At 51.2% G+C, this 69599-nt stretch overlaps 2 protein-coding genes across 5 annotated transcripts; both read right to left on the reverse strand.

The window, feature by feature from the left end:
* Positions 1 to 4617: 4617 nt before the first annotated feature.
* Positions 4618 to 27447, reverse strand: LOC125122070 (uncharacterized). Of its 2 annotated transcripts, none has more exons than XM_047770325.1 (16): positions 27403 to 27447; positions 25366 to 25489; positions 23897 to 24113; positions 21367 to 21471; positions 20140 to 20271; positions 19264 to 19348; positions 19092 to 19155; positions 18566 to 18651; positions 17363 to 17545; positions 14737 to 14790; positions 13122 to 13274; positions 11991 to 12058; positions 11718 to 11763; positions 9613 to 9676; positions 7224 to 7303; positions 4618 to 4775 (listed from the first exon to the last, which is right to left on the reverse strand). In XM_047770325.1, the coding sequence occupies exons 2-16, from the start codon at positions 25472 to 25474 to the stop codon at positions 4743 to 4745; spliced, it is 1479 nt and encodes a 492-aa protein (XP_047626281.1). In that variant the 5' UTR covers positions 25475 to 25489; positions 27403 to 27447; the 3' UTR covers positions 4618 to 4742. The 2 variants fall into 2 exon arrangements, with proteins under 2 accessions (XP_047626281.1, XP_047626282.1); XM_047770326.1 differs by having other exon boundaries at positions 25366 to 25503; positions 27403 to 27446.
* Positions 27448 to 30800: 3353 nt separating this feature from the next.
* Positions 30801 to 57970, reverse strand: BPIFB1 (BPI fold containing family B member 1). Of its 3 annotated transcripts, none has more exons than XM_047771309.1 (16): positions 57926 to 57970; positions 54536 to 54692; positions 51357 to 51489; positions 50318 to 50425; positions 49270 to 49419; positions 48186 to 48267; positions 43890 to 43953; positions 41756 to 41841; positions 39895 to 40074; positions 38915 to 38968; positions 38307 to 38465; positions 35599 to 35666; positions 34422 to 34467; positions 33221 to 33284; positions 32455 to 32531; positions 30801 to 30949 (listed from the first exon to the last, which is right to left on the reverse strand). In XM_047771309.1, the coding sequence occupies exons 2-16, from the start codon at positions 54648 to 54650 to the stop codon at positions 30917 to 30919; spliced, it is 1419 nt and encodes a 472-aa protein (XP_047627265.1). In that variant the 5' UTR covers positions 54651 to 54692; positions 57926 to 57970; the 3' UTR covers positions 30801 to 30916. The 3 variants fall into 3 exon arrangements, with proteins under 3 accessions (XP_047627265.1, XP_047627266.1, XP_047627264.1); XM_047771310.1 differs by lacking the exon at positions 57926 to 57970 and adding an exon at positions 56761 to 56855; XM_047771308.1 differs by lacking the exon at positions 57926 to 57970 and adding an exon at positions 55020 to 55066.
* Between the last annotated feature and the right edge of the window lie 11629 nt (positions 57971 to 69599).

Consider the following 69599-nt stretch of genomic DNA (forward strand, 5'->3'; position numbering starts at 1 on the left):
GCTCTTATGTGTTATGGTTGAAGACTGGGAGATTCGTCCCATAGTACAAGTGCCATGCCCTGGTCACAGCACTCAGCATTGAGTGACTGACACGAGAGTGGGGATCTGAGGGACAGGGTATGCGTCCTTGAGGGCAGGATGTTCAGGGACAGCCTCCATATCAAGTGATGTTTTATATCAGACATGTGTGATATGAAGGATCCAAGCTTGCAGAGATTTGGGAGAGAAGTCATGCGTGCAGGATATTGGAAAGTACACAGTGGCTTAAGTGGGCGAGAGCACAAATGTAGGCCTGGGGGGATTTAAGCGTGGTTGTTGCATGACTTGCTCAGCCCCCTTTCCCTTCCCTAATTGCTCCAGGGATGAGACTTGAATGGTATTCATAGCCTGCCCAGCTGCTCAGCTCTATTCAGGATTTTCCAGTCTCCAGCCCAGGCTTCTTCTTCTTCTTCTTCTTCTTTTTTTTTTTTTTTGTCTTTTTGCTATTTCTTGGGCCCCTCCCATGGCATATGGAAGTTTCCAGGCTAGGGGTCTAATCGGAGCTGTAGCCACAGGTCTATGCCAGAACCACAGCAACGCGGGATCTGAGCTGAGTCTGCAACCTACACCACAGCTCACGGCAACGCCAGATCGTTAACCCACTGAGCAAGGGCAGGGACCGAACCCCCAACCTCATGGTTCCTAGTCGGATTCGTTAACCACTGCGCCACGACGGGAACTCCCCCAGGCTGCTTCTCACCTGTTATCTGATCTAATGTTTCCCCAAATTCTAGGCCTGTTCTCTGGGCCTCAGGCTTTTTCTGTATTTTAGAGACGGCGCAGTGATCTGTTAGGTTCTTACTGCTCGTTGTTTGGGGATTTTGTCCTTGCTGTGATGATCCTGCTGTGGTGTTACCACAGCTTTACAAGGCAGGGGTCTAGAGAGGGAGATGGTTTTGACTAACGGGATGGTTAATGCCTGATGCGGGGAGTCGGGGGTGGGGTAGGGGGTCCGGCTGGGTCCCTGCCTTCAGGCAGGCTCAGCGTTTTGCTGCAAGGCCCTCTCCAACCTCACCGTTCTCACATTGTGAACCTCAGCAGCAGTTCCAGCTGCCAAAGGCCCCATTTGGGGCTTTGCTGAAAAGTCGGATGTATAGACCAAATGACAGTTGACCTTTTTTCAGAGGGCAGAACCTATGCCAAACCTGCACATGATGATAAGTAGAAGACAGAACCCAAGTGTCTTGGGTCTTATTTTTCTTGGACAGTTGTGGGAATAGTCGTCTTTTAGGTGAACTGTGTGACACCTGTTGGAGGGTGTGACCTTTGATTTCAGTTCCTCCAGTGGTTCCCTGGACCCAAAGAATGAGCCCGACTCCAGAGGTCTGGAAGGGACACATCCGGGATGTAGCCTCTGATGGCCCTTGGGGCCTGCCAGTTCTTTGTGTCTCTGTCTTTTGACTTGAGGAGGTGGAGCAGCCTTTGAATTCTGCTAATCCAGGATCCATGGGAAGCTGTTTCATGCAGGTGTGGCTTATCAGGCTGGGCACAAGTGTGTGCTTGTTCCCAAGCTCTAAGTGATGTCACCTGCTAACTCTTGAAAGAGAGGGTCCTTTCAAGTCTGGCCAAGGCTTGGCTGGGGTCACAATTGCAGATGACAAGGCAGGGACCAATTCTTTTTTTTTTTTTTTTTGTCTTTTGTCTTTTTGTTGTTGTTGTTGTTGTTGTTGTTGTTGTTGCTATTTCTTGGGCCGCTCCCGCGGTATATGGAGGTTCCCAGGCTAGGGGTTGAATCGGAGCTGTAGCCACCGGCCTACGCCAGAGCCACAGCAACGCGGGATCCGAGCCGCGTCTGCAACCTACACCACAGCTCATGGCAACGCCAGATCCTTAACCCACTGAGCAAGGGCAGGGACCGAACCCACAACCTCACGGTTCCTAGTCGAATTCGTTAACCACTGCGCCACGACGGGAACTCCAGGGACCAATTCTTAATGACCTCTGTGTGAAGATGTCTCAGTGGGTCCTTCTGAGCCATGGGTGTCCTGGTTGGTATCAGCATTTTGACCTTTCATAGGTTTTTATGTGGTGACATAACTCAGACATTTGTGCATATTTATATGTTTATCTCTGTATTTTTGTGCATATCTGTATGTTTATTTGTGCATTTACTTATTTGTACATTGCAGTCCTCTGGAACTCAGCAGTCATTTGTGGCTTTCCTGCTTAAGTTTCCTTCTCCAGTGTAATCAGTGTTAGATCTTTGCCAGTAGTTGGAATTCATGAGAGCCTCCTATAGAGAACTTGTGTCCCTGAAAACTCTTAAGTTGCTTATAAAATTTGGGATAATTTTTATTTCTTTTTTAAAAATTGGAGTATAGTTGATTTACAGTGTTTTGTCAATTTCTGCTGTACAGCATAGTGAACCAGCCATACATATATATGCATTCTTTTTCTCATATCATCTTCCATCATGGTTTATCCCAAGAGACTGGATATAGTTCCCTGTGCTATACAGTAGGACCTCATTGTTTATCTATTATAAATATTATAGTTTGCATCTACCAACCCTAAACTCCCTGTCATTTCTTAGGGTGTGTGTCTTTTAGGAAATTTTCAGTGGGCTTTGTGGTTTACAAAGGTGAAAAATTTGTGTTTTAAGAAGAGGCATAGGTTTTGTGCACAGGCTTTGGGGCCAGACAGACCTGGGTATGAATCCTGGTTCAGATAGCTAATCTTTTGTGGCCGTGGGATGTTATCCAGATTTTTCGAGCCTTAGATTCCTCATCCATAAAGTAGGGATAATGTCATATGTATCATCAGGTTGCCATGTGGATTAAAAGAAATGAAATGTATCAAGCAATTAGCACCATGCGTGGCATTTCTGAGTATTCCATAATTTACTGTCACCATCATTTACTATTGCATTTGTTATTTTCACTTTTTTTTTTTGCCTACCTATCTCTCAGATTTTATACCATTTTCCTAAATTTTGGCAGCTACCTACTCCTTGTTTGCTATAGGAAAGTATGGATTTGGGGTTATATTTAGTTACCAAAAATGAATTCTTTATAAGCCTTTAACCAGAATGAAGGCAGGCATGGAGAAATTTTTATATCACTCTTGAGTTTTTACTTTCAGTGGGAGGGATAGAGTTTTCTTGGCACATCCTACTACAGCTCTACATGTGCATATACCTTGTCACCAATGCTTAAGAGCTTTTAAGATGCTAAGTATTTTTTTAAGATTTTTTATTTTAGTTCATTTACAATGTTCTGTTAATTTCTGCTGTATAGCAAAGTGACCCAGTTACACATATACATACATTGTTTTTCTCACATTATCCTCCATCATGTTCCATAACAAGTGATTGGATAGAGTTCCCTGTGCTATACAGCAGGACCTCATTACTTATCCACTACAAATGCAATAGTTTGCACCTTCCAACCCCAAACTCCCAGTCCATCTCACTCTCTCCCTCTCCCCTTTGGCAACCAAAAATCTATTCTCCATATTCATGAGTTTGTTTTTTTCTTCTATAGATAGGTTCATTTGTGCCACATATTAGATTCCAGATATGTGACATCATATGGTATTTGTCTTTCTCTTTCTGACTTACTTCACATAGTACAAGAATCTCTAGTTCCATCCATGGTGCTGCACATGGCATTATTTTGTTCTTTTTTATGGCTGAGTAGTACTCCATTGTACTACTTAATCCAACCTCCTCCTATAGGTTGAGGACCCTGTACTAGACCCGTGAGGGTACCTCCATGGTTAGGGCAGCGCGGTAGAGAAGTGGCCTCCAGGAGGGGCTCCCCAACAACTTCTCCAGTCTCCAGAGGCCAGCTGGGCTTACTGGGCTGCTGACTACTTATTCACTCCCAAGACAGAGACTCTTAGGAGCTTCCATCCTGCTTGAAGTTTCTCCTCATCTGCCTTTTTTCCTGGGGCCAGGCCTAACCTGCTGTGAGCTTTGGCAGGTTCTGGCTGGGGGAGGGGGATCTGTCTGCCTTGCCATCTGTCCACCCTTGGCATCCATGGAGCTGTTTGGTGCCTGACCTTTCTCTGCTCACTGCCTTGCTCTGCCTGGGCTGCATGGGACTGGGATGTTGCTGGGGAGGTGGGGGAGGGAGGGGACGTGTCCTGATCTCTCCCTCAGAACGCTGCTCTTGGGCTCATGAAAATCACTCTGCTGCCCACCACGCCTTCTGGGGCCAGGGGAGCCCTGAGGTGCGAGCCTCTCACACTCACTCACCAGCTTGGGGGTCTGGCTGCTTCCTTCTGGACTCAGGGCCTCCCAAATATCTGTCTCCTGTATCTGTATCCTTTCTTAGGAACCTCAGTACTTCTCTTTCCTACTTCCCTCCTCTTGAGGAGGGAACCTTCCTTGTGTGGGGGGATTCTTTGCATCCTTTCTATACTCCATCCTCTCAAGGGCTGCGCCTTTGAAGCTCAAGCCCTTTCTCCATTTTCTGAGGAAACTCCCTTCCCCGAGACACTGAATACAGAATTGAGACTACCTCTCCAGAGGCCAAGGGCAACCAGGAACTATCAGGGAGAAAACCCCTTCATTTAATATTTCAAAAAGGCCTCGCCACCTTCCAGAACCCCTTAGCAAACTCAGAACCAGACTCCTTCTCAAGCAAGAATCATCTTTATTGCTCCTGGGATTTTCCATCGTGACTGTAGCCACTCTTGGACTCTCAAGGGTCTGGAGCACTTGTGGCCGAGGGGAAGGACTGGCCCTCGGTAAGAACCGACTATTCCTTCGGGACGGTCAGCAGCAAATGGTTCTGTGGATAGAAATGGGGAGATGCGCCCCATGTGCCCTCATGCACCCAAACTCAGCTCTCCCGGAGGCTGCTCCTGCTGCTTCCGCTCCCAGAGGGGCTGTGTGTCCTGAGGGCAGAATCAGGGACCAACTGGACATGGGGATAGAGTGGAGGGAAGGAGGGGAATGCTTGTGAGGGAAGGACACACCAGTCTTTGGGGCTCTTCCTGAAAGCCTATGTGCCAGGAGGCCTCACATGTCTGTAGCATTGGGGTTCACCCTGCTTGGGTCACCCTGAGGGGGGCCTCTCACCCAGCCATAGCTGCCATGTGCTCCTATCCACAATGCTCAAACCTCTGCCAACCCACCCATGTTGCTGGAGTCCATCTGCTTGCACCTGGTTTCCCCACAAGAATGGGAGCTCCTGGAGGGTTCAGGCACTGGGTCTGACTCATCTCTGTGCCAGCATCACCCAGAACAGGGCCGGCACAGAGCATCCAGTGACATATATTGACTGATTGAATGAGTGACATGTATTGACTGACTGAATGAGTGACAAGTATTGACTGACTGAATGAGTGACATGTATTGACCGAATGAATGAGTGAGCCATGAGGGCAGCCATGGAAGGATGTGCAGGTTGTGCACTCACTGCCCCACACTAGGTGGTGTCGTTCGTGTACACTAACTACAGTATGAGTGGTACATTCTAGAGTTTACAGCATGGAACCAGCATGACAGTGCAGGGCAGCCTAGAAGTGAGTCAGTGAGTGAGCCAGCGAGCCCACCCTCCCTCTCACCCCTGCCGCTGTAGGTCTGGTTACGAGGCAGCTGCTGGGGCTCTGCCCTGACTTTGTTCTTTTTGGTATTCGGGTGCCCGCTCTGGCCCACCTGGCCAGGATTTGTGGCATCATTTCTGGAGCAGCCCCAGCTTCTGTATCACCTGTAGTAGCCCTTCCAGCCCCAACCTGCTAAAGCCACCCTGAGCTGACCCCTCCCTACAGGCACACGCTGGGCTGAATCTAGGGGAGGCTCTGAGGGTGAGGGCAGTGGACAGCACAGGCCAGGAGCTGGGGTTTTGTGAGAGAAACCGCTGCTGTCCCCTCCTGCCACCTCCTGCACAGTAATGTCTGGTCCTTGAAAGCAGACTTCTAGTGTTTCCTGAATGTCAGGACTGGGAACTGAGAGTCCTGGGTCCGGGATTGGTCCTGAAGCTGAAACTTTATGTCTGGGATGGTGGGTCACGTTCTGTCAGATGTCACAGTAGGGCTGGATGAGATCAGAGGTCGTGATCATTCCTTGTGTTTGTGAGAGGAGCCCTCACTCCAGCCATGGGGAGGATATCTCTACCTCCATTTTACACACACAGACTGCAGACTGAGAGACACCAGGGGCTTGCTGCTCTTCAAGAGTGGGAGTCTTTTTGGGAGTTCCTGTTGTGGCTCAGCAGAAGTGAACCTGACTAGTATATGTGAAGGTGCAGGTTCCATCCCTGGGCCCCCTCAGTGGGATAAGGATCCGGCATTGGCGTGAGCTGTGGTGTAGTTCACAGACACGGCTCGGATCCTGCGTTGCTCTGGCTGTGGTTGTAGGCCTGCAGCTGCAGCTCTGATTCGACCTCTAGCCCAGGAACCTCCATATGCTTCATCCATGGCCCTTAAAAAAGCAAAAAAATGCAAAAAAAAAAAAAAAAGAAAAGGTGGGAATCTTTTTAGGGTGGGAAACAAAGAAATGAAGGGAGTCTCTGAGCTCTGCCCTTGCCATCAGCCTCTTCTCGGGTTCACCCTCAGAGGGATGAGGAGGCGGGGCAGATTCAGAGCTGGCAGATGCCTCTGGAGGCACCTCTGTGGTTCCTCTGCTGGTTTTCTCTGCCCTCTGGTCTCTGGACACATCTTGTTTCCCTGGCATTTAGCCAGCCTATGGCCATCTCTGGTTCCCACCCTCTGGTGATTCATAGATTGCAGGTACCAGAGGCAATGGCTCAGTTCTGGGGGTCAGGACACCCAAGTTCTAGGATGGTGGATGGGGGTGGTCCGGGCTAAGAGTACAGGCTTTGAAGTCAGATAAACCCCAGTTGGAATCCTAGCTCTGCTGCCCTGGACAGGTTTCTCTGCCTCTCTTTTTTGTAAAATGGGAAAAATAATAGCATCAACTTCAGGGAGCTAATTGGAAGATCCCCTGTGTAAGGCGTTGAAGCTCTTGATGAGCCTCCGGTCTGGCTCCCTGAGGGAGTCATGGAGCCCTCTGGAGCCTCAGTTTCCTCATCTGTAAATAGGGCACCCCACCCAGAATGGCTGGGAGGAGACGGTGAGATAAGGGTGGTAAAGAGCTTTCCCGAGGGAGTGGCTCCTCTGCCCAGGCCTCTGCTTCTGCCTCTGCAGGATGGGGACAGGCATCTGTAGGACCCCACAGCCCTTCCAGCTCTGACCTCCCACGTGTGCCTCAGGCAGCTCCTTTATCCAGCATTTACCTGGGAGGGCTCCATTTGTGCCTGGTCGAAGGAAATGCCCTTGATGTTGGGTAGCAGGAGGCCTTGTTCTCTGAGCAGGTCTGTGAGAGAGGAGGGTGGGAGAGCTCAGTGTCTTTAGGACAAGTGTCTGTGGTGCAGTGTGGGGCCAGCCCAGCTGACCCCTGGCTGGTCCTCTGCCCAGAACAGGCAAGGGACTGGGTATGTCCTCCCTGCTCCCCTTTCTCAGAGGCACCATCTCTATCCCCCATCAGACTGCCCCACTCCGGAAAGCCAGGTCTCCAAATAACCACTCTACTCCAAGATGTTATTAAATGTCTATTTTGGAGTTCCTGCTATGGTGCAGTGGGTTAAGAATCCGACTGCAGGAGTTCCCGTCATGGCTCAGTGGTTAACGAATTCGACTAGAAACCACGAGGTTGCAGGTTCAATCCCTGGCCTCACTCAGTGGGTTAAGGATCTGGCGTTGCTGTGAGCTGTGGTGTAGGTCACAGATATGGCTCAGATCTGGCGTTGCTCTGGCTCTGGCATAGGCCGGCAGCTACAGCTCCGATTTGACCTCTAGCCTGGCAACCTCCATATGCCATGGGTGTGGCCCTAGAAAAAGGCAAAAAGACCGAAAAAAAAAGGAATCCGACTGCAGTGGTTCAGGTCACTGCAGACGTGTGGGGTCAATCGCTGGCCTGGCATAGTAGGTTGAGAATCTGGCGTTGCCAAAGCTGTGGCAAAAATTGCAGCTGCAGCTTGGATTCAATCCCTGGCCTTGGGACTTCCATGTGCTGCAGGTGTGGCCGAGAAAGAAAAAAAAAATTATCTTAAGGGAATTTCTTCTCTAATATACTTAATAACTATGGACACAGTCTTACGAAGATGCTTTTCTTAGCAGCATTTTAAGGAGTGTTCAATTTGTAGGAATCTATTAATGAATTTTATTCTTCTTGTTTAATTGAGGGAAATGGCTGAAAATGCTGTGTGCTCCCTAAAATGCTAAAATGTTGGCAGAGACAGAAAATGTCTCAGAAAAGGATTAGGAAAAAGTCAATACAAGCTGAAAAATTAACACACAAAAATTTGGTTATATTACCAAGAATATCCATGAAATACATCAAAGAAAATATCCATGAGTATACTCATTTACCAAACATAGGAAAAATAGTTCTTAGAGTAAGATTTTGGTAAATGAAGTAAACTTGGAGAATTGGTCATTTTGCAAACAGGATTTCAGAGAATTAGCCATTTGGCCAATTGATTTTTGGCCAACTGAGTTTTGAGCTTTGACCCTGAAGGCCTGGCCTAGACCCCTCCTCCTCCTCTGCACTGACCGGCGCTTACCGCGTGCCATTCCGCCATCATATTCTGGGATCAGGGCAGGGGCTCATACACCCTTGTCGGCCTCATCTGTTGGTCTGGTCCTCTTGGGTGGGGGTGGGGCAGAGGAAGAGGGACAGGTGCCCCCAGTCTCCAGTCTGTCCTCTGATCTTGCAGAGGCCTCCTCACCAGCTGCCTAGCTCCTCCTCATTTCAGTCCTCTCTCTGTTTTGGAACCAGACAGTCCTGCCTGCAGCACAGGCCCTCATGAGTCTCTCCCCTGCCAATTCTCTTACCTCTAGACCACTTTTTGCAAGCAGTTCTGTATTTCCTCAGTGGCTTTGGCTCTAATTTTTTTCTCCTTTGGACAGGACTCCAGTATGAATAGCACCCCCTGGCAATGTATAATCCGCTGACATGGATGTTCAGACCCTGCAGGGCATATAGGCTTCCTGGGCCAGACTTGGCCCTGGGTCATCTCTTGGCTCTCACCATGACTCTGTGGTTCAGGATCCAGATACACTTACTGGGTGAACATCCCATGATAGGCACTGGCAAGGGTAGGATTCTTTTCCCCCATTCCTTTGCCTCATCCCAGTTCACGTTACATCCTTGCCTGCCTAGACTCTGGCTGCCTTGCTGGACCTTGAATTTCTACATCTCCCACCTCCAGTTGGTTCCCCTTCTTCTTATTCTTTAATTTTTTTTTTTTTTTTGGTTTTTTAAGGGATGCACCCATGGCATATGGAGGTTCCCAGGCTAGGGGTCAAATCTGAGCTGTAGCCGCCAGCCTATGCCACAGCCATAGCAACTCAGGGCCCGAGTCATGTCTGCAGCCTACACCACAGCTCACAGCAATACCAGATCCTTAAGCCACGGAGTGAGGCCAGGGATCAAACCCACGTCCTCATGGATACTAGTCAGATTCATTACTGCTGAGCCACGATAGGAACTCTTGTGTGGGCGATTCTTAACCAACCCCAGGAGACAAGGAGGAAGCCAGCTGTCTGTACAGGGCTTTGGGCATGGTTGATGCTGCTCCCGGTCACGTGGTATGTGGGTATGAGAGAAAGAGTGGGGCTCACTGTTATGATGGGGCAAAAACCTTCTCCTAAGAAGCTCCAAGACAGAGGCCTCCAGACGTTCTTCCTACAAGAGATAAAAGAGGAACAGGGAGCTCACTTCAGCTGGGTTGGCAGATTCTGACCACGGGAACTGGGGGGACCCCAGAGTACAGGTGCTCAACAGGAGGTCAGGAGTTGTCTTGGGGACTCCACCTTTAAAGGGTGTTGGAGCAGATGACCAGATTAGTGAAGGGACCGGGGAAAGTTGGGGGCCCTGAGAAAGGGTCACCTCACCCAGGTCATAATAACTATCTTCATATCTCTGCAGGGCCGTCCAGGAAACCAGTTGGGCCAGAGGAAGCCCCAGGGCCAGAGCTTCACAGGGACCAGCTTTGGGTCAGCCCAAGGTGGAACTCTCATTGCTGAGAGCTGTTTGGTAACGGGGGCAGGAATGTCACCCTGAGATAGCAAGCCTCCTTGTCACCAGGGATGTTTGAGAAATCTTGATCAGGGCAGCCCCAACCCATTTGGACAGATTGGGAAAAGGCTCTTTCTTCAAGACACTCTTTCGCCATCTGTTGGGAGACTCTCATAAACATTTGTACTTATATTGTCTATGATGTGGGTGAGTTGTGCAGTGTGCAACCCATCCAACTATACATGATAGTCCAGGTTTGGACGACAACCTTCTGATGATGTCACAGAGGGGATCCCTAACCTGGGAAGATGAGCCCTAGGGTCTCTCAACCTGGTTTTCTACGCAAGGGAAGCCAGAGCGAGGTCTGATATAACAGGAGTGATACTTTTGAAATGTTTCCTGGTACATGTTTTCATTTAGTCCTTTGTTTTACTGTTTTTCCACCTTGCAGCCTTCCCCTGTTAGGGTTAGAGCACTGGGCTCACAGCCCGTGGAAGCATAGGGTGGTGGGATGCCACTAGGGAGGGAAAAGGGAAGTTATTTTATGGGGCCTCTTTCAGACAAGCAGGGGTGGAGAAAAGCTCTCCCAGCAAGAAGAGCACCTGGGAGAAGAGGCCGCATGCTCCACCCATGGACTTGCTAACAGTGGGGCCAGTTGCCCCAAGGGCAGGGAGGGCCCAGGCCAGTCGCACCGCAGAAACCCTGCACTGTCACAGGTGGGAGCAGGTGGCACAGGTAGCTTAGGATGCCATGCTGGGTGAGGAAGGCCAGAGAAGGGACACATAGCCTTGCTGGGGGCACAAACCAAATATTCTCCTGAAAGATAAGGAGGTGCCCTTAAAAATCCTGTGTCACCCAGGACGCTCCTCACTCCTTCCCATATCCACTCCACTGGGAAATCCTGGCAGCTCTACTTTGAGAATGCATCCTGCTCCCAGCCACTCCCCACCACTGCCACCTGCCATCACCTCATCTGAGCCTCGTCAACCTCTACGCTGAGCTCCCAGCCTGCTCCATGGGGCTTCTGCCTCCATCTAGCCTGGTCCCATCAGCTCCTCCTCTGCTCAGAACCCACCACTGGCTTCCATCTGTCTCAGGAAAAGCCCGCTCTCAGCAGCAGGCCCGGCTCCCTCTCTCATTTCCCTCTTCCCATTCGGATCCAGCTTCCCTGGATCCCCTGCTGCTCCCTGGCCCCAGGCCCACTCCCCCAACCCCCCGAAGTTCCCTCCTGTATTGCTCCTCTCAACAAGGCCTTCCCTGACCTTCCTTCTCAATAGTTACCCTCACCTGCGCCTCCCATCCTCCCTGCCCGTCCCCTCTGCTTTTTCCATCGAGTTATCACCTACCCACATACTGTACCATCTACCTTACTGTAGTTAGTGTTTATTATCTCACGTTTCCCTGCTAGAATGTGGGTTCCACCAGGGCAGGGACATTTGTTGTGCTCACATCCTAAGAACCTAAGACAAGGCTGGGCACGTAGTAGACACTCCGTAAGTACATGTTAAGTATACAAAAGGGCGAAATGGACAAGTTCTGAGGGTTCTCCCCACCCCCTGTGGGCATGGGGGCTCCAGGGCAAGAGAGCACCCAGGGAAAATGAGTGAGGCTTTCCACCCCCTACACCAGTGACTCAGGGCCTTCTTCTGGGCCTGCTGGTATGTCCTTCAGAACCACAGGGAGGCTGAGGGTGTGGAAGGAGACTCACCTGCTTTGCAAGACCAGGGGGGTAAGGGCCCAGGGTGACTGCGATGCTACCAGAGAAAAGAGATCACGGTTTTAGGTCCTGGCAGTGGCTTGAGGGGTGCAGTGCTCAGTGTACCTCTCGCCTTTCCTTCCCACCCCCATAAACTACTCCATTCAGCTGATAGCAAGCTTGGAAACTTGTACCCCAGAACCACTCTCTCCTCCCATCTCTCTCTCTGTCAGTCATCGTATTTTTTTCTGAATATCACAAACCAAAAAAGAAAAAAAAATTTACCTGTTTGGAGTGAACTGGAGTTTTAATTCCCGATTTTTCGAGGAAAACACAGCCTTTGAAAGGAGTTTCTATGAGGAGTTGAAATTAGGTCAGAACAGGAGAGGAATCTTCCTTCCAGCCAGAGGGATCTCCTTTACCCCCTCGCTCCCTGAATGCTTGTCCAGGGCCAGTACCTCTCACCCGGTCCTCCTCCCACCCCCACACCCAGCTGCCGGGTCATGTGTGCTCTGACCATGAATGTGTGGGTGTTGCTGTGGGAGAGGGCACTGGTGGGTGCTGGGTACTCCAGGAGGGCAAGGGAGGGAGGCTGGGGCTGGATGTGAGGGGCAGAGGAAGCTCAGTCAAAGGAAAGCTTTTCGCAGTGAGTCATTTGGCGGGAGCATCACTTGCTAGGAGCCAGAGAACCCCTTGGTTTTCAGGGGGTTGTCTCTAGGCTTCCGTAATTCACATAGTCACCTTATAAGCCAGAAATTGGACTTTTTACCACCAGCCAGAGATGACTGATTTCTAGGTCACAGAATCATGCCAGCTAAGGTTCCAGCATCCTGTTATACACACCAGATGCTCCTGGGCTCACCCACGGTGGGGCGAGCCTCCTGCCACCTTATCTGAGGCATCTTTCCAATTTCAAGGTCCATGGAGTGGGAAATAGGAATCCCAAGGGGACTCAGAAGAGAGAAGTTAAGATTTTGAGGGAGCTGTGTGTCCCCAGAATTCCTGCCAGGGTCCAGGCCTCTCCAGCTTGGGTCACCTCTTTCTCAGGGAGCTGAGAACACAGATGAGTTTAGCCCTCTAGGAATTCCATTTCTCTGATCTTTTTCCTGGTTTTGCGGATGAGGGCGAGATAGTCAAGGGCACAGAAATGAGGGTATCTAGGGCAAAACCCTTTAGTTGCTAAAGAGGTCCTTGGAGAGCGCTGGGGGTTAAACTTAGGGGAGCAAGTGTTGGAATATTTTTATGTTCTCACGGCAGGTGCAGCTATCTGGGTGTGCTCTGCTGGAATCTTAGCAGATGACACAGCAGTGAGGTTTGCCACTGCCCCCTGTTGTCCGGCCTCAGTCAGCTGGCTATGGAGGGGCCCTTGTATGGACCCTTCGTCCCCCAAAATGAAGAGCTCAGAGGCTGACTCACCCAGGAAACTGAAACAGAGGAGGTGTTGCCAGGACCCAGAAGCACCAGGGAGCCCTGCTGAATGACTGCAGCTGTGTGGCCACCCAGGTGGACAGTGGGAGGGTTAGGGGTGCTGATGGTCAGTCCCACACTCCTTCTGGGCTGGTGAGAAGTCTAAATGAAGTTCAAGCAGAAATGGTACAGGCCTGGAATTCCCATTGTGGCGCAGCAGAAACAAATTCAACTAGCATGCATGAGGATGCAGGTTTGATCCCTGGCCTTGATCAGTGGGTTAAGGATCTGGTGTTGTCATGAGCTGAGGTGTAATTCAGAGACAGATCGGATCCTGTGTTGCTGTGGCCAGCAGCTATAGTTCCGATTTGACCGCTAGCCTGGGAACTTTCATATGCTGCAGGTGTGGCCCTAAAAAAAGAAAAAGTACAGGCCTGGACAGAAGATGGTGTTCCTTAGCCACCTTGGAGGAATGGAAACAAAGCCACCTTAGGAGTCAGGGTGTCTGTGTTTTCTTTTTTTTGGGGGGGTGGTGTGCACCCACAGCATATGGAAGTTCCTAGGCTAGGGGCCAAATGAGAGCTACAGTTGCTGGCCTACACTAACAGCTCACAGCTACGCCAGATCCCCTGACCCACTGACCGAGGCCAGGGATGGAACCTGCATCCTCATGGATACTAGTCTGATCCGTTCCTGCTGCGCCACAATGGGAACTCCAGGGTGTCTGTGTTTTCATTCTAGCTCTGCAGCAACTTGCTGAGTGAACTTGGGAAGGTCACTTACCCTCTCTGAGCTCCTTTGAGGTGAAATTACATCCTCCTTTGCCCAGGCATGCATAGCAGGTAAGAACATAGAGTTGGGAGCTAGTCTAGTTCTAGTGCTTACAAACTGTGGCCTGAGAAAAGTTTTTTAATTTCTCTGTGCCTCAGTTTTCATGCATGTGAACTGAGGATAATAATGGTATGTGCCTCAACAGGTTGTTGTGGGAATTAAATTAGTTGATTTCTATAAAGTACATAGAATGGAACCTGACATCTAGTGGTGCTTTTGTCATCTACTTTGGTTCTGGTTATTATTATTTTTCCATCAAGTGCTATCTTCTCAGAGCCTTTGGAGAGAGCATGTTGAGCACAGAGTTTGGAGTCTGGGACTAGGGTTCAAGTCCTGGTTCTGCTACTTACTAAGCTGTGTGCGCTTGGGCAAGTGAATTCGCCCTGTTGAACCTCAGTTTGCACACGCATAAAAAGGGGGTGAGAGGGCAGGCTTTCGGAGGATTACGTCGATGTAGGCCAAGGGGTGTGGCACAGGGTCGTCGGTCACTACTGTCTGCCATGGGCACATCTGTTTGCCATGGGAGGTGTGCCTCTGCGAGGTCGGGCTTTTGTTCACTTGTGAATAACAGTGATAGCCACAAGGCCATGTCATCTGGCTGGAGCAATGACCTAAGTGAATTATCTCCTTTAATCCTCATAATATCTCCAAAATCCTCACAGTAATTTCCAGAATCTGCAGTAGGAAAGGCTGGCCAATAGAACATGCCTCTGTGGCTCAGTCCTACCCTTTGTTCCAGAATCTTTCAAGAGCCTGGCCAAGGTGCTGGGGGAGAAGCAGGCAATATACCCACCTTGGGCCCCAGCTCCAGTTCTCTCGGCAACAGTAGCTGAATGAGGTCAGCAGCCTGGAAAAAGGGTGAGACGTGTTGGCTTTTAAAATCCTAAAGGTCTGTTCTGAGCGGTCTGCAAGTGGTGTCAGCGGGGTTCAATGAGAAATCGAAATGGTAATTGTCCCCAGTGGAGTATACCACTGGCACCCCACTCAGTCTCAGCGTGGGAGGAGACATTCACCTGTTTCTCACCATGGATTATTTGGAAAGCTTGACCTTTTATAGTTTCAATGCTTCTCCCCTCCCCAACATTCTATTGTGAACATTTCCACATAGGTGGCAAAATTGAAAGAATTTTTTTTTTTTGGTCTTTTCTAGGGCTGCACCCATGGCATATGGAGGTTCCCAGGCTAGGGGTCTCATTGGAGCTGCAGCTGCCAGCCTACACCACAGCCACAGCAATGCCAGATCGGAGCCACGTCTGCAACCTACACCACAGCTCACGGCAACGCCAGATCCTTAACCGACTAAGCGAGGCCAGGGATCGAACCCGCAACCGCATGGTTCCTAGTTGGATTTGTTAACCACTGAGCCATGACAGGAACTCCAAAACTGAAAGAATTTTGTAGAGAACTTTTGTATCCTCATCACCTAAATTCTTCTATTAATATTTTCCTGTTTTTGCTTTATCGCATTTGTATTCATCTATCTATGCTCCATTGATTTTTGAAAACCATCAGTCATTATAGAAAACACTATAAAAGGTATACAGTAAAAATTAAAAAATCCATCTCAATACTACTTCCCTTTTTCCCTAAAAAATCCTATTCTCAGGGGTAGCCACTGTTGATATTTTGGAGCATATCCTGTCAGACTCTTTTCTACATACACAGAAGCATGGATAAGTGGGGACCTTCTAACCACGTGGTCCTGCACCTCAACATCAGTACATATAGAACAACCCATTCTTTTAAATGGCTGCATAATATTCCACCTTATATGACCATAGCATGACTTACTTTATCAATTCCTTATACATGGACATCTAGGTTAACTTTATTTTTTTCACCCTGGAATAAGTGAACCTGCAAAGAACACCCTTGCATATATATCCTCAATTTGTGTAAGAATTTCTGTAGGTGTGAAATCACAGGGTCCACTTATAATGGTCTCACCTGTGTGGAAATGAGGGACCACTATGGGGAGGCAGGAGACCTGGCTCCAGTCCTGACTGCACTGCTGGGCGACTTGGGAAAGTCACTTTCCTTGTCTGGGCCTTGGTTTCCTTATAACACTAAATCTTTTCCAGATACGGATCTTGGGATTTCATGTTTCCATGTTGACTGAGTACCCATTGTGCGTGTCTTTTACATAGTATTCTGCTCATAGTTTCTTCCCTCAAAATGAGGGAGTCGGTGAACACATAAAGAACTGAATGCATGCAGATATACATGTGTGTGTATAAAACTTTGCACGTATAGGTTTACTCGTGCACATGCACCATGCAATCAGTGTTTTGAAGTAAAGAGGGGAGGGAGGAGAGAGAAAAAGAAGAGAGAAAGGGCTTAACTTCAGATACACACACACACACACATTTTGCTTTTTAGGGTCAAAACGGAGCTACAGCCACTGGTCTATGGATACTACATAGACTACTATACTAACGGATACTACAGCAATGCAGTATCTGAGCCACGACTGTGACCTGCACCACAGCTTACAGCAACGCCAGATCCTTAACCCACTGAGTGAGGCCGGGGATTGAACCTGCAACCTCACGGTTAGTAGTTGGATTCGTTTCCGTTGCACCACAATGGGAACTCCAACTTCAGATATTTAGATGTGATAGTCAAGGAGGGGCTCTCCGAAGTGATGACACGTGCACTTGAGACTGCAATGGAGGGAAGAGTGTTCCAGGCAGAGAGGTCAGCATGTGCAAAGGCCCTGAGGTGAGCACCAGCTCAGCCTGTGTGGCTGGAGTGTAGTGGGTGATGAGACAGAGCTAGAGAGGTGGGCAGGGGCCAGATCACACAAGGCCATGGGTGGCAGAGTGGGGACTGAGTTTCATTTAAAGTGTGATGAGGGCTGCTGGGAACTTGTGAACTGTGATCTATCTGGATTTCTCCCTCATTTGATCCCCTCATTGACTCTGGGAACTTATTCTTCTTGTAGACTTCTCTGTGTGCCTCCTTGCCTCCACTCAGGCCACTTCCTCAGAAACGTCTTCACTAACTGCAGTGTCCAGTCACTTGGTAATCCACTGCTCTGCTTATTGTAAATAAGATATTTTATTTATCTGAATGTTTTCTTGTTCGGTTTCTATTCCTCTGGTAGATTTTGATTTCTGCAAGGGCAAGGACCCTGTGTGCACAGGGTATGACATATAGCAGACCTTTGGTATAGATTTGCAGCATAAATATTATGAAGAGAGGAACAAAAAAGGGACCTGAGTGTTCAAAGAAGTCTCTCCAGAGGAAGGAACTTCTATTCTGGGTTCTGAAGGCTGAGTAGGAGTTCTCCGGGTGAGGTCCAGAGAGGGGAAGGGACTAAGCCCACCCAGAAAGGCACTTCTGCCAGCTGGACCTTAGTTTCTTCATGTGAAAAATAGAGCAATAAAGTTACGTATTCCCCTTCCTCAAGCACTCACCGTAGGGTCCCAGAGATTCACATGGACCTCCTTGCTGGAGTAGAGGCAGGACAGGATGTCATTGTAGGTTTCCAGTGGAAAGGCCAGGTCTGCCATGCTGTCCTGGGCTAATGTGGGGAGGGGATTGGGGTCCAGGTAGTCAGGCTTGGGAGCTCTCTTGCCTGAGCCACAGGGGGTCACAAGCTTTAGGAAAATGAAGAAGGAAGGAGAAATTCAGTGGGAACATCCTCTTTGGCCAAAAATGGTTACAGCTGATATACGGAGGGCTCAGTAAGTGCTAGGGACAGTGCTGCACATTTAAGGCCACGATCTCATCTCAACCTCACAACAGCACCATGAGATGGACACTGTTATCCTCGCCATTTGATTGATAGATGGGGAAACTGAGGCCCAGAGGGGAGAAGCAACTTTCTCAAGATCTTACACTAAGAGAGGTGGAGCTGGCTTCCTTGCCTCCCCCTCACTTAGCCCCATTCCTTTCTCCGAGCCTTTGTTAACAGCACCCCCACACCCATATCCTTCCTGTCCTCCTGACACCCCCCCCCCCCCGCCGTGACCATTCCATGGAGGAGTTGGGCAGCCTCAGCTTCTCCATCCGAGGGTCCCTTCCAGCTGGGCGCACAAATGGTCCTGCTGCTCCTGAGACGCCCCACCAGCCCTTTTGTTGGAGCCTAATTCTGGCTCATGGGACACGCAGCCCCCGGCCTCTCCTGTTCTCCAGGGTTGAGGCGGGACTCGCCCGGCTTGGGGGCAGGGCCCTTTCTTCCCCCTTCCCCTCTCTCTCTCTTTTGCCCACTTCCTTCACTCGCTCCTCCTCCTCCTCTTTCTATCTCCTATCCAAGAAGCCCCACCTCATTTTCTTTCTTTTTTCTTTTTTTTTTTTCTTTTTAGGGCCGCACCCACAGCATATGGAAGTTCCCAGGCTAGAGGTTGAATCGGAGCTGCAGCTACTGGCCTACACCACAGCCCCAGCAATGCAGGATCCAAGCCGTGTGTACTATCTGTGTCACAGCTCACGGCAACACTGGATCCTTAACCCACTAAGTGAGGCCAGGGATCGAACCTGCCTCCTCATGGATTCTTGTCAGGTTCGTTACCGCTGAGCCACAGCAGGAACTCCTCCACCTCATTTTCCTCTTTGCCCATCCTCCCCTGGCAGTGGCTGTTCCCACAGGGTCTGCCGGGGCTGGGGGGCCGGCTCACCTGCACCTTCATCAGGATGGCCTCCTCCGTGAACTCTGTGGTAGTGACGTGGTACTGGAAGTCTTCTGGGTCCGAGATGGTTGGGGCTACAGCGGGGAAATGAAACTGGGGCTCAGCTTCCCTGGGGGAGACTGGAAGGGTACTGGGAGGCAGCCAAGCAGGGAGAAACACCTTCTCCCTCTCTGCTTAGCTTTAAGTTCCTTGTGGGCTGGGCCTGTGCTTCTTGTAATAATGAACACTCACTGAGCCATAACTTTGTGCCAGGTTATAGGTATTATTGCAGAAGTCCATTCTGTGGGCCTAGGATGGCGCCCATTTTACAGACTGGGAAACTGAGGCTCAGGGGGACAATGACTTACCAAGGTCATAAGGCATAATGCCCTTTTCCCCCATCCATTAGGAAGTAGGCTCCTGTGGGAGAGCTTGGTCTGTTTTATTTCTCATCATATTCCCAGAGCCTAGAAGCGTTCTGGCACACAGGTGGGGGACAGCAGATAAGCTGCTTCCTTGCCCAGGAGCTACGTACGCAGAGTGATGTGTAACAGGTCTTCCAGCAGCAAGTTGAGCAGGGTGGTGGCCAGGGGGCACACCTGGAGGGAAGGCATGAGAGGGTTGTTGCTGAGGTCGGGGTAATTCAAGGGACTGTCCCTCGAGGTCATGCCCCTCTCTCAGGGGGCAGGCAGGGATAAACAACTTACTATCTTCTGCAGGAGGAAGGGCAATGCCTTGTCTAGGACATCTGTCGCCAACTTCAGAGCTTCGTTCACCAGGAGGAGGCCCATGCTAGGGGCGGGGAGAGCAGATGGGGTCTGTGATGCTATGGAAGGGGCCACTGAGGCCAGATGGGGAATCCAGGGCGGGGCTGAGGAAAGCCCCAGTGGGCCTGGGTAACATGGAAGCTCAGAGTGGCTGCTTCCTTCCCCAGCTGGTGTCCCTTTCCTCCCCTTTTTCCTCTTCGCCCCTTTCCTTTTCTTTTTTCATCCTTTCCTGACTTATTGCTTTCTCTCTCCTTGACTTTCTCCTCCTCCTCTTTATTTCCTCCTGATTCTTCCATTCTGCCACTGTCTCTTTATTTCTCTCTCTGATAAAGGTCTCTGGGATTGCCCTTTAGGGAGAGATCACAGTGGAGGTCTTCCTGGAGGAGGTGGCTTTTGTGTTGGGGATATATAAGAGTCAAAGGTCGTGGCCACTGTATGTGGCAGGTTCTGTGCTAAGTAGCTCATATGAGTTAGCTCATTTCTTCCCCTACAACCCATCTCTTGCTGATGGGTTCTGTGACTGATCCCATTATACTGGTGAGGAAACTGAAGCTCCTAGAAGTCATACCGCTTGGCCAGGGCTCCCAGTGTTAGGAGCCAGCCAAACCAATATCTGGCTTGGGTGGATGCACACTCTTAACCACGACCTTCAATGTGGAGGCAGGAGATGCTGATGGGTGGTGTGAACTGTTGGCCTTGGAGATGACCCTGTCCTTAATACCCCCTGTCATTCTAGACAGCTTAGGCTGGGGAGAGGCAGCCCCAGCCTGGAGTCTCAGTGACAGGCTGAGCTCAGGAATCAGGGTAGGTACTCACTGCTCCAGAACCTCGATGTTTAGGAACCCTGGTGGGGTGTGGCACTCCTCGAAGGCCACGTTGGTCTTGTTCCCTATCTGCTCCAGCCGCACCCCGATGCGGATGTTCTTGATGACTTTGAACCGCAGGATCCTGTAGGGGCAGCATGTCTGGGCAGGCTCCAAGCCACAGCCGTGTCACAGAAGTCACAGGCCGCTGCCTGGAGGGCTTAAATGAGAGACTAGGAGAGTTCATGAAAAATACAAAGTTTAAACTTTGGAAAACTTGAAAGATCTGATAGCTCCGGGCCAGCATCCTTGTTGGGTGACATTCACCTGGGGCTGATGTGACCTTGCGATGGGCCACATGCGCTCCAGTTTGCTCTCGTCCCCACCAGACCAAGGATCAAGTTGCATTTTCACTGCACATCATCATAAAGGTGATATGTTTGTTGTATAGCCAAGATTTCATATTTCTCTCTGTCCATGTGACTATCAAAGAAATTGTTCTTTGTGCTCAGTTTTCTACTCAAAAAGGAACCTAGACAAAGAACGCCATGTTTTAAAAAACCCACAAGAGTGGACATATGGGGGCATTTAAGAATATTCCTGTTTCATGTGCTAAATTCTGCTCATGTCACTCCCCCCATTGGCTGTTGTGTTTACGACCCCAGGTCAGCATCATCATCCACAGTTTAGCGAGAGATCTGACCTCTTTTTTTTTTTTTTATAATTTTTTTAATTTTCCCACTGTACAGCAAGGGGGTCAGATCTGACCTCTTATACTGGCAGTGAACTCTCACCACAGCCAAGGGCTGTAGGGGACTCGATCATAACGTTCCGGGGCTGACGCCCAGAGAATGGACGCCCTTGCTCAAGGACAGATGCCTAGATGGTCAGTGGGATTGGGGTCCAGGTATGCCAGACTCCAAGGTGAGCTTGAACCAGGCCCTCCTCAGGTCTTCCCGTGGAAGCAGCCACCTTTTACTCAGATGGGGCACATGTCCCCTGACATGGAAGTCAGAGGGTTTTATCTCAGCCTCTGCTGCAAATTCACTGTCATCCTAGTCATGTCCCTCCCCGACTCGGTGCTTCAGTTTCCCCATCAGAAAAAGTGACTGCGAAACATGCCCAAGTGAAAAGGATTGTTGTGACCCTTATGGTGACGCAGGCAGCAGACTTCTGTTGGCCTCACATGGCTGCCCGGAACCAAGGGGTGTGGGGAGGAAGCCCCCAGTGCACACATCACCTCTGGAGCGAGAGGTACAGTTTGTTTCGCAATGTGACCTGCAGCAGGCTGTCACTCAGGATTTGCAGGGTGACCTCGGGTCCTTTGGCATCTTCTATGACCAACCTGTGAGCAGGATAGGGGGTGTTGCTTGTGTGTCTGGTAAGGCCCCTGTGACCGCAGAGCATGTAGGTCTGTGCTGGCTAGAATATGGCAGACACTGGGAAGGGTGGGGACAGCTTTGAGACAAGCCCTTCCCTGCCTCCCAGCCTGGCTGCAGAATGCTGGGCTCGAGTTCCTGCCTCTAAGCCTTGAAGACCTGGACATATCCCTTCCCTTCTCCGGGCCTCAGTGTCACCCCCTACAATACGGGGACAACACAGTGGAGGAGCTGTCCGTGCACATTTAACCAGTCTGAATTCAAATACGAGCCTTCTGCAAAGAGGTGCAAGCAGGCGGGAGTCAGAGAAAGTCAGATGGCTGGCGATTCCCCCTGCCTTCCTCTCAGGGACCACCTGCCCTGCTGAGCATCCGAGAGGCGGGACATGAGTCTCCTGTTCCTCACGATGACCTCAGGTCCCAGCATCTTCCTGAGCTAAGAGGAGCCCAGACTTTTATGTGCTTTGTGAACAGTAGACATAAGCTGGTGACTCCTCTGGTACCCACTGGAGTGGACAGCAACGAGTTCCAGAGCTGGAGGAAGACCTGGATGGATCAGGCTCCCCAGAGGCTGTATGCCTGCCTCTAGCGTGGGAACATTCATGGTTCCGGGGTTTTTAAGAATGACTTTGGGAGTTTCTGCTGTGGCTCAGCAGAAAATGAGCCTGACTAGTATCCATGAGGATGTGATTTCTATCCCTGGCCTTGCTCAGAGGGTTAAGAATCTGGTGTTGCTGTGGCTATGGTATAGGCCGGCAGCTGCAGATCTGATTCCACCCCTAGCATGGGGCTTCCATATGCTGCAGGTGTGGCCCTTAAGAAAAAAGAAAAAAGAAGAAGAAAAAAGAATGACTTGGACCACGTGGGGGTTTCCCTATGGCCCTCCCAAGCTGATGCCTATGCCAGGATGGGTGAGCAGAGGTGGTGCAGATGCATGGGCAGAGGCGAGTGGTGACCAGTCCTAGACCTTGGGATGGGCTGGGGCAGGCGTGGGCCCAGCCCTCTCCTCCCAGGCCTCTCTGGGGAGCACTCCCACCCACTCCAGTGCCCCAGATTTTCATTTCATTTCACCTCCATCAGAAAACTTCTTCTGGACTCTTATCATCTTAGGACCCATCTGGCTCTCCCTGCTCATGCTGGGGGATGGCTTTGGAGGCATAGCCATAGCTACCTAGGTTGACCATGCAGGAATCTCTGCCCTAATCTAAATGCATACCATTCATTTATCTTGGTGCTTATTTTATCAGAAGTTTCCAACTCAGTTGCCCTCAGGGCCAAGCAGGTAATGTAAGAGGGGGTAGAGGGGGTGGCTGGGGATGGACTTAAGGTCTGCAGACTCTACACCACTGATTGCCACATGGGAGGCCAGGCCAGGTGTGGCCACATCTTTGTTGTAGAAGGAATTGGAGTTATGGGCTGAATCCCCCTTCACTTGGAATTCATATGTTGAATTCTTAGCCATCAGTGCCTTATAAAGTGAACTGATTTGGAAATAGGGTTGTTGCAGATGTCATTAAGATGAGGTCATACTGGAGTAAGGTGGGGCCCTGGTCTAACGTGACCGGTATCCTCATAAAAAGGGGGAATTTGGACACAGACACAGACACGCACCCAGGGAGAAGGCCAAGTGAAGATGAAAGCAGAGATCGGGTGATCACTCTACAGGCCAAAGAAAACCAAGGAGTGCCCATAAACCCCCAGAGGCTAGGGGAGAGCCATGGAAAACATCTTGATCTTCTAGTCTTCAGAATTTCTGTGGTTTAAGCCACTGTTTGGGTACTTTGTTATGGCTGTCTTAGCAAGCCAATACATTCAGAAAAATCTGGATTTTTAAAATCCTCCAGATATTTTATTATTATTATTATTATTATTATCTTTTTAGGACCACACCTGTGGCATATGGTGGTTCCCAGGCTAGGGGTTGAATTGGAGCTGCAGCTGCCGGCCTATGCCACAGCCACAGCAACACCAGATCTAAGCTGTGTCTGCAATCCAGCTTATGGCAATGTTGGATCCTTAACCCACTGAGCAAGGCCAGGGATTGAACCTGCATCCTCATGGTTACTATTCAGATTCGTTTCTGCTGAGCCATGATGGGAACTCCAGAATCCTCTGGATTTTTAAAAGTTGGCAGTTCAATGAAATATTTTTAATAATACCCTGCAAGTTTGTGATACTGCCAGCCTATTATCCCTGACTGAGATTCTGCTTTGTTCCTTGGAGGATTTCAGGTGGCTTGGAGAAGTTTAAGGACTTATATACTTGCTGAGGGCTCCCCAAGCTGTAGAGAAGCTCCAAAGACACTCAGGGCTCCCATCTACCCACCTGGAATTCTACTTGACAGGTGAGAACACTGGGCCTGAGGGGGAAGAAAGGCCAGAAGGTGACTTACCCACCTGCCTGGAGAAGCTTCCCTAGTGGTGGGAGGCTCTGCCCCAAGAGGAGGTCTGTGACCAGCGACAGGTCCAGCCCACTGCTCTTCTTGGAGAGGCCTTTTCTGACGAAAGGCAGGTGGTCCAGGATGGTGGCGCCTTCACTTGTGGCTCCCATCACGGGGATCTTGGCCAAGCGATCCAGGACATGGTGTTTCAAGAACATGTCTGAAATGTCTGAGGACAAGGCCCCCTTAGCGTGGGGCTCTGCCCTCATTCAGTCATTCAACAAATGCCCACTAGCACCTGCTTTGAGCCGACGATTTAAACAGTCATTCAGCCGCAAGTACTGATGAAACTCTTATTCTCTTCTGGGCCCGGGGATCAGGAGCATTGAGGCTCCTGCCCCCATGGTTGTTACATCTAATGGGGTCACAGACAACAACTGAGCCCTCAGGTAAGCAAGCAAGGCAATTTCCTTCCTCCTTCCCTCCCTTCCTTCTTTTCTTCCTCCCTTCCTCCCTCCCTTCTTTCCTTTCCTTTCCTGGCCACTTAGGGCAATGCTAGATCTGTAACCCACTGACTCAGGCCAGGGATTGAACCCCCGTCCTCACAGACACTATGTCGGGTTCTTAACCCGCCGAGCCACGATGGGAACTCTGGCAATTTTTGAAAATAAAAGAGTTGAGTCAGGGCTGACAGGGGCTGGTGGCAGGTCTGTGTTAGATAGAATGGTCAGGGAGAGCCTCTCTGAGGGGGAGGCATTTGAGCTGAGCCCGGAATGAAGACATCCACTCTTGCAAGATCTGGGGAGAGGACAATGTAGACAGAGGGAATAGCACGTGCAAAGGCCCTGAGGTGGTAACGAGCCTGGTGAGTGTATGAACCAGAAAGATCGGTGAGGTTGGACTGTGGTGAATGGGGTTGGAGGCGAATGGACAACAAGGAGCTCACAGCCAAGAGTTAGGGAGAGAGACAGAAGGACAGATAGACAGGATGACAAATATGATATGCTTAGATAAGGTCATAAATGAGGTTTCACCAAAGGGCTGTGGGAACCCAGTGGAAGGAGGTTCCTCCTGCTGGGGACATTGGGACTGTTAGAGCTTTGCCGTAAAGTGTGAGTCAGACTTGAATGTGTTGGGAAGGAGGGAAAATTGTTGCAGGGGAAGGAACAGCACAAGCAAAGGAAGGAGGATGAGAGGTCCATAGAGGTGGTCAGGGCAGGTGGTGGTGGAAGAGGCTGCGGAGGCAGCACCTTGAAAACCAGGATGGGGAGCTCAAAGCTTCTCCTGAAGGCACTAGGGAGCCACTGCAAGTGTTAGGGCAGGGGATAGATGGGGACAACTCTGGGCAAAGGAAGGCAAATTCTGCCTCTGATGAGGAGGAGGCTGGAAGAGGAAGAGCCTTGAGCAGGGAGGTGGTGCCATCTTCCACCCCTGCCCTTCTCTGGGTTCCTGCCTCCCACCACCCACCCCTTACATTTTACCTGTTTCCAGCTGATTCTTGCTGATTCGAATGAAGACCAAGTGCTGGGCCTTCCCTTGGGCCTGGGGCAACAGCCCCCCGCATAGCAGTGACCCCAAGAGCAGCAGCATCCTCCTGGTCAGGACCTGCGGACACAGAGCTGGGCCACCTCCGTGTGCTCACTGGGGGCCGCTGCCTAGCTTCTCCCACCTCTGCTCTCCTAGAACCATCTCTCCAGCTTTCCTTCCCTTGCTTCTCCCCGTCGCTCTAGATCTGCTGGTCCTTGAGCACAGCCGTACTTCCCAGCACCTCCTGTTAGTGCTTTCTGTTCCTCTGCCTGACGTCCTCCCCCCTCAGGTGGGCTGGCTTCACATCTGGGCTTTGCCACTTCCTGACTGTGTGACCCTGAGCCAGTTACTTGACCTCTCCATGCCTCAGTTTTCTCATCTGTGAAATGGGGACAATCATAGATTGTTGTGGGGAAAGCATTCGATCATATGAGTGATGGAGTTCCCGTCGTGGCTCAGCGGTAATTCCATGAGGATGTGGGTTTGATCCCTGGTCTTGCTCAGTGGGTTAAGGATCTGGCATTGTAGTGAGCTGTGGTGTAGTTTGAAGGCATGGCTCAGATCTGACATTGCTGTGGTGTAGGCTGGCAGCTGGAGCTCTGATTTGACCCCTAGCCTGGGAACTTACATATGCCACAGGTGTGGCCCTAAAAAAAAAAAAAAATTATGTGAGCAAAGCACTTAACAGGCAGTGTGCCCAACAGCTGCTTTGTGGCTGTGCACCATTGTGAGATGTTAAAAGAGGTAGTACTCCCTTTTAACCATGGAGGTTTCTGGATCTCGAGGAGGACAGGAGGTGGAGGTCCTGGGAGAAGCACCACAGTGGCTGGGGTAGGCACTGTGGGGGCTTGAAGCTTTGGCTCTTTAGCAACTAGCAGGGAAATACTTCAATATTTCAATCATCCCATTTGCACTGGTTCCTGCCTGCTGAAACTCAGCTCTGCCCATGTGGCCAAGGGGGCATAGTTGGGACCCCAGCGCCTGCAGGCAGGGGGCTCTCCAGGTGGGCAAAGGTGTGCTGCCAGGAGTTGCAGCCTTTGGAACTACAAGGCAGAGGGCAGCCAGAGGCAGACACCTCTAGGGCAGATGCCAGTGTAAGCAGGGCCCTCTAAGGAGCCAGCCCACCCCACCCCAGTGCCCATGAAGAAGCCACCCAAAGGCTAAACCTTGCCCCTGAGTAAGGACAGGACACCCCCAAGGTGGCTGAGCCTACTCTGGAGTGCCTGAGACCTTCCTGGCATTGCCTCGGATAAGTAACATCCAGTTTTTATGTTGCCTGGTGGCAGGAGCTCAAAACTGATTAACTGGGTGCTGGAGGAGTTCCCCGATGGTTAAGGATCCGGCATTGTCACTGCTGTGGTGCAGGTTTGTCCCTGGCCTGGGAACTTGCACATATTGTGCGTGTGGCCAAAAAAAATTGGGTACTGGAAGAAGAAAGTTTCTTGTTTCTTTGCATGTGCAAATTTTGGACTGGAAAATTGGTACTCATGGCATTTGCTATTCATATTTTGCTTCCAGGCTGATCCAAAGTTCATCCACTATTCATCCAACCAGTGTTTAGCCAATGCCTATGTTCGGTATTTTTCCCAATCAGCTCACCCAAGTCAGGTTTCTCCTCCCTTCCTGCCCTTAAGGACCTCATACCATCTCAGGCCTCTGGATCGCCTTCCAGCTTTGAACCCTACCAGCCCCGACTTCTACTTGAGTCCTTACTATGTGGCAGGCCCCCTCCTGAGAGCTTTACAGGCTCCCTACATTATTGAATCCTTACCATAATGGTCTGGGGACATGGATAGCAGGCCCAATTTACAGGTGACAAAACCGATGCGCGGAGAGGAGAAATGGCTTGCCCAAGGTCACCCAGGTGCTGGCTGACCCAGTGATTTGAACCAGGTTGCCCTGGTGCTGAGAATCTCTGCACCATGTCACCAGATTATTGTAAATGCTGGAGAAATATTTGAGAAATGCCCACGTTAGCCCCTCGTCCTTACCTCTCCAAGAATAGGGCAGGCTCTCCTGAATGTCTCCTGGGCCTCTGTCTCCAGCTTCTCAGAAAGACACAACTTTTATCACCTGAGCTCAGATGGGTGGGAACATGGCGGGAATCCACCTCCTGGCCGGGCTTGCACTCAGCGGAGCCCTTCAGTGGAGGGAGGGGTCCTTGGCACCTGGTGGCCTTGGAGCTTCTGGCCAGAATTGATAGGGTTTGTCGCTGAGGCCCAAGGGGCAGGCTCTGGGGCTGGCCAGAGGACCCAAGGAGGAAGTAGGTGGGGGTCCTGTGATTTTGGGGGTGGGTCCTTCCTTTTGGAATAATATCAGGGCTATGGAGCCTGGGGCAGGGCTTCCAGTTCTTCGGAGGGTCCCCAGGAGGCTTCTGTGACAGGAAGTAGCAGTCAGAGAACCCAAGGGAGGAAGGGTGTATGTTGGGGGTGCATGGAGAAGAGCAGGTGCAAGGTAGAGGCAGGCCTGGGAGGGCCCAGTGACCACCTTGTGGCCACTCCCCATGCCCTTTCCATGTATGTCACCTATGCCATGCCTCTGCAGCCAGACAGGCCTGGGTTCAAATCCCCACTGTGACTCAGAAGCTGTGTAACTGTGGGCCAGCTACTTCCTCTCTGAGCCTCACATATGTCTGCAAAATGGAAATAATAAATCCATCTATATCTGTTGGGTATTGTGAAGATTCATTGGGGTGACTCATGTAGATGTGTCAGCATAGGGCCTGGCACATAGGAAGGGTTCCCCAAAAGTTGCTTATTTCCCGTTTTTTAGATGAGAAAACTGAGATTCAGAGAGGTTAAGTGATTTGCTCAAGGTCACACTGCATGTCTGTGGCAAAATTGGGATTTGAAATCAAGACCCAGAGAGGAAACTGGCTACCCGGTGAAAGGGAAATTCAGTGTTACCATGTAAAGCAACTCGAAGACTTCCCATCCTCAATCTTAAGCAAATTGCTACGCAGGGGTCCTCTTCCATGGGAGTGCTGGCACCACCGCTGTAAGTACCATAGTCTGCTGTGTCAGCCTCGACTCTTTCATTAACTGCTGTCCGGAGCAGTCATCCCAGTGGTGGGCACAACTCATGTCTAAGTGGCTTTTATATTTTCCACAGGGTTCTCCTTATGGATAATTCCTTTCCCTTCCACAATCAGAGACATGGGCAGAGCAGGAGTTAAACTCCATTCTTCAGCTGGACACATGGGGCAGAGGGGCTGAGGTGGAAGGGCTGCTTCTGGAAGCAGTAGCTGTGTAGGAAATGCTAGGTCAGTGTTAGCTAGTTCTGAAGTTCTTACTTTGTCTAATGTCAAAAGCCAATGGCTAGAGTTCCCATTGTGGCTCAGTGGTAATGAACCCGGCTAAGTAACCATGAAGATGCGGGTTCAATCCTTGGCCTTACTCAGTGGGTTTAGGATCCGGCGTTGCCATGAGCTGTGGTGTACATCGCAGATGTGGCTCGGATCTGGCATTTCTGTAGCTGTGGGCTGGCAGCTGCAGCTCCAATTCAACCCCTAGCCTGGGAACTTCCATATCTTACATGTGTGGCCAAAAAAAAAAAAAAAAAAAAAAAAATCCGGTGGCTAATGTTAGTCTGGTGTGGTATCAGATCTAGAATAAAATCATGGACTTTTTGGTTGGAAGATGCTTTAAAAGTTGGCAGGTCCCCCCATTTCTGCCTATTGAGTCTCTGCATCCCTGCCATGTGCCATACTCCTGCCTGGGGCCGAGAAAGGCTCTAGGGTTAATTTTCTCATCCAAGTTACTGGGCTCTGGTGCTGGATGTTGGGGGAAGCACGGAGGTCTCCCTTTCTCTAAACAGGTTAGGAGGGAAGATTTTGGCTGGATTTTCTGGGGGTGTCCTCTTTGAAAGGTTCTCATTGCCTGGTGAGTCAGGCTTTAAACCTAGATATAATATGATTTCAGAAAATAATGGGATGTGTTGTTTAGGGGCCTGGACTGTGGCAGGAAGGGGGACCCCCTTCCAGGGCCCGAGAATGGGTTCTTGTCTAATACTCGAAAATGAATTGTCTGAGGAGACACACGTGCTGACAAAGCAGGAGACCTTATAGGGAAGGGGCACCCAGGCGGAGAGCAGCAGGTGCGGGAACCCAGGAGAACTGCTCTGCCACATGGCTCGCAGTCTCCGGTTTAATGGGAACGGGGTTAGTTTCTGGATCGTCTCTGGTCGGTCGTCTCACTCAGCCTGAACTTGATCTGGCCCAGGGTCTTTCCTGATGGCGCGTGCATCTCTCAGCCAAGACAGATTCCAGCACCAAGGATCCTGGGAAGTTGGTCGTCTCCTCCCTCCTATTGATCCCTCCCAGATTCTCTGGGTTAGTCTTCAGGGCAGCACTTTATTCCTTATCAGGGCCTCCTGTTGTGAGACAACTCAAGCAAGCAGCTATTGTTGTGCTTGGCCAAGGTGGGCAGTTTCAGTCAATGGTCCTCTAACAGGACCACAAAGCGTGGCTGGGAGTTGAGGAAGCTTGGGGAGCTGCAGCACAGGGCCTCACACTCAGTAACTGCCCAGCGGGCTTCACTGACCCTGGTAGAGGCACCTTGTGCAGGATCCTGTCCTGGCCCCTCCCTGTGCCTCTCAGCCCCACACAGATCTTGAAGGAAAAACTCCTTCCTGGGCTGCTTTTCTATGTTGTGAGTTGTTCTTAGGCCTGTTTTTATTGTGAAGTTGGGTCACGTCTTTTCCTGAAACACCCACCTCATGACATGAGCTCTGTGTGCTGGGAGGGCTGAGTCTGGGGACAGGGGCCTTATTGTCTTTGCTGAACTCGCTGGCATCAGGGAGACAATGAGAGTCATGTGCTGTCCAAGCAGGAAGGGACTTCGCCGATAAGACCTGACATCCTGGAGCCCAGGTAACAATGACATAACCCACAGATGACATTGTTTGAGCACCTCCCCTGTGCCAGGAACCACTTTCTTTCATTTCAGCCTTACCACAGCCCTCCAAGGTGGGGACTCTGATTCTCCCCATTTCAAAGAGAAGGAAACTGAGACTGGGAGAGGCAGGTGGGGGGCCACATCTTGGTCAAACGACCATCAAGAGGGGGGTGGGCCAGAACGCAGAGTGCCGAGAGCCACACCATTCAGTGAGCCCTCGACCCAGCACATCGTCAAGATCCATGCAACATGCGTTCCCACCAAAGAGGTTGTTCAGCTATAGGTGGTCTTGAGGTTGACCTGCAAGTGAGGAGTGACAACTGGCTTTCTTGTTCCTGAAGTCCAGGGAGGTGGCCAAGACCTTGGACCTTGGGTGTTTTGGCATCACCCAGCCATGGCTCAGATTGGCTAAGATGTTCCTGCATAGGACCTAGATGTGGCTTGGATGTTCAGTTCCTAAGCCCACCTGAGTTGGGACAAAGACACACTCTAGATTCCAGGAGTCACGGACGAGTTTATTTGTTGAGAGAGGGACAGTCTACAGAGCTGGCTCTCACACGCCCACTGAGACCCAGGTCTTCACTGGGAGAGAGGAGAGTGGTCCCAGGTTCTATGAGGAGGCTGGGGTAATCACCAGAGCATCCTGGAATTGGAGGAGAAAAGCCAAAAAAAAAATTTTTTTTTTTTTTAACATCCTGCCTTGTTGTGGTTTATGCTGATTTGTCCTCCTCAAGGTGACTGCTGGCATTGAGGGTCATGACCCTAAACTCACTCCTAGAGAATTCTCAGAAGGAAGAAGAGGAGGGGCTGTGTGTGGACAGTGATACCACACAGGGGTCTGGGACACAGGTACAGTATCTGGGTTCACAGTGCGCGATTATATTAGACTGTTGGCTCCAAGCCTGGCCATGCTTTGTGGTCCAGGCCCCCGCACACCATATTCCATTATTTTCCTAAATCATATTAAATCTGGGAATTTCAGCAAAACTCTCAAGAAGTTTTGGAAAAATGCAGATTTTTGGCTGCCTTGATCAGGTCCTAAGCAGCTAACATTTTAACAACACTCTGCCTTTTTGTGGAAACTAAGCATCACACGAGGAACTTAACCTATTCGGTTTTCCCCAACATTCTATTATGATAACTTTCAAATATACTGCAAAGTTGAAAGAATTTTGTAGTGAGCCCTGTATACTCATTATCTAGATTCGACCATTCACTGTTTAAAACTATAGTTGCTTTATCTCCTGTCCATTTATTCATTCCTTTGACTAGGTTTTAAAACATTATATCATAAAGTTATCAAAGGGAAATCAATGTGCAGCCAGACTAAAACCAGGGAATAGAGCACAACAGGATGTTTGGAAAGAGATCCAAAGGCTGAAATAATACCTTTCCAACCCAAATGCAAACAATGGATTACATGATGCAACTTGACTTAAAAACCAAAAAAGAAGACAGTTGCTAAATGCCCCCTAATTAGAGATACATGAAATAAACTAAGCTCCAGCCATGTGGCTGGATGGATACCAGTTGCCCATCCAACATGAATCAAGTGCAGTGTGCATCTTAGATAACTGCTTATGTTATAGTAGGATCATTGCACGTAGTTCATTAGTGCATGGCCTGTGTATTCAGGCATCTGCTGGGTTTTATGGGTGAGGAAGCTGGGCTCAGAGAAGCCAGAGGACCTGCATGGGGACCCCTGGCTAGAGGGAGGCAGAGCTGGCCTTTGAACCAGTCCTTTGGTCCCTGAGTCTAGAGCCAGCCCCTTTGGGTGTCATGCACAGTATGCCCTCAGAATTCTCCATCAAAGCTACCTGAAGTGGGGACACAATTTTTGAGGGTGGGCCCCTGAACATGAGTCAAAGGTCAACTTGCATTTGAAGCCAGCTAGCAAAGCCTCCTCCCTTCCCTATCTGACTGACAGGTAGGCTGGAAAAAGCCGGAGGCCCACCGACCCCAGGCTAGGACAGGCACCTTCTTCCACTTACAGAGGAGGACGTGAGGCCCTGAGGAGAAGGCACTTGTCCAAAGTTCCCCAGAAGTGACCAGGGGAGCCAGGATTGGAGCGCAGCCCTCATCTCCCAGCCCAGGGCTCTCTCCCTGAAACTGTGGACCCCCCGGGGTAAGATGTTTATTCCTACTCACCTTGATCAGAGACCAGGACGCTGTCTCATATCCCAAGGCCTTCACCATTGATACCGGGATCCCAGATCTTAATTTGCCTGAAATCACAAATGTGGTCAGAGCCTGGTGGGCCTGGGGTGGGACTGGGCAGCCATGGGCAGGCCCACGGTTCCCAGACCTGGCACACCAGGTTCACACTGTCCATTTTGCTTCTGTTCGCCTGTTCTCTGACCCCGGCATCCACCCAGCCTCATTTCTCTGTTCTTTGCCTCCAGCATCAGCTTGGGCTGCTCCAAAGTGTACCCCCCTCACCCTCCTACTCAAGAACCATCAGAGGCTCCCATCATTCACAGCAGAAGAACCTATATTTTGAGATTTTTCACTAATAAGACAAAGAAATGGGAGCCACAGAGTGTTAAGAACCCGATATTGTGTCTCTGAGGATGTGGGGTTTGATCCCTGGCCTCGCTCAGTGGGTTAAGGGTCTGGCTTGGCCACAGGCAATGGCATAGGTGGCAGATGTGGCTTGGATCCCGTGTTGCTGTGGCTGTGGTGTAGGCCAGCTGTTGTAGCTTCCATTCTACCCCTAGTCTGGGAACTTCCATATGTCTCAGGTGTGGCCCTAAAAAAAAAAAAAAAAAGGAAAAAAAAAGGAAAAAAAAAAGAACTAGGCTCTGAGGATGGGGCATAAATGAAAGGGGCCCCAAATGGAGACACAGGTGGGGGAGGCAAAGCACCCACACTCAAAGCCCTGGGGAGCAGGGACTCGGACACCAAAGAGACGTACCATTCTCATTTGGCAGCAGGACGGAGATGAGGATCTCGGTGATGATGTCTTTCAGAAGTTCAGGCTGTGAGAGAGAAGGGGCCCGTCATCCTGGCTGAGACTCTGAAGTCCTCCCAGCCATTCCTACCAAGGCACAGCCCCACCCAGGGGCAAAGGCCGCCAGTAGAGGGGTGGAATCTCAGCTTCCCTGCTGGTCAGAGCTGCAAGGGCTCCAGGGCCCAGTCAGGCTGTAGGGGGCACAAGCCTGCTGGCCCTGGGCCTGGCAGATTGAGGGACTGGGGTGCATTTGTGGGGTGCATCCCTTGCCTCCAATCTCAGGGGGTCCACAGCTCTGTACCAGCAGAATTCCCTGAGGGAATTTCGCCCTGCTTCCCGAGTGTCTGACTTCTCAAAGGAAGCCAGAAATCCTGATTTTCATGTGGAAACCTCCCCATTTACAAAATATTGGTCAGGAGTTCCCACTGTGGTGCAGTGGAAACGAATCCGACTAATATCCATGAGGATGTGGTTTCTATCCCTGGCCTCACTCAGTGGGTGGGGTATCTGGTCTGGTGTTTCCTTGAGCTGTGGTGTAGGTTGGCAGCTATGACTCCGACTTGACCCCTAGCCTGGGAACTTCCATATGCTGTGGATGCAGCCCTAAAAAGCACACACACACACACACACACACACACACACACACACACACACACACACAAAATTGGTCAAAAAAAATTAAAAGACAAAGCAAAACATAAGAGCCAAAAATATCCATGAAACAAACAAGGAAAACCTTGCTGTGGCAGAAGACAGGATTCAGCCAATTTGAGATCTCTGATTCATTTGACTCAGATGGGAAAACTGAGGGCTCGGGACAGGGGCTGCTCAGAGTCCCTGAGATGAGTCTATATGAACAAAATAAGACCGTGAAAATAGGAGATTTGTTTCCTAATTTAGGGTCCAAAGTTTACAGAAGGAAAGTGCATTTGCATCTGTGAGGGTGTGTGTGTGTTTTCATCTATGTCTGGCATACTGTAGGTGCTCCATAAATGCCTGAGCCAGGAAGTTGGACTTCGCAGCTGAGAATGGAGAGGCTGACCAGCTCACCACGGGGATGCCTGTGGGGACTTTGTCCCCAGCAAATCCTGGGCAAAGTCTCCCTTTGAAATGGACCATCCTGGGCTATCCCCCGCGTCCCCAGGGAAAACGTGTTAACACTCACGTTGAACAGGCCAATGTCCGAGTTCATCAGGTGAATCCGATCAGAGCTGTAACAGAAGATGCCCATGAGAATGGTCCCTTGGAGTCCCATTCATTCATTCATTCATTCAATGACCATTTACTGAGCACCTACTATGTAGCAAACAGTGCAGGCCCTGGCTATACAGCAGTGAACTAAGGAAGATCCTTGCTTCATGGAGCTTACTTTGTAATGGATGGGGAAGTTTGGGAGATAGAAAACACACAGATGCCCAAAGAGCAGGCAGAAATATCACCCCCAGGAGTCAGGACCATGGTGAATTAGGGAGCTCATTCTCCTTCTAAAGGAGGGAACTGATTCCCAGTTCAGCTCTTTGTTGCTGTGTAGCAGGCAATTTTTACATGTGGACGACTAATTATATTAAGAAGACCTATCCCTAAGTGGGATGATCACACACATCCATGGGCTTGATTTGTCCCAGGAGGCTCCAGTTTGCAGCCCCTGAACTCACTGTGGGGCAGGAGGAGCACAGTGGGACCTTGGGAGAACTGGGGTGCAGAAGGCAGCAGGAGCTTGTGCCTCCGGGCTGGGGTCCATGTGGGCTCAACATTTGGACGTGATTGTCACTGCCACTGTCTTGTTGTCCTGAATGGGCCACCCAAGGCTGAAGGATAGTGCTGGGCAGGCCCTTCCAGGGGCCAGGGTCAACCTGCCCCATGGCTGCTGCAAGGCCACATCTGTCTCCTCTTTCTCTCACACTCAGTCTTTTTACAGCAGGACAGTCCAGGCAAGGCAGCCTTTCTGCCCGTCCCAGGACAGCCTTCACTCAACACTCATACCCTAGAGGCTCAAAACACTGCGTGTTTAAAGAAACCCGGTGGTCACTGGGCAGCCCCCCCCGCCCCTTTTTAATGCTATTTAGAGCTGCATGCATGGCATATGGAAGTTCCCAGGCTAGGAGCTGAACTGGAGCTGTAGCTGCTGGCCTACACCAGAGCCACAGCAACTCAGGACCCTCGAGCCGAGTCTGCGACCTACACCACAGCTCAGAGCAACACCAGATCTTTAACCCACTGATCGAGGCCAGGGATTGAACCTCATGGATCTTAGTTGGGTTCGTTTCTGCTGTACCACAAAGGGAACCCCAGGCAGCACTTATTTTTATCACCAGAATCCTCATAATGATTTTCACGCTTACCTGAGATCATAAAGGTTGAGTATAAGTCGATCATCTTCAGTGTAAAACTGAGCTTCCGAGGTGGCTTCCTGCAATGAGAGAAACTCAGGTCCCATTTCTTTAGAGGATGTGTCAGGTGTGGCACGTGGGGTTATGTGAGAAGGCTCTGGGGCCAGGGTGGCACGGTCTGAATCTCAGCTGTTGGCTGTGATCTTGGGAAAGGGTCTGACCTCTGGGGGCCTCAAATTCCTTATCTGATGGGATGGTCCCTGTAACCCACTCCCCACTGAAGAGATTCCACACAGGATTGATGATGACGACAATGATGACAATAGCCAACATACACGGAGTCCTGACTCTGTGGCAGGTGGTATTTTCAGAGCTTTGTCTGATCTCTCCTTTGAGTCCTATTATTGCCCCATTGTAGTGGTGAGGAAACTGAGGGAGAGACAGGATGGTAAGTGTTAACCAGTATTATTATTGAAATTATTATTATTATTATTATGTGGAATGTGGAAATTCCTGCGCCAGGGATCGAACCCATACTAGCTAAGTTCTTCTAGAAGCTAAGCCAGGCCTCAAACACATGAGCTGAAGATATCCATCAACTTGACCCATGGGCTGGGGTGATCCAAGCGTCAGGCTCCAGCTCCAGGTCAGCTGCACCCAGAGAACAAACTTCTCCTGCAGGCCTCGGCTTGGTGGCCTTTTGAACAGTGCCTGCCGTTGACCATGGAGGGGAAGTCACCGGGGAGTGAGGCTGGCTGGGGCAGCCCACTCTCACTGCTTGCTGGGGATCAGAATCTCCTCCAACACAGGAAGCCAGGGCACATGAAACGTGTAGTCTTTGTGAATGGCACCCCTGACGTTGTGCGTGGACAATGTGCTCAGCCATGTGCAGCAAGCCTCCTGTAAGGAGAGTGTAACAGCCTCCAACAGGTGCTGTCTAGACTCTCGGAAGCATGGCGAGGCATGGGAGGCCTCAGTTCTCCAGGGCCCAGCCATGCATCTTGCCTCATCTCTTTCTTCTCCTCGTTCTCTGTAGGATGCAGTTGGTGCCCTGCTGAGACCCCTGTATTTTTTTTGGGGGGGGCATCCATCCCCTACTGCATGCTGCTGCTAACTGCCCACAGCTGCCCCCTTCTCTGGGAACTGCCCTTGCTTGGGTGGAGTTGCCTGGCTGGGAGGTTATGTTCCTTCCTGGGGCAGTTAGTGGCCAACAGCTAACTGACAAGGGGGTACAAAAGGCTGGTCTTTCTTTTTTTAAAATTTATTATTATTTTTTTCTTCATAAGGTTGCACTTGTGGCATATGGAAGTTCCCAGGCTAGGGGGTGAATCAGAGCTGTAGCTGCTGGCCTATGCCACAGCCACAGCAACACTAGATGGGAGCTGCATCTGCAGCCTATGCTCGTGGCAATGCCAAAAGGCTGGCCTTGTTTCAACCTGAGCTTGACTCTATGGTACAGCCATGCTCCAGAGCTCTCATGGGATGAAGCAGAAGGGGGCCTCCAACTGAGACCACATCCTTGTTCAGTCCTCCTGGGGGCTCGCCCCGAATGCATTGCTTTTTAAAGAATCTTTGTCTTGGATCTGTTTCTAGAAGCCATACCTAAGATAGCTTCCTGCTGGGCCTGCCCTTTGATGACCCCTATCTCCATATTTTTACCCACAGGGTTCCCCTAAATGGAAGCTCTGAGATAGGATCTGCTGGGGTTTCTGAGAAAATCAATTGGGAACTTACTTGGAGATGATTTAGTTCTGTTCATACTTCAGAAGAGGAATTAACCCCTTTCCCTCTCAGTGCTGTAGAGAGAGTCAACTCTTATCCCCCACTTCAGTGTGTGTGTGTGTGTGTGTGTGTGTGTGTGTGTCCTAGCTCAGAAAATTTACATATTTTGTTTCATTTTTCTGACCACACTGATTGGTCCATAAGTGCGTGCTTGGCCCTCGCTCATCCAATGAGAGTCAGCTTTGGAACCTTTACTGGAACTACTGAGAAAGAGAAACTTCTCCATTGGGGTTGCCAAGTTGATGGGTTATAAGCCTGATACAGCCTGGGGGGCACTTCCATGAAGGGTTAACCTGCCTGAGAATAAAGGTAGTGCAAAGGGAAACAAGGTGGCCAGATGGAAAGAAAGAAGAATGAAGATGATATTGCTTGAATACCTGGATCCAACTATTCCTGAAGCCAATGTTGACCTGGACTTTTCAGTTATATGAACTAATACAGTTCCTTTTGTACATGTGAGTTAAATTTCTGCCCAAAGTTCCTGGATAATAAAGAGTTGGGCCCCCAGGGCTCCTGATTCCTGGTTCAGATTCCCTTTCCCTAACTAACCCTGCAAGGTAGGGGTGGAAAGGTTTTTTTTCTTTGTTTTTGTCTTTTTGCCTTTTCTAGGGCTGTTTCCGCAGCACATGGAGGTTCCCAGGCTAGGGGTCGAATTGGAGCTGTAGCTGCTGACCTACATCACAGCCACTGCAACACGAGATCTGAGCCACGTCTGCAACCTACACCACAGCTCACGGGAACGCCGGATCCTTAACCCACTGAGCAAGGCAGGGACCAAACCCGCAACCTCATGGTTCCCAGTAGGATTCGTTAACCACTGCGCCACGACGGGAACTCCGAAGGGTGGAAAGGTTTAGAAAAAGCAAGAGGAGTGAACAGGAACAGGGAGCAGGGGGCTCCCCCAGGTTGTTTCCAATGCCTCAGACAATTGAACTCACGATGCCCAGGGTGAAGAGTGGGCGGCGGTCTTCATTGGTGGGGAACACTTCCAGCACGATCAGTTGGGCCACCTTGGCATTGCCCTGGTCCACAAGGAACTCCGGGGTGTCCTGAGTCAGGATCTTCACAATCTGTGTGGGCTCCACCCTATCTGCAGCCTGGAAGGACGTCAGATCCTCCTGTGACCTCCCGAGTGCCTCACCATGTCCCCGGGCTTCTCCCCACCTTCCTGGCCTCCCTGCTTCCTCGGATCCAGGAATAGACTGTGCGCTCTCCACGTCACAGTCTTTGGGTTTGCTTCTCCCTCTGTATGGAATACTTTCCTCTCCCTGATCGCCCAGCCTCTATCAGGTGCCCTAGTTGTGCTCTTATAACCCCAAGAATCTGCCCTTTGTCACCACACTTATAACTGAAATACTATCTGCGCAATTATTTGATTCAGGTCAAACTGTCCTGTAGATTGAAATCTCCATGAGGACAGGGACCAGTCTTTTATAGTCACCAGCGATGGAAGGACAGAGAAGTCTCGCCTATACTTTACACCCCAGAGGCCAGTGGACAGACCACAGCAGGCACCTTTCAAGTGACAGATGACAAATGGACCAACCTTTTCACTGATCGCCTTGATGCTTAACTTCAGCCGGTGGGCCAGCTCAGGAAGCTGAGGATGAGAGGAAGCCAGATCAGGTCAGCTGGAGAGGAGAGGGAGGCAGGCCTCCAGCAGCCCCACCGCCAGGACCCCAGAACTCCAGTAAAGCTGGGAGGGCCTGGTGATCCCGTGCATGTGTCTGTCACTGGTGGACATAACAGCCCGTGTATCAGCAGCTATGGGGAATGATGTCCAGCTGGCCTGGACTTTTTCTGTGGATCAACAGTGGTCATGGGTCTGTGGGCTGCTCCCTGCTCCCAGAGGACATAGAGAAGTGACCCAATTCTTAGTACAGCCATGAATGTGATTGCTGGTCACCCCTTCCCTTTTCTTGTCGTCCCAGCCCCTCACCCTGATCTCTGATCCCCAAGACCTCGGTGGTCTGTTCTCTGCCAGCTGACCTAGCAGATGTCCTGCCCCACTCCCATAACTCTGGGCCAACCCTATCTCCTTCTGGGCCTCCTTCTCCCTAGGAGTCACCCCAGAGGAGGTGGCATATTCCAGTTGACTGATGGTGGTTGTCTGCTGTGCTTGGGTGATAAGCTTTCCAAGGCTGTGTCAGCGTCTGGGTTCACGGGAAGGAGGCCCTAAGAGATTCGTGATGTCTGCTGTGGGTCCCACAGGGGATGTCAATGGTACGATTGCCATTCCTGGGCCAGTCAGTGTCTAAGATGCTATTTGGTAGAGGAAGCAGGTTTCAGGAGACAGAACTAGGACTGGCGCTGGATGTTACAGGGAAGTTTTCAGCTTTAGAGTTCTATATCCAAAGCAGGTCGGTTAGAGGTGGGAGTGAGCTCTCCATTACTGGAGGTATGTAAACTGAGACTGACAGGAGGTTCCTGCTCAGAGGCTTAGGGGCCCTTGTGCATGCTTTGATTCAGGAAATTCCCGTGATGCAGCAGAGGTGGCTTCATCCTCTGTCTCAAGCTGAGGCTTACCACGTAGTCCAATAGGACCATGAGTTCTTCTGGAGGGAGAAAGGCAACTACTGCAGCATTCACCACATCCTTCCTGACGATGAGGCTAAAAGGGACATCGGACAAGGGAGGAAGATTCAAGGAATCCACAGTGTCATTGAAGAGCATGATCACATTTCCGTCTGAGTCCAACAACTTGGCCTAAGAAGACAGAGCAGAGTTGGTTGGGAACTAACGCCACAACATATCCAGTAATAACCTAAAAGGAAATGACACCATTCAGCCCGGTTCCCTTTCTGCATTTGCTGCCAGGAAGCTCAGCCTGAAATTCAGTGCCTTGCTGTAAATGATGAGTTATCTCAGGTGCCTAGCAATATTTACTCCCCTTGCACTTCTCAGGTAATCTCTGATTTTTAAAAAATCTAGATGTCTAATTTTTGGCTGCACCCAACAGCACATGGAAGTTCCCCTGTCAAGGAATGGATCCACGCCACGGCAGTAACAGATCCACAGCAGTGAAAACACTGGATTCTTTATGGGTTTATTTTTTTGCTTTTTAGGCCCACACCTGTGGCATACAGAAGTTTCCAGGCTAGAGGTCAAGTTGGAGCTGCAGCTGCCAGCCTATACCACAGCCACAGCAACACCAGATCTGAGCTGTGTCTGCAATCCAGCTTAGGGCAACGCTGGATCCTTAACCCACTGAACAAGGCCAGGGATGGAACCTGCATCCTCATGTATGCTAGTTAGGTTTGTAACCCACTGAGCCACAATGGGCACTCCCAAAACAACAGATTCTTAACCCATGAGCCACTAGGGAACTCCCAAACGTCTTAGTTGGTATCTAGGTTTCAACTTCTTAGATACTTCCCAAACCCTTTGGATGAAAGGAAAATTCAGAAGTGCAAAAAAGTAGTTCCCATTGTGGCGTAGTGGAAACAAATCTGACTAAGAACCATGAGGTTGCGGGTTCGATCCCTGGCCTCGCTCAGTGGGTTAGGGATCCAACGTTGCCATGAGCTGTGGTGTAGGTCACAGATGTGGCTCGGATCTGGTATTGCTGTGACTGTGGCGTAGGCCGGAAGCTACAGCTCTGATTCACCCGGTAGCCTGGGAACCTCCATGTGCTGCGGGTGTGGCCCTAAAAAGACAAAAGCCAAAACCAAAAAAAAAACCCCAAAAAACAAAAGTGCCAAAAAAAAAAAAGGATGAAAATGTTTGATGCTGCAGTTTTCCAGGGATCTATGAAAATTGATCTGAGACTCATGCTGCCTTGCTTGGCCTGGTCCCTCAGGGTGTCCAGCCTCAGAGTGGGTGTGTGGCTCCACATTTTGTAGAGAGATGACACTTACTGGGTGCCTCTTGCCTGCCAGTTTCATGCAGCCTCATTTCCCCCTCTCTTTGGTGACTATTGTTATTACATTTTACAGATGAGGAAACGGAGGCTCAGAGAGGTGAAGAAACTTGCCCAAAATCACACAGCCAGGGAGTTGTGAAGTTGGGAGAGAGACTTAGGTCTGTGTGATCCTCAGTGATGTTTCTCAGTCCTGGGCTCTTGTTCAAGGCCACCAGATACATGAGGATTGGCAGGGGCTTGCCTGAGAGAAAGGCTAAGAGTCCCAGTACACACACTGTTCCCTTGCCTGGGGATCTAGGGGTTAATGTTCAGTGTGTGGCCAGTAGCTTCCATCTGCTGATTTTTGTCTGTCAGTGTGGTTTACATGGACGTGTCCAGCCTACTGAGATTTTTCTAAATCAGCCTGGATGTCCTATCCATGACTGGCGTTTTCTCCTCTGAAACAGACTTGTGGTGTCTGACCTTTGGCGGTCAGAGAAGGGTAGCGATAGCCCCACTTTGTCCTTGAGGTCCCATGACACTCACCCCTAGGTTCAACTGGACAGCACTACCCTCGATGGCTTGAGACAGAAGTTCAAACTCCAGGCGGTCAGACTTGAGAGAAGTGGGCACTGCTCAGGGACAAGAAGAAAGTTCGGTGGGGGTGGAGGACAGTATTAGCTGGCAAGGTTTGGGGCTGCTTTGGCTGGAGGGGTGTGGTCTGTGGGCGCATGGGCTGGGGTGAGGGAGGAGGAGCAGGAGTAATGGTGATGCTGATAAGGACAGTGATGAAAATGAGGATAATGACGGACATTCATGGAGCATCTATCAAACGCTAGGTTCCCCGCTAAACCGTTACACCTGTTATAGCTCATGGAATCCTCACAATGACCTGGGGAGGTAGGTCCTGTGCTTCTCTTCATTTTACAGATGGGGAAACCAAGACTCCGAAAAGTGAAACGAGGAGTTCCCATTGTGGATCAATGGTAACGAACCGGACTAGGATCCATGAGGATGTAGGTTCGATCCCTGGCTTCACTCAGTGGGTCCAGGATCTGGTGTTGCCGTGAGTTTTGGTATAGATTGCAGACGTGGCTTGAATCCCGCATTGCTGCCCTTGTGGTGTAGGCCGGCAGCTGTGGCTCTGATTCAACTCCTAGCCAGGGAACTTCCATATGCCGCTGGTGCGGCCAAAAAAAAAACAAAACCAGAAAAGCGAAATGACTTGCTCAAGAGCATACTGTGAAAGGATCTGAGCCCAGTTGGTCCTGTGCCAAAGCCCTGTTTGGGACAAAACTGACCTATTGCTTATAACTCTCCGCCTCTCCCACCAGACCAAATCGGTACCCCCCCACCCCAGCAAGGTATGGGTCTGTCCACCCGATCTCTTGCGCCGGCCTCAGGATTCTCCACTTGGCCACCAGGTGGCAGTGGCGTCTCATCTGCCCCGCCTGTTGGGTGGAGAATGGAGAGGAACACCGGAAGGGCGCCGGAGTAGGTGGGGAGTAGGTCCTGCGTCTGCCTGCTCCCAGGTTAGACCTCCCGCCCTGTCCCTGAGGAGCAGAGGAGCCGGATTGACTTGGGTTAGAGCCCCAGTAGCCTTGGCTAGCCTCTTTGCTGAGTCACAACGGAAATTCCTGTGGTGGCTCTTTGAGACTCTAAATCCCAGAGTAGATGGCAGAATTTTCCTCACATCAATCCCAACTCTGAGGGGTCTGAGGATACAGTTTGTTCTTTCCCTTGTTCCTTCTTCTCTAATAGCCCACAGCAGTCTCTGTATCATTCATCCATCCATCGATCCAGCCAGCCAGCCAGCACACATCTGTAAGCACCTCTCTGTGCTAGGCAGAGCACCTACTATATGATTGGAAGTTTCCTGTTAATTTCTTTCTTTTTTAAAATTAGAGTATAATTGATTTACAACATTGCGCCAATTTCTGCCATACGGCAAAGTAACCCAGTCATACATATGCATGCATCCCATTTCTTATGTTATCTTCCATCATGGTCTATCCCAAGGGACTGGATTTAGTTCCCTGTGCTATACAGGAGGACCTCTTCCTGCAAATTTTTTTTTCTTTTTACAGCCACATCTGTGGCATATGGAAGTTCTTGGGCTACAGGTCAAATCAGAGCTACAGCTGTGGCCTACGCCACAGCCACAGCAACACCAGATCCAAGCTGCATCTGTGACCTACACCTCAGCTTGTGGCAATGCCAGATCCTTAACCTACTGCTCAAGGCCAGGGATCGAACCTGCATCCACAGACACCATGTCAGGTTCTTAACCTGCTGAGCCACAAAGGGAGCTCCTCTTCCTGTAAACTTTTAATCCTCACTAACAATCCTATGAGGTAGGGACACATAAACCCCATTTTACAGATGAAGAAACACAAGAAGGAGGTGGGGTTGGCTTTTCCAAAGCCACAGAACAAGTCACTGGCAGAACTGGGACTTGAATTTGGGTTTATCTGGGCACCCACTGGCTCACTTAGAACCTTGCACATACTATGTGCTCATGAAGTCACAGTTGTGATGACTTTCTGTCTGCGCATCCTGGGCAGGGATCAAATGAAGCTCGTCCCAGGCCTGACCGGGAGAGGCCTGCCTTGGGCAGAGCGAGGGCCCGGAGGCCAGAGCGATAGTAAAGGAAAAAGGTGGGAGAGAGCAGAGCACTTACACTTCACCAGGTTCAGGAGGTCCGCACGCACGTCCTCAAAGGCCTCCCTGAGCACAGGACACAGCTGCAACAACACAAAGGCAGGGCCTCCATTGGGCTGCGTCCCGTCGTGGTGCCCACGGCCAGTTAGATTTTCACCCATAGGCTTGAGGACTCAGTGGTGTGTCTACTCCCCTAGCTGTCACCACTGCTCAGAGCACACCACAGTCTCTGGGATCTTTGGCAATGGTTTGTCCCTTGTCCTGTGACCAGCGTGTACCTGGCTTGCCGGCTGCCCCCCCCCCCCATCCCATCAGACTCATCATGTTCATAAGAGCCCACATTTCTGTCAGAGGGAAACAGAGAACTCATTTCTTCCTCACTTATTCAGCCGAGAGACGTTGCTGACTTCCTTCCACATGTCGGATGAGAACAGAGGTCAGCAGGACAGACCCTACCAGACTTTCGCACAGTCCTGTGGGTTTCTAGCCCCAACACATCTCCTTGCTCCCTAAACTCTTCTCCCTTCAAAATTCCAGCAGTTCTCAGGAGGAAGTGGCTTTGATTCCCAAGAGGCATTTAGAAACTTTTGAAGACATTTGTAGTTGTTGCAGTTTGGGGGGCATGTTACTGCCCTCTAGTGGGTGGAGGCCAGGGATGCTGCTCAACACCCCACAATGCACAGGACAGCGCCTGCAGCAAAGCATTGTGGGGCCCAAATGTCAAGAGGGAGAAACCCTGGCTTCAGCTGCTCTGCTTGGGGAGGAAGTTGAACATTTAACTCAATTGATCATGGGGCCCAAAGGCCTTGTCCTCTGCCCTGGGCAGTCTGTGTTTCCAGGGCAGTGCTACAAGATTTTGTCATTTTGTCTTAGGTACAGTTTGCCTAGTGAAGAAGCTTCTAGTTAATCACCCATTGCTAATCTTAAGAAATGACATTGTGCTTTGAGAAATGTTAATTTTTCCTATGAAAATCCCATTCCCAGAGTTCCCCCCATGGCTCAAGAGTTAACAAACCCAAATAGTATCCATGAGGACACAGGTTCAATCCCTGGCCTCACTCAGTGGGTTAAGGATCTGGCATTGCCGTGAGCTGTGGTGTAGGTCACAGACGTGGCTCGGATTCTGCATTTCTGTGGCTCTGGTGTAGGTGGCAGCTACAGCTCCCATTCAACCCCTAGCCTGGGAACCTCCATGTGCAGCAGATGTGGCCCTAAAAAGACAACTACAACAACACCAACAAGAAACAAAGCACCAAAATATCCATTCCCCACTTCAGCTGCTTAGTCCACCCAGAACCCAGGGAGGATGGAGGAGTGGGTGTGACCCCAGCATTCATTGTCAGTTCTCCTGAGAAAAGTGTCCCTGGAGCCTCTGTATCTTCTCCCACAGTCCCCTTCCCTCAGTTCCACCTCTAGAGCTCACCTCTGGCCTCTTGTTAGAATCCTCCTCTGGAGGAGCTAGAATCCCCAGGGACACCAGGGCCCCGCCCAGACCAATTACATCTGAATTGCTGAGGTCGAGCCCCCAAATCAATGGTTTTTTTGTATTTTGTTTTTCTTTTGATTTTATGGCCACGTGCCTGGCAAATGGAAGTTCCCAGGCCAGGGAATGAGTCCGAACCACAGCTGCAACCTATGCTACAGCTGTGCAATGCCAGATCCTTTTACATGCTGTGCAGGGCAGGGATTGAACCCACACCTATGCAGAGACCTGAGTCTCTGCAGTTGGATTCTTAACCCACTGTGCTATGGTGGGAACAACTATCAGTGTTTCTGTGTGTGTGTGTGTGTGTGTGTGTATTTTAATGGCCACATCTGTGGCATATGGGACTTCCCAGGCTAGGGGTTGAATCAGAGCTACAGTTGGAACCAAGATCCAAGCTGCATCTGTGACTTATGCTGTGGCTCCCGGCAATGCCAGCTCCTTAACCCACTGAGTGAGGTCAGGGATCGAACCTGCAGCCTTATGGATACTAGTCGGGTTCTTAACCTGCTGAGCCACTACAGGAACTCCTCTATCTGTGTTTTTAAAAGACTTCCCTGGAGGTTCGGATGTGCAGTTGAGGTTGTGACCCATGTATTTACACTGGAAAGGGGCCTCAGCATTTTCTAGATGGACTCTTGCCTGATTTAAGCATGCTATGCCTTTTCCCTTTATGCCAAGTAAAATATTACCATAAGACCGTAGTTTCAAATCCAATGCATCATGGTGAGAAACCATGATAATTGATGTATGCTAGTTTTCTCATATGGTTCAGTGTATTTGGTTTTTCACCCTTAACAGCTATTATGCAAAAAGCATTTTATAATCCCATGTTCTTGCCAACTTTTGCAGTGGAAAACATAGTTTTAGCAATTAAAATATAATTATCAATTAAAATATGATTTTGCTGGAGGCTGGGAAAAAAATTTCCACCTGGGCCCTACTTCAAGAAATTCCCACCTTTAAGTAGGAAAAAAAAATTCTTTTTTCTTTTTTGGCCACGCCTGTGGCATATGGAAGTTCCCTGGCCAGGGATCAAATTTGTGCCATAATAGTGACTGGAGTCACAGCAGTGACAATGCCAGATCCTTAACCTGCTGAGCCACCAGGGAACTCCAGGAAAAAAAATTCTTAAAAAAAACTCACATAAAAAAAGTCAAGTTTTTTACAAAAATATTCACTTTCAAATTCCCTTAAGAAGGCTCTCTGTGGAGTTCCTGTTGTGGCTCAGCTGTAATGAACCCAACTAGTATCCATGAGGATGCAGGTTCAATCCCTGGCCTCACCCAGTAGGTTAAGGATCAGGCATGGTCGTGAACTGTGGTGTAGGTTGCAGACATGGCTCTGATCTGGCATTGCTGTGGCTGTGCTGTAGGCCGGCACCTGCAGCTCCAATTTGATCCCTAGCCTGGGAACTTCCATATGCTGCAGGCGAGGCCCTAAAAAATGCAGGAAAAAAAAAAAAAGATGGTTCTTTGGGAGTTCCCATCATGGCTCAGCAGTAACGAATTTGACTAGTATTCATGAGGATGCGGGTTCGATCCCTGGCCTCACTCAGTGAGTTAAGGATATGGTGTTACCGTGAGCTGTGGTATAGGTCACAGACTCGACTTGGATCCTGAGTTGCTATGGCTGTGGCGTAGGCCAGCAGCGGTAGATATGATTCAACCCCTAGCCTGGGAACTTCCGTATGCCGGGGGTGCAGGCCTAGCAAGGTATTAAATACGGTGCAGCTATTATAATAATTATGAATATCATATAATTGCATAGGAAATGGATATAACATAAAGGATATTAAATAGTATTAATACTAGGTTAGCCACATAAAGATATGAGTGCATGTGGATGGAAATTTAGAAAAAAAAAATGTGAAAGAAAAACTAGCTGCCAAGTTAAGTTAGGAGAATTATGGGTAAGTTTCCCCAAATTGTCTTTTCCATTCGAAGAAGTTTATTATAAAAAATGTACTAGTTATCTGAGAAGGTACTAGTTATCTGAGCCTCAGGAGAACCACTGTTGTGAACATATCTTGGAATTTATAGTGGAAATCAGTGGTAACAGAGGATGAATCCAACAGAGTTTTAGTTTAACCAGTGACATGTACAGGATATATAAAATGAGATTGACTCATGTTTCCTGACTCAGAAAAATAAATCCAACAGGACCTGGTGGGTGATAAACGTTTGAAGACCACAGCCAGGCTGGTGTGAAACCCTGGTGTGCTAGAGCCAGCTTGTACCCATTTGCAAGGGCCAACTGTTAAATTTTCTGGAATTTCTGAGCTAGGTGCTAAAGCCAGACGTTGTTAAAAATAAATTACATAAACTTACAATTAAATAAATTATGCTAAGAGCAAAGTTACTAAAAATTCAAAACTCATTATTTCCCAATTATTTTGTTCTATTTTGCTATCCTCTATGGCTCTTGAGGTTGTGTGGGTTGCACCAAAGTGGTGGAAATGTACACAAGAGTGTACGACTATGCATCTCTTCCTGACTCTGCTCAGTGACTGTCACATTAGTAGCTTGAAATAGACCGTGGAGTTGTTTATACCATGGAAGTCAGTAAATGCTACAAATCAGGCCTCTCTTCCATCAACCCCTCCTGAGTCAGTTGTTAACAATGTACCAGCACAGCACTGTTCAAGGCCTCCTGGCTGACTTTTGGCAGTTTCTTTACCTTGACCTCAACCATTTTTGCGGAAGGAATGACCTAGAAGCCTCCCATCAAAGGAGATGCAGGTCCCTAAGCACCAGTTTGTAGCTTGCAGTTCTGCCCCATCCCTGCAGGGGGTGCAATCATCGCCAGCCCAGAGACCCTAATTCCACTTACCTCGCCTTTCACCACTTTGGGCAGGGCTGGCACCAGGAGCTTTATGACCTTTTCAGCTATGGAGTTGAGAAAGAAGGAGAGCCTTCCCAAGAGGAGAAGGGGAGAGCGATTAGGCAGGGTCAGAGCTGATCACTGCTCCTCTGTTTTATGTAAGGGGAGACCGAGTCCAGGAGAGGAAGGACCTTGCTCAAGGCACAGGGTCTTAAATTTATTTATTCTTTCTTTCTTTCTTTATTGTCTTTTTGCCATTTCTTGGGCCGCTCCCACGGCATATGGAGGTTCCCAGGCTAGGGGTCGAATTGGAGCTGTAGCCGCTGGCCTACACCAGAGCCACAGCAACGCAGGATCCTTAACCCACTGAGCAAGGCCAGGGATCAAACCCGCAACCTCATGGTTCCTAGTTGGATTTGTTAACCACTGAGACACGACGGGAACTCTGGCACAGGGTCTTTTAGAGACGGGTCTGGTGTAGAACCTGAGCCTGGTGTAGAAGGTGCCAGAGAGTTCTCAGGGACGGGGCTGGGGGTTGTCTTTAGAAATGGGGCTGGACACTAGGATGAGGGCAGCTGGCATTTCCCCCTGTCCTCCTGCTAAGGACACATGGAGGGACGGGCCATGCCTTTGAGCATCTGCTGTGTGTCCTGCTCTTGGCTGAGTGCTTAGGGCTGCTGCCGCATCTAATCCTCTCACTGTGGCCTGGGGAGGGGAGGTACAAGGAGGTGACTTGCCCCGTGACATTCGGACAGTAAATGAAGGAGATGTGCTTGTCTGACTCCACCCACAGTTCCCATGGCTTCACCCAAGCCTGCCTGCGGTGGTTTGAGGGCCTCAGGAAAGCCCCTTCTCTCCACCTGCAAGGGTTTGCCCCAATTTCTGGCATGATGCCAGTAGTCCCATCATTATGGCTTCACCCTTGATGTCTTGACCCTCTCCAGGCATCACAGAGTTCCTGGAAGGAAGTCCAGATCAGGAGTCCCTTTCTTTCTTTGGGCCTGAGTGTTCTCCATCTGTAAAACGGGGCAAGGCCACCGCCTGTCTTCCCTCCCAGGTGTGCGGGGAGCCCAGTGGGAGGTGCCGTACTCACTTATGCAGCAGGCTGATGTGCAGGCTCCCTCGGGTGTTGGAGCAATTGCTGAGGACCAGCTGGTCTTCGCCGGTCTCACTGGTCTCCACGTGGATGACGGCTTCAACCTCCACCTGCATGTGCAGCTCCACAATGGTCTTGCCCAGGGGCCTGAGAGTGGAGGCGCCCTAAGCTATGAGCTCCATCCCAGTCTCAGCCTGGAACACGCCAAGCCTGCCGTCCACCTCTGTCTCCTGGCTCTCACTGCTCCCTTCTCACTTTTCTTGCTGAGTTCTCCTCAGCTCCTCAAATGCGTCCCAGGCTCAGTTTTTGGATTCCTCTCCTGGTTTAAATCCTCTGTGTATATCAGTAGCTTCCAAACTTACACCTGACCCCCTACTTGGATGTCTTATAAGCATCTCAAATTGAACATGTATGAACTGAACTCCGGGTGCTTCCCGAAACCGCTCCTCTCATGACCTTCCCTGCCTTGTTTGCTGGCCACTTCGTTGACCTCTCAACCTCTCCTCTCCCTACGCCACCCTGTGCCCATCAAGAATTCCTGTTATCTCCTCCAAGACATATTTGGAATCTGACTACTTCTCACCACCTTCCCGCTCCCAAACCCTGGTCTAGGCTCTTATAGTCTCCTCCTGAATTATTGCAGTTGCTTCTGGATAGCCTCCCTGTCTCCACTCTTGCCACCACCCCCCATCCCAGCAGCCAGAGGGATTTTTGAAGATTGAAATTATGTCATGTCCCTCCTGTGCTCAGAGCCCTGCCTGGCTCCCTGTCTCACTCGGTAAAACCAAGTCCTCACCTTAACCTGCAAAGCCCTGTTGGATCTGGGCCCGGCTGCCTGCTGGCCTTGCCTCCCCCCACCCCGTCCCTTCCCCCCTCCCATGCCACTCTTTGAACAAAGCAAGGGCCCTCTTGCCAGAGGGCCTTTGCACTTGCTCTTCCCTCTGCTTGGAATGCTCTTTTCCAGACACGTGCACGGAGGGTGGGGGTGGGGAGAATGAGTGGATGAAACCGTCAGGCCAGCTGTGCCTGACTGAGGGACACTCACATGTTGAATCCAGCCACCATGTCCAGAGGGATCTTGACTAACAGCTCTTGGCCATTGGGTAGGGGTTGCACCTGCAGCTGGAGGATGCTGGCTGAGGTGACTTTCAGCCTGGATGGGACATGGGAGAGATAAGACCCATGCTTCATGCTCAACTGAGCATCAGCCCAGACGGGCTCCCCTCCGTCTTTCCTGCCCACCACCCCGCCCCCACTGCCCAGCCAGGAGCTGGCCCCAAGCCCTGTCCACGGACTCCTCCTCAGCACAGTCCTGCCCCATCCCTCTCCTCCACCCCTTCCCATAAGGCTGCCATGGCTCCCCTGTCACTTGGGAGAAGAATCTGAGCTCCTGCGGCTGACTTGTGAGATCCTTTATGCCCTGGCCCCACTGAACTCTCCCTCTTGGCCTTAGGGTCAGAGCACCAGCCATTCTGACTCTCGCCCTCTCCCCCCCCGCCCGCCCCGTCCATGCCTTTGCCCAGGCTGCTCCCTCTGCCTGAAATGCCATTTCTTCTTGTCTCCTGGGCAGCATGGAGTCATTGGCTCACCTGTACCCTCCACTGGGAAGCATCACCTTATCCCTTTACCCTGCCACCCCAGGCCACCTTCCTCTGGGGCCACCCCTCTTAGGGGTCCTGGGTCACTCTCATGGTTATTTTTTTTTTCCTTTTATAGCTGCACCTGCAGTATATGGAGGTTCCCAGGCTAGGGGGCAAGTCAGAGCTACAGCTGCCAGCAACGCCACAGCCAAGCCACGCCGGATCCCTAACCCAGTGAGCGAGGCCAGGGATGGAACCTGAATCCTCCTGGACATTATGTTGGATTCGTAACCTGCTGAGCCACAACAGGAACTCCTTTTATGGTTATTGTTAACTCCTCTGGGGGCTTCTGAGGGAGCGGCTTTGTTCGATCCGTTCTTCATGTCCAGGCACAGAGTTGATACCAATTGATGATTCTCGACCGATGGACTGAGCATGCAAAGGGTGCCCCAGGCAGAGGTGAAGGCAAAGAGCTGGCTCCCACCTTGGTTCTGCACCACTTACCAGGTGATATACTTCAGGATGGAGCTCACCAGTCTGGCCAGGACACCCTGGGACGACTCCTGCATGGCATCGAGCAGGGGCAGCTGCTGAAGGACGTGGACAGCATCGCGATCCTTTAGCTTCTGTGTCAGCTCTGGAGGCAGATCCCAGGGATTAGGGCCCAGCAGGAGGGGCAAGGAGGATAGCTTGGTAGGGGACATCACTCAGGGCTACTTGGACTGGGCCTTAGGGTGAGGGTACGCTGGCCGGCTCCATGCTGGCCCTCTCCACTGTGGAGGTGTGGCCTTGAAGACCTTGGTCCAAATGGGCCTTTTTCTTTATCCTTTTTTTCCTGTGGCCACATCTGCAGCACATGGAGGTTCCCAGAATAGGGCTCGAGTGGGAGCTGCAGCTGTAGACCTGTGCCACAGCCACAGAAATGCCAGATCCAACCTGCATCTTCAACCTACACTGTAGCTCACGGCATCGACGGATCCTTAACCCACTGAGTGAGGCCAGGAACGGAGCCCACGTCCTCACAGACAATGTCAGGTCCTTAACCTGCCGAGCCACAACAGGACTCCAGATGGGTCATTTTCCCATGGAGACTGTGCCTGGGCACAGGTGGGACCATTCATACCCTTGAACATTGCCAGCCTCTGCCAGGAATGTTGGCCAGGAGCCTGGCACCCAGCCCTCTTACTAGTTTGGGCAAACGCTCTGGAGCCAAAAGGCAGGGAACCCTTAAGTCCCCTTTGGGGGCAGTTTTCTGTTGAAACAAATGAGCTGATGATTCTCTGGCATCCATATCTTATGGGCCTATCATCCAAAGAGCCCCAAGTGCTGAGCAGAGCAAGGAGGAGCCAGGAGCCCTGGACTCTGGTCTCAGCTGGACTTTTCCCCTGACAGCCCAAGCCCATTTGGCTTGTGTGCAGAGCAGGTCAGGGTGCAGCAGAGCTGATGCTCCAGAAGCAGCCCTCAGCCAATGACAGATGGGACTTGGTGTAGAAATCCCCAGCTCCCTCATCCCGGGGGCAGGATGAATGACTCAGGTGCATGGCGCCCCCCCCGCCGCCCGCCCCCCCCCCCCCCCCCCCCCATGTCCCGGAGTCCCTGTGTGTTCAGACCTCTTGGCGACAAAGTCAGCCTTTTTGCCTGCCCTGAGATAATGCAGCCAGTCTCTGTGAATAGTCCCCCTTTGCCAGCAGGCACTCTGTTAGGCACTGTTCACAGAGGCTCTGGAGGGACGTGGAGGGAAGTGGAGGGATGTCTGGTGCTCCTCCTGCCAGACTCCAGTGGTGTCACCTCCCAGGGCTTTGAGCTGCAAGTGAGCAGCACTCCCGATGGCAGCCAGTGAGTGACTAGGGGTCCCCAGCTCCCTTCCAGGCAGTTTCCCGGGGACAGTTCCCTGTGAGCCAATGGCAACCGCATCCTAAAGAATTCCATTGCGATGTGTGGAATGTATGGATGTATGGAAATTGATCCCCTGGGCAGGCAGTTCTCTGCCAACTGGCCTCAGCCTGCCAACCGGGGACCAGCTCTGACCCAGGACAGCTCAGGGAATTGCCCCATCATACAGTGACTTCAACCCACTCCTCCCAGGAGGTCTGGAAAGGATTCTCCCCTTCAAGTTTCTCCTTGGCTTTGAGCTCCCTGCTGCATTTTCATCCTTGCCCTATTCTTTGGTGTTCTCCCTTTCCCTTCTTAACCAATTCCCCAGTGTTCCAGTTTCTGCTAATAATAATATATCTCTATTTTTTAGGGCCACACCTTCGGCATGTGGATGTCCCCAGGCTAGGGGTCAAATCAGAGCTACAGCTGCCAGCCTACACCACAGCCACAGCAACTCAGGATCTGAGCCGCATCTGTGACCTACACCCCCGCTCACAGCAACGCCGGATCCTTAACCCACTGAGCGTGGCCAGGGATTGAACCCGAATCCTCATGGATACTAGTCGGGTTTGTAACCCACTGAGCCACAACGGGAACTCCCTCTGCTAATAATTCTGTATACTAACCATCTTCTGGGCTTACTGGGTAGTCTCTGTCTTCTGCTGGCCCGGACCACCACAGCTCCTGGTAGTAGCTGGCTTGCCCTTACCTGACTTGCTTCCCGCTCTCCCGTGGGTGTTTCTAGGGGTGGCCTCCCATGCCACCCACTTGTACACAGCTCCTGGGCTCAGACTCTGCCTTTGGAAGAACCTAAATGGCTGCTCTTCTCCCAACTCCTTCCGGCTGGTGATTCACTGTGGGCCAGGGGCACGTGTGTCCCCCGCCCAGCACCCAGAGCTCTCTGCTCCCTAGTCCTATTTGGGGATCCCTCCTATGCTACAAAGCCAGTCTGGTCCTGCAGGACCTGGGCCTTCCCTGCCCACCCAGCTTTAGCCTGGGCCCGCCACAGGCAGGGGACTGAGTCTCTACCTGCTTCAGGTGGGCCTCCAGAACCTACGGATCACCTCCCTCTCAGGGGACAACACTGAGGGCAGGGCTTCTCAACTAGGGCAGTGACTCTTGGGAGACTTTGGTAATGTCTGGAGACATTTTTGGTCATCGTAGCTCGGCTGAGGAGGCTGCTAAACAGCTGCAGAGCCCAGGACAGGCCACCTCCCCCGCCACAAAGAGGAATTCAGCTCACGAGCTCAGCTGTGGCCGAGGTTGAGAAGCTCAGCTGAAGCGGTCATTAAGCTCTTGTCGCTTCCTGTCCTATTGGATGATCCCAACAACTGGGATCCCAAAGGCTTCTTTCAGAGGAGGAAACCAAGGCTCAGGGAGTTGTCGGGACCACAGAGCTGGAGCATGAGCAGGCTGTGCCGGGGGCCCAGGCAGCCAGACTCCCAGCCCAGGGTCTTGGCTCCGAGGACTAGTTGCCCACTGGGTCCAACTCAGGAGGCGCTCCAGCAGTGGGATTTAGGCAACAGCAGTCGGAGAGGCAGTCGCATGAGCACAGGTGGTGACCCTGCCCCCCGCCCCCCAGGCCATGGAACCCCTGAGTATGAAACCCAGAATTTAAGAAGAAGGAGCTCTTGGAATTATGGCTTCTTGAGATCACAGACATGCCTAACCTTTGTAACTCGCCCAATCAAGTCTCGTCAAAGACCTGGCATCCCAGCTGGTGATGGGGAACTCCTTCCCTCCTCTGGAGGGTGGCTCCACCTGCCTCCTTGCCCTTTGCTGGTGAAGCCTGGGAGGCCAAGACTTACTTTCTTTGATGACTTCTGGGCCGAGCCTGAGAACCGCAGGAGGGCAGAGGGTGGCTGCCACCAGGTGGGTGGCCAGCAAACCACAGAGGAAGGTGAAGGTCCGTGGGTTGGCCATCTTCTCCAGGGTGGGTTCGTAGCAGGTGGCAGGTAGTAGAAACTGGAGTGAGCACAGAAGCCCCTGTGAGCTGGGCAGAGAGGCCCAGGCCAAGTCCACCATGCCTGGTAATAGGGTCATGGAGTCTAGAGAGGCTGTTTAGTGAGATGATTGAGAATTTGGCTCTGGAGCCCAACTGGGTCTCTGCGTCCTTAGACAATCAACTTAACCTCTCTATGCCTCAGTTTTCTCATCTGGCAAATGGGTATCGTACCTGCTACTTCATAGAGTTGGCATTAAATGAGTAACTATCTAGAAAGCATTTAGCATAGTGCCTTTCCCATGGCGAGCACTTGGAGAATATTAGCTATTTTCTCACAGGACACCCACCATCAATGCTCAGGACAAAGCTCCTCTGCTTCTGCTTTCCCCTACCCGTCACTGTGGTACTTAAAACCCTCAGCCTCGGCCATCACTTCCTGCTTTTCCCTTCTTGCTAAAGTTCCAGTCATTCTAAGTGGCTTGAAGTTCTCAGAACATGCCCTGTGCACTCCTGTCTGCACCTTTGTGCCCGGTCTTCCTGTGCCCCGTAATGCCTTACCCCTTCCTTATCTGCTTGCTGAACTCCTTTTCATTCTTAAAAGCTCTGCTCACGTGTCCCCTTCTCTGTACAGCTTTCCCTCTCCTGCAGAGAGGGAATGTGCAGAGATTTTGGACCACACTTGGAGAAATGCCATCCTGGGGGCTGGGGTGTGCCCAGGACTAGAAGTTTGGAGGCAGGAGGGAGAGGAGAGTTTGGTAGGATGCAAAGTGGGAGGAAAGCCATTTGCTTAATTCACAAAACGAAGGGGACTGGGAAGGGAGTAGGTGGCTTTTGGAGCCAGGAAGAGAAAGGCAGAGAGGGAGAGGCCTGTGGGTGCCTCCTGGAAGAGGAGCTTGGGGTGTTTTGACCCCTCCGGGGGTGGGGGGTGAAGTATCAGCAGCTGGAATCTTGTCCTCAGCTGCCCAGTCTGCACCCTGGATCTGCCCCCCACCCGCCACCCCACTGCATCACAGCTTCCGGCTCCTATGGACCATCCTGCTTGGAGGGAGTGGGGGAGGATGCTGACCTGGAGACCTGAGCCCTCGCTGGGTTCAGCACGTGGGCTCCCTGTTGCCAAGGACAAAGGCAGCACCTGGATGATGTGTGTCTTCTTGTGAGCTCTTTGATGCACTTGCAATAACAATTCATTATCTGCCTCCCTGATCAGGCCGTGAGCTCCGGGGGAGAAGGGTTGGGCCTACCTGCTCCCCGCTGTGTCCCCAGCACCCAGCACAGAGCCCGGCGCACCATGGATGTTTAGTAAGTAAATGGTTGCTAAATGAATGAATGGCTCCTGGGGGCCCTGGGAGAAGAGGGGGAATGTGAACCTGATAAACTGAGCGGGTCTGGGCCATGGGGACCCCTGTCTGGTCACAGGACCTTCATCCCTGAGTCTGCAGAGACCTGAGGGTGGAGAAGAACCATCATGGGCCTGGGAGTTAGATGGTCCTGAGTCGGAGGCCTGCCTCTACCACTTGCTTTGTGATCTCCAGCAAGTGACTTACCCTCTCTGTCTTAGAGGCTTTTATAGTTTTCTCATCTATAAAAAAAGGAATAATGGGAGTTCCCATTGTGGCTCAGTGGTAACAAACCCAACTAGGATCTATGGGGATGTGGTTCAACCCCTGGCCTCTTTCAGTGAGTTAAGGATCCCGGCGTTGCTGTGAATTGTGGTGTAGGTGGAAGATTTGGCTTGGATCCCATGTTGCTGTGGCTGTGGTATAGGCCGGCAGCTACAGGTCCAATTCAACCCCTATCCTTGGGAACTTCCATATGCCACAAGTGCAGCCCTAAAAAGCAAAAACAAACAAACAAAAAACCGGAATAATGGAATTTCCTCTGTGGCGCAATAGGATCGGTGGCATCTTGGGAGCACTGAGAGGCAGGTACCATTCCCCGCCCGGCATCGTAGATTAAGGACCCAGTGTTGACACAGCTGTGGCTTAGGTTACACCTGTGGCTCAGATCTCACCCTAGCCCAGGAACTCCATATGGCTCGGGGTAGCCAGAAAAGAAAAAAAAGGGGGGGGATAATAAAATAATACTTACATCACAGAGCCGTTGGGATGATTAAATGAGAGAATCCATTTGTGGCCACAAGTGCTCAGCGAGTATTAGCTGCAGTTTTGATTATGACATTATTGCTAATACAGGGGTCAGAAGGAGCTACACTGCAGTCACTTGCAGTCACAGCCGGAAGACAGGGGTGATGCCCTCCACCCTGCTCTTTTGCCCCGGAAGCCCCCCATCCCCACTGCATAGTCTTTTTCTTTTTTTTTTCAGGACCACATGCAGCATATGGAGGTTCCCAGGCTGAGGGTTGAATTGGAACTACAGATGCTGGCCTACACCACAGCCACAGCAACGTGGGATCCGAGCCGTGTCTGCAACTTACACCACAGCTCACGGCAACGCCCGATCCTTAATCCACTGAGTGAGGCCAGGGATCAAACCCATGACCTCATGGATCCTAGTCGGGTTCATTAACCACTGAGCCATGAAGGGAACTCCCATAGTCTTTTTCTTGACCCTGTTTTGCCTTCATTATCAGCTCACAGCCCCCTGTCCTTCTCTGATCAGAGGTGCTCAGGAGGCCAAGAGGACGGCAGCACCCCCTCTTGAGGAAAATTGTCTCCTCTAAAAATCTGAGCACAATGCATACCCCCACTATGTTGCATCTCGCCTCTCAGCCTTTGTTTATGCTGTTCCCTTTGCGTGAGAGGCCCTTCTCGCATCCTTTGTCCAGGCAACTTGCACTCAGCTTCTCAACCAACATATCACCTCTTTCAGGAAGCCTGCCCTGACTGGCCTCCACCACCATGCCCCTGGGCTTTCCTTGAGCACAGCATGTACCACATTGGGCCCTGTTGGGAGTTCCTTGGGGGCCAAGTCTATCTGATACTTCTTGTCCCTGGATCACCCCAGCACAGGGCTGGCCACAGAGCAGTTGGTGAGTGCAGTGGGGTAACGTCAGTGGGCTGAGATCAGGGAAAGACTGGGCTGGTCCACTTCCTTCTTCACTGCTCTTTGGTCTTCTGGGCAAGGGAGCTGGGAACCTCTCTAGCCCGGGCCTTGACCCTCAGGGGTTCTAGGGACTGAGGGGACTTACCCTGGAGCCAAGCCTCCCTCCTGCTCCTGACCTGACCCCAACGGGCGTCTCTAGCTCAGATGCTTCTTGGCGCCGTAGGCCCTCCGCTCCCTCCTACACTTTTACCTGGACACGAAGAGTCCTCGGCCCTCGGCTCTCCTCACCTGGGCAGCGGGTCTGCAAGTCCAGCCTTATATCCTGCACACTCGCTGCATTTGGGCTGAGGTCTCCAAGGTAAATATTTGTGGCATCTGGCTAGCTGCAGCCCCGCCCAGAGGCAGCCTTGGGACTGCAGCTTCCTGAAGTTTGGAGAAAGGAGGATCTGGCTGAGCTGAGGCTGCTGGGTGGGGTGCCGGGCAGTGGCAGAAGAACTGGACCAGGCACAGTGTGGCCCATACAAGGGGCTCCCTGCCTCCTGTGCAGCTGTTCCCGTGGGGACATCGATGAGAACAGGGGCAGGTGATGTTAATCACCTACAGTGTGGCAGGTGCCACCCAAGCTTTGTATCAGTCCCATCAACGGAGTCTCATTCCTGCCAGGGTCAGCATTGTTACCCCGACTTTGTCACAGAGGCACCAGCCAGCAAATGGCAGAAGCAGTGTTCAAACCAGAACTCGGACTTCGAAACCTCTCTAGGGACGTCTCCAAGGCTTGGTGGACACAGGGGGTCCTGGGACAGACTGAGTTGGAGTCGAGGCTCCACTCTTTCCATGCTGTGTGACCCAGAGCACATTCCCTAACCTCTCTGAGCCTCAGTTTCTCATCTGTGAAATGAGAGGAATGGGAGAACCTGCCTTCTTGCGTGCTGAGCACATGGACTGGAGGTCCCAGCACAGAGTAAGTGCTCAATAAATGGGAGTGCTTGTTGCTGTTATTATTGCTTAGAATAGGGTGAGTCTTTGCACAGAGGGTATGAGCATCAAGTAGCCAAATGATTAACTTGGAGGAAGGAAAGAATAGCCTTGCCCTTCCCTTGTTCCTAAAGGCAATCAAGGATTTAGGAACACACATCTCCCTGAATTAATTCACTCAAGAGAATAGGTTTGGGGAGTTCCCGTCGTGGCTCAGTGGTTAACGAATCCAACTAGGAACCATGAGGTTGTGGGTTCGATCCCTGGCCTTGCTCAGTGGGTTAGGGATCCAGTGTTGCCATGACCTGTGGTGTAGGTTGCAGACACGGCTCAGATCTGGCGTTCCTGTGGCTCTGGTATAGGCTGGTGGCTACAGCTCCGATTAGACCCCTAGCCTGGGAACCTCCATATGCTGCGGGAGTGGCCCTAGAAAAGGCAAAAAGACAAAAAAAAAAGAATAGGTTTGAATCCCATTTTTGTCACTTCTTTGCCATGTAACTGTTGAGCCAGGTACTTCACCTGTCTGGGCCTCAGTGTCCTCATCTGTAAAATGGGGATACTGGTAGCACCTCCCTCCCAGGCTGCCAAGCGCATGAGCTGAGGTGCCCAAGCTCTTCCTCATTCATTCTGCAGTGCTTAGCAACTACCTGGCCCTGCCTGTGCCTTCAGGGATCTCAGTGAATATTTCTGGGGTGAACCAATGAGGCAGGGCTGGGAACCACGGGGATAAATCAACAGCCCCACAGGGTACCTGTCTCCCTCCACCTGGGTGCCTTGGCTCAGTTAAGCTGCAGAGTGGCCCAGAGGCGGTGTCAGCAGTGCGGAGTTTACCTAGGGTATCTGAGGCCCAGACAGGTGAGTGACATTCTCTAGGTCCACGCCCAGGGGTTCCAGAGCTGGGACTTGAGTGCACTTGGGCCAGACCATATGCTCTTTGCCACTCTGCTGTCCTTCCCCAGTGACTCCAGGTCATTGTCTGGGAGGATGACCCAAACAGGGCCCTTTGGCCTAATCTGGGGAATCAGCCTTGTGCTTTATGTGGGTCTAGAAGGCGGGATTGTGGTTCAGAGCCAGGCGAGCCTTTGCTGAACCCCATCTCCATGTGAGGGGGACAAGAGGGGATCGGTGAGTGCCGTGGGGCCATACAGCGCATGGCTGGGCGCTGGTGGCTGTCCCCTTCCTGGAGCTGTCAAGACAAATAAGCTGAGAGCATTTGCCATCATGTGTGTCTGCGACTGAGGCCCCAAATCCCTAAAGGTGAGATGCTTCCGGAGCCAGAGAGGCCTCCCGGAGGGACCCTGTCATTCGCTTGGGCACATCTCCAGAGAGGCGCACGCCTCCTCCAGGAAGCTCTGGCTGGACAATGCGCCTCTGTGGGAGACCTGAGCCCAATGCCAGGGCCCCAGGCCCAAATCAGCTCCTGCTTCCTGCCCCTTGGCCCCAGCACACTCACTGAAGTCAGCATGTGGGATGCTGCCTCTGCTGGCCTGGCACACCTTGCACCCCACAGGTGACCACGGCCCTGCCCTCAACGCCACTCAGCCCCTGCCCCCACCCCGGGCTGCTCAGCGCCTCTTTGTTCTGGCCTCAGCTCTCTCCAGTGCCCAGGCCTTTGCTTGTGCTGCGTCCTCTTCCTGGAAGGCCTTGTCCGCCCCCAGAAATGCCATCATGCCCTGTGTCCACCAGATGTGCATCAACCCCTGCTCTTGGGCTTCTCGCTGTGTGGCTCTGAGAGAGTGGCTTTCTCTCTGGGAGCTTCTCTTTCCTCAGTGGTAAAATGGGACGGGTTTTGAGGGTCACAGAAGATAGTGTGAAATGCTTGGAATTTAGGAAATGGGAAACGCCGTTAATATTATGGAGCTGTTAGCACGCCTGGCCTTCAAGGCCCAGTTCAAATGCAGTATTTGCATAAAGCTGACTGAGCTTTATGTGAGTTCTCACTAGGTTTACTCACATCCGCAACCCGAGCGTCCTCTGAGGCGCCGCAATGCCTCAGATGCTGTAAACCAAGAGGAGGAGCCAGACGGCCATGCAAGTTGTGGGTCGCCCCACAGGTCATGGGTTGCTCCCGTGGGGGCTCCTGACCCAGACCGAAGTGACCAAAGGGCCAAGAGGGTGAAGGAGGAAGTGCTGTGAAGATACTTCTTAGGGGCCGGCTGTGGTCCCTTCTCCCACGCTCTCCACGAGCACAGCGGGGGTGTCTGCTCCCAGGGCAGGCCTGCAGGGCTGCGGCCCTGGAGCTGAGCTGGGCGATGAACTGGATTCGGTCTCCTTTCTGAAACAGGCAGATGAGCTGACCTGTCATGACACGAGCTGATGTCATGGTGGGCAGGGCGGCTTCTGTGAAGGAAACACACTTCCCTGTGTCCCCTCTAGATGGGGTCAAAGCATGCGCGGGCCTGGTGTGGACCCTGCAGGAGAGAGATCTGGGCTGTGCTGGCTTAAGTCCTTCTCATCATCATCCCCTGGGCGGTGAGGAAAGGGGGCCAGAGAATCAGGGGCTGGGGGCTCAGCCATCGGAGATGCTCCGCCCTCGTCTGGGGCTGCAGCTTGAGAGGCCTGGCATGCAGGTTTGGAAGCCTACCCCCACCCCCAAAGGTGCCCACGAGACTCATCTCTAACCAGTTTTTAACTCTCCAGAGAGTAGGGAGCCGTCTTGCAATCGTATCAGTCCAGGGAACACTTTCCTGCCCTGCCGCCTCTCCTTCCTGCCTGTGCTCCATCCCTGGAGGGAGCCAGAAGGGCGAGGGCCGGGAGGGATGTGTGTGTGTGTATCTGTGCGTACGTCTGTGTGTGTGTGTGTGTCTATGTGTGTGTGTGTCTATATGTGTGTGTCTGTGTGTGTGTGTATGTACGTGTGTGTATGTATCTGTGTGTGTGTCTGTGTGTATCTGCGTGAGTCTGTATGTGTGTGTGTGTGTATATCTGTGTGTGTGTCCGTGTGTATTCGTGTGAGTCTGTATGTATCTGTGTGTGTGTGTGTGTGTGTGTGTATGTGAGTATCCGTATGTGTGTCTGGGTGTCTGTGTCTGTGTGTAGAGAGAGAAAGAGAGAGCGAAAGAGAGAGAGAGAGGCCGCCTCCTCTCCTCTGCCCCTGACAAGCCAGGACATAGAAACCTCAGTTAAGAGCGAGGAGAGTTTGACGTTGGATCAAAGCTGCCCCGACACAGGGAAGAGGCAGAGTGGAGACGACCGTTCCGTCCTACAGATCCCCAAAGCGAGGCCCAGAGAGGAGAAACGAGAGGGGTTATCACCCCTATATTTGAGGTGAGGAAGGTTCTCAGAGAAGGAAGTGACCTGCCCAAGCTTCCTCAGCTGTAAACGGTGGAGCTGGGATTAGGACTCAGTTCTGTCCGCCTCTGGAGCCCTGGTTCTGCCCGTCTGTCCCCGCCACCCTGTCACCTCCAGCTGGGACAAGAGGCGTCCTCTTCTTGGAAATCTGTGGTCCTGCAGAAAACAAGAAAGGGTCTCTGAGGACATGGTGGGGTGAGACAGATGGAAATTTGGGTGACTTGTGGACTCACTGTCTCAGACAGCAAGAAGGAAGTCACTCTTAGGAACTGGCTGGAATGGGTGCAAGTCCCCAGTTTAAAAAGGCTCTTTGTTGGCAGCGAAGATGCCACCGAATGGCAGAAGCTTTCCACCGCTTATGCCGAGACCCCTCGCCTGGTGATGGCAGGTGGAGATGTCCTCAAGGGTCTGGACCAGCAGAAGAAAGTGGGGTGATGGATTAGCAAGGTCTGCCGTCAGCAATGAGGGTGCTATGTCCTTTCTGCCGCCCGCCTACACCCTCAGGGAAAATTTTGCATTCCTTGCAAAATGTCAAAGAGACAACAGAGAAAATCCCTAGACAACACGGCATTTGCTAAGGCCTTCGGACAAGTCAGTTCCTATCCCTGGGCCTCCGTCTCCCCAGCTGTTAGAGGAGGATGCTGGACTCCATGATACTGTGGGTCACGCTGGCTCTGACAGCCTTTGCTTCGAGTAGCGGGAGCTTGGCAAATATGCCGAGAAGGAATGGCCTTTTCCTGCGGGCAAGTTTGTTCTTAGGAAGGCTCCTGTCCATGACCTTTTGTATCTGGTTCTGTCCAAGGAATTGCCGATTGGTGTGGCGAAAATGAACTACGAGGGTAACCAAGCAGGACCCTCTGGAGACCTTCTAGGTCTGACACCCCCCACACCCGCCGCCACCCCACCCAGTGTCCTCCTCCTGCCTCTTATCTGTGGAAAGACTTTAGCCGCCTTCCCCAAGTTCCAAGCATAAAAGTAATCAGGGAAGTAAGAAAATGCAGAAATAAAGGAAAACAGTCAAGCAAGAAAAATAATAATAGTTTAGCCATTAAACAAAATCAAGGACTTTTAGTTCCTCCTCAAGGGCTAGCGACGCTATTCTGAGCCGTATCATTTGAGCGGTTTGCAGACTAAAGCCCCCACCAGGAGGAAGAACTCAACTGTATGCTGCCCACCTGTACATAGACCCCAAAATGGTTGGAACCAGAAGGTGGATGGTGTTGGCAAGGGGACTGTCAGATGGTACACAGCAGCCTGAGGTATAAAGTGGCACTAGCTTAAATGTCCAGCGACAGGGGATCTATTAAATAAATTGTGAGCCTTCAGGCAGCCATCGCAAAACAGTCCACAGAAACTAATTTGAGGCTCTTAACAGGTGAAACGGGAGATAGGTTCTTTCATTTTTTATTATTATTTTTCTCTATCTAGAAGAAATACTGGAAGGAATAGCACCAAAACGGTAACAATGCTTATTTCTTAATTGTGTCATCAGAGGTGACCTTTACCATTTCAGAATTAAAATTTTTTTATACTGAATACTTTTTTTTTTTTTTGATCAGCAAACAACCCCATGAAAAGGCTTGAAAATGAGTAAATAAAGGTTGGGCAGAGAACAAGGGAATGGAGGAAGCCCCGTTCCTTTTTCAGAGCCAGCCCTCGGCCCCCACCAATTCAGGATTCCAGGGAAACACTGGCCCAGATGGATGATGCTGATAGCTGAAACAAAAGCCTGGTCACACCAGTCCCGGAACCACCAGGAAAGGAGAAAAAAGAAATCCGTACTGGAACCTCATGGGCATAATCCCTCTTTTGTGGGACAGGAATAGATTAGATTCAATGCAAATAAACCCTGGCTAAATCTGACTCTTAGCTCTGGGAGAGGCATGGTGGGGTGCGGTGTGAACAAAGATCAGATATGCCCTGCTCTTGTAGGGCTCACAGTTGGAGGTGGAGTGGAGGGAGGGGGTTACTGGGACAGAAAGGAAAGGCACTGGGTCACGTGAGGGTCAAGGCGGGCAGAGGGCGCAGCACTGTGAGTTCCCGCCAACCCCTGGGGGTGGGGGGCACCAGAGTAGGTGGAGGTCAGCTAGGCCTTGGTAAGTAAGTACTCGCAGAAAGGGAAAGCCAGGCTGAGCCATGGTGCTGTAGGTGCAGCGAGCCCAGCCCCTCCTGGAAGTGCTGCCACCGAGGTGGGCACAGGGGTCTTAGCCTGCGAGCCATACAATACACATGGCAGAGTGTGGGGCACCGGCAGAGGGTGTCAGATGAGGGAGCAGGTAGCTTGTCCACTCCCATCTTGAATGTGCCCATTGCCAACAGTGCGGCCCGACGGAGGAGGGGAATAGTTCAGAGAGGGCTTCACGGAAGAGGTGACTTTTGATCTGGGCTGATGATAAAAGGCTGATGTGATGGACGGTTAGGAGGAAGGGCTTTCTAGGTAGAGGGGCAGAGAAAGGGGGTGGGTTTTGGAAAGAGCGATTCTAGGGGCTTGTCTGTATAAGCAGATAGATTGGGTGGGGTGGGTAGGAGGGAGTAGGCTAGTTGCACAGGTAGCTGTAGAAGTCCCAATAAGGGACCCTAGATAGAGAAGGAAAACCTAGGGGACTTTGGGAAATCACCGTAAGTTAATAATTGCTCAAGGGGGCGGTCAGAACAAGGCAGGCTTGCTAGACCAGTGGAGGCAGGTCATTGGGTGGGGGCTGGGGTAAGGCCTGCGTTCAAATTCAGACCAAGGGCAGGAGTTCAAGGACCACCTTCTGCTGATTTGAATAAGCACCAGGACCTTATAGGGTCAAGTACTCTCTTATGGGATCCAAGGAGGAGCTATTATTCCAAGAAAGAGGAAGAGAGGGTCTTTCCCCACCCCCCTTCCCCTTGGATGATAAGACTGTAGCCCACCTAATCCTTGGGGCAAAGCCTCCTTGCCTGGCCGCTTGCACCTCTCACAAGCGCCCTATCTTAATAAATCTATTGCTTGCTTATCACTTTGTCTCTCACTGAGTTCTTTTTGTGCGGAGACACGAAGAACCTGAACTTCAGTGAGTCCAGACATCGGGTGAGTGATTCTAATTTAAAAACTGTGGGTTCAAGTCTCAATCTGGGTTTAGGTTGGGTTCAAGGCATAAGTGCTGCCAGTTTCAGAATCACTGGACAAGGAACCAGGCATGGCTTTCTTTTCTGTTCTTTCCTTTTTTTTCTTTTTAGGGCCACACCTGTGGCATATGGAAGTTCCCGGGCTGGGGTCAAATTGGAGCTGTAGCTGCCGGCCTACACCACAGTCACAGCAATGCCAGACCCAAGCAACATCTGTGACCTATGCCACAGCTTGAAGCCACGCCAGATCCTTAACCCACTGGGCGAGGCCAGGGATCAAACCCTCATCCTCATGAGTAGTAGCCAGATTCTTAACTTGCTGAACCACAACAGGAACTCCAAGCGTGTCTTTCTTGACATAAGAGAAGCCATTTTTGGCTTAAGTCATTTTGTGGTCTAAACCTGGCCACAATGTTTGCCCTTGAACAGGTTTCAGGAATCAGTGATCTTTTTTTTTTTTTTTTTTTACTTTTTAGGGTCACACCTGTTGCATGTGGATGTTCCCAGCCTAGGGATCAAATCAGAGCTGCAGCTGCTGGCGTACACCACAGCCACAGCAATGCCAGATCTGAGCCACTTGAACTCCAGTAATCAGGGATTGTAAGGAATGTCAGAGGCTGCAGGCACGAAGGAAAAGCGGTCAAGAAACAACAGCTGAGGGATAAAATAGAGTCCTGGTTCCTCCCGAAGGGACATACGGAATAATCTATCTCTGAGCTCTGCAGGTAGAGGACGGAACCTGATGTTGACCTTCCTGAATTCAATCAACTAAGGCTTGGCATCTGTCCACCTTGTCCCAACTCTCTGCTTAATTCTCCTCTACTCGAACCCCTTCATGAAAACACATGTACCCTTAGCTTAAAACTTCCCCAGGCTTGCTCTTCCAGAAGACACTGCTTTTGGAAAGATCGCTGGTGTTCTCCTTACTTGCTGCAGGTAATAACAAATCCTTTTTTCTCCCAATCCTTGGCTCGGTTGTGACTTTTGGCTCCACATCCACCCAGAGGCGAACTCGGTTTTCAGGTAACATCTGAGCCTCGTGATGGAACAGAGGGGCTGGCAGGGAAGTGGGTTGGGGCCATTTGCACCAGCAACCAGACCCAGTGTGGGAAGGGTGGGGACGGGACCTTTGGACAAGTGGGGCTGGGGTCCTGATTGCCCCTTGGCTCACCCCAGAAAGCCACAGGCTGCAGTGGAGCCTCCCCAAGGCAGGGGGAGACTCTGGTCTGACCCCCTAAACCAGGCCTCCAGGATCCTGCTTGTGGATGTGCTCTGGCCCCAGTGGACACAAGCTGATTTTCCTACGTCTTTTTTTTTTTTTTCCTTTATTTCATTTTTTCCTTTTTTAATTAATTAATTAATTAACTTATTTTTAATTTTTTCCCTCCCTTATTTTTAATTTTCTCCCTCTCTGTCCTCTTCCCTCTGTCTCCCTTGATCCCAGTCTGCCTCTTAGGGGCCCATGTCAGAGGCCCAGGAGGGGGCTGGGGAGACCTGTGGAGAGCAGGGGACCACCCCCTGCAGTGTGGTCGGGGCAAATGTCCTGCCAGAAGGGGCTCGGGCCCTGCCCTCATCACGGCGGTCTCCGGGCAGCGGCTGACTGGCTCAGTGGTGCACGTGAGAAGGGAACCACACACCCGCACGAGCACTTTCTCTCTTCCCAGGCTCTGTTCTGAGCACCCTGTTAACTTGTTTAACCCTCAAAACTGTCGTGCTGCAGGGAAGCTGAGCGGTGAGATATTCAAAGAAAAGTGATGATTTCAAGCAGAGCCTGGAACCGAGGAAGGAGCTCTCAGTATTAGGATTTCTATTATGATTATTTCATTTGTTATTAGTATTGTTATTGTTGTCTTGTGTATCTATAACTGAAAAAAGGAAAAACTAAGGGCTTTTATAAGTTGGGGTGGTTATGAGAGCTGTTCTTTAGGAGTTCTGCCTGCCTTTAGAAACAGGATCTGGCTGTGTGTTTGTGGGGGGGGGGTCTGGAAAATTGGAGGGGTCCTCTGGGAGTTGAGAGTCCCTGGGTCAGACTTCTGGGACCAGCTGAGACCCCAAATAGGGGATCTCAGTTTGGGGGCTCAGAGTTTCCGCCTTGTCTCCCCTCAAATTGCCATCCTCGGAGTCAGACTCTTGGGGGCAGCCCCCAGCTCACCCCACCTCCATTCTCTCCAGGTCAGGAGTGTGAGGAAAACCGCCCAGGGCAGGGCCAGGAAGGCACCTCCACCTGCATGTGGGGGCTTGTGCAGTTTTAGGTCTGTCCCCAATATTTCTCCCCCACTGCATCATTTCTATTTATTTTTCTTTTTAGGGCCACCCTTGTGGCATATAGAAGTTCCCAAGCTAGGGGTCGCATCACAGCTGCAGCTGCCGGCCTATGCCACAGCCATAGCAATGCCAGATCCGAGCCCCATGTGTGACCTATACCGCAGCTTGAGGCAACACGGGATCCTTAACCCCACTGAGTGAGGCCAGGGATCGAACCCACCTCCTCATGGATACTTGTCGGGTTCACTGCAGAGCCACGACGGGAACTCCACTAGCTGCGTTCTTAACCCACTGAACCACAATGGGAACTCCCCTCACTGTCTTTAGTAACTCAGGACTGGTGGGACAGAAGATGGAGTCAGCCAGCAGGATGGTGGCTCAGTCAGCTAATTGCTATCTACATCCTTTGAGTACAGACACAGTTCTGGTGCTTTGGACACAGCAGGGAGCAAACAGACTCCCCGCCCGCCTCCTGGGACTCCCATTTTCCTGGGGAGACAGAGCGTGAGCCAGAAACAAGGAAACACAAAGCACAGTGCTCAGCTGTCTCGGTCGTGGGGACAGAGACCGAAAATAAAGACTGCGTTTGGGATGCTGGGCTGTACCCCAGAGCACCATCAGGGTTTAAGTGGTCATAGCCTCTTGGGAACCAGATGCCCTCCCCACCCCCCAACACGTCTCTCCTCATTCGACTTTCACATTTTCCAAGTTTGACTTTGGAACACAAACTTTGGGAGCTGATTATATATGAAAGGAGAGGCTGCCTGAAGTACAGGATAGGAGTAGTCCTATCATCTCTGAGGGCTCACTGCCTGCCAGACTGAGCCGCCAGGCTGCAAGTTCCCTGCCATTCACCCCATGGTACAAGTAAGGAAATGGAGGCGCACAAAGGTGGAGAGACTGGCTCAAGGTCACACAGCTGCCGAGACGAGATGCCAGGACTTGAACTTGGGTCCATCGGACTCCGAAACTGGTGCTCTTAATCTTTCAGCATCATCTCCCAAACACCCGCTCTTCGTTCCACCTTCCCCTGCCCGCCACATCTGCATTTACATTTTGCAATACCTGCCACCCCCTGAGGTCACTATGTACTCAACATGCATTTTGGTAAATGGGGTCATGTTTGAATTTCTGCTTCTAACAGGAAATTCTATAACACTGCCCAAAGTGAAAGAACATCATTTCCTAGAAACAGGAGGTGCCAACAGGACTGTAGTGACGATGAATGGCTATAATTAAGTTCATTGAGTACTTATGCACCCCAGTTTGCATGAACCCATTTAACCCCACATGGAGGCCTGAAGGTGGGTGCTCTTTTATCTTCATTCTTCAGATGAGGTCTGGGTGAGCGCCCTTCAGAGAGGTGACATACCTTTTCTAAAGTCACGCTGAAAACAAAGAAGGCATTGGGGCGCTCTGGCTGGGGATGTCATCTGCTCCAGGTGCCCCAGGGAGGATGGGTTGTGTTTGGAGTGGTGTGAAGGACATACCTGAACTCCACGGAGGATTGAGAATAGCAGGTGAATCACTTTCTCACTCCCAGCGAGGCTGTAGAAGGCAACCCTGCTTCTGGAACGTGCTGCACCAGGCTGTCTATCATGCGTGTAGAAAGGCTCAGAGCTCTTTCTGAGTATGCGCAAGCCTGATCCCAAATCTCTTACCCTGTGGGCGGCTGTGCCCAGTGGTACCAGCAAAGGCCCTGAAAACCAAACCGAGTGTTCTCCAATGTCTTTGCACATTTTCTGGAATCGAGACCCCCCTGGACTCTGACTGTCTTGCTCTTTGCTCATCTGGACTTCCTGGAGGCTGGGAGGGGTGCACTGGGACCCACCTGGCACCTCCCTCGGAATCACCCCATGGGAGGTTCCCGGGCATCTTAGTTACCAGTCCTTCTGGAGAGGAGAAGGAGGAATCAGTGGGCACCTGGGGTGGGGGCATCGCAGGAACCCTTGCAACGCTCCCCTTTGTGTTGGGAAGGGACATTCAGGATGCCTTCTGCCCTCATCCCAATGCACTTTTCTGTATTTTCAGCATCTGCTGTTCTTGGGAAGAGGCTGTTCCAGTCTTTCGCAGGGGGCCTGCCTTCTGGCTGTTCCTACTCATCCCTCACCTCTCCCTTCGCCTTGTGAGTCTCCCCACAAATGCCATCTCTGGCCTCGCTCCTCCACAGCCCCTGCCAGCCTCTCCTCCCCACCCCCCAGGCCTCATCATTTGAGGCTGAGGTGGCTGTAGCAGCCTCCTCACTCGCCTCCCCAGTCTGGTCCGGCCTCCTCACGTTTTGTCTCTGAGCTGTTGCCAGA

This window comes from Phacochoerus africanus, chromosome 3, assembly GCF_016906955.1.
Source record: "Phacochoerus africanus isolate WHEZ1 chromosome 3, ROS_Pafr_v1, whole genome shotgun sequence".
In the NCBI taxonomy this organism is placed as follows: domain Eukaryota; kingdom Metazoa; phylum Chordata; class Mammalia; order Artiodactyla; family Suidae; genus Phacochoerus; species Phacochoerus africanus.

Coding starts and splice junctions, on each gene's coding strand:
- BPIFB1 (XM_047771308.1), bottom strand. Junction 40,075..41,755: donor CTGTCCAGTTGAACCTAGGG/GTGAGTGTCATG, acceptor CTGTCTTCTTAG/GCCAAGTTGTTGGACTCAGA. Junction 32,532..33,220: donor CCTGCTGCCAAATGAGAATG/GTACGTCTCTTT, acceptor TTGTGATTTCAG/GCAAATTAAGATCTGGGATC.
- LOC125122070 (XM_047770325.1), bottom strand. CDS start 25,474: ATGCTGCTGCTCTTGGGGTCACTGCTATGCGGGGGGCTGTTGCCCCAG. Junction 18,652..19,091: donor CCTGTTACACATCACTCTGC/GTACGTAGCTCC, acceptor TCCCCGCTGTAG/CCCCAACCATCTCGGACCCA. Junction 13,275..14,736: donor AACTGGAGCTGGGGCCCAAG/GTGGGTATATTG, acceptor AACTTCATTTAG/ACTTCTCACCAGCCCAGAAG.